This window comes from Porites lutea, chromosome 3, assembly GCF_958299795.1.
Source record: "Porites lutea chromosome 3, jaPorLute2.1, whole genome shotgun sequence".
Lineage (NCBI taxonomy): Eukaryota > Metazoa > Cnidaria > Anthozoa > Scleractinia > Poritidae > Porites > Porites lutea.
Genome location: NC_133203.1, coordinates 47,575,947 through 47,638,865, shown reverse-complemented (window position 1 = coordinate 47,638,865; position 62,919 = coordinate 47,575,947). Strand labels below are relative to the sequence as shown.

The 62,919-nt window shown below is 38.5% G+C and overlaps 3 protein-coding genes across 3 annotated transcripts in view; all 3 read left to right on the top strand.

The window, feature by feature from the left end:
• LOC140931303 (uncharacterized) overlaps positions 1-2,136 on the top strand; it is a 44,134-nt gene extending 41,998 nt beyond the window's left edge. Inside the window, exon 8 of the mRNA XM_073381085.1 lies at positions 1,708-2,136. Coding sequence (XP_073237186.1) covers positions 1,708-1,977 — 270 coding nt within the window. The 3' untranslated portion in view covers positions 1,978-2,136. The remainder of the gene's footprint in view (positions 1-1,707) is intronic.
• A 7,810-nt stretch (positions 2,137-9,946) lies between these two features.
• Positions 9,947-22,908, top strand: LOC140932411 (uncharacterized). The gene is made up of 4 exons (XM_073382024.1): positions 9,947-9,996; positions 12,849-13,019; positions 20,351-20,460; positions 21,484-22,908. The coding sequence occupies exon 4, from the start codon at positions 21,553-21,555 to the stop codon at positions 22,906-22,908; it is 1,356 nt and encodes a 451-aa protein (XP_073238125.1). The 5' UTR covers positions 9,947-9,996; positions 12,849-13,019; positions 20,351-20,460; positions 21,484-21,552.
• A 4,488-nt stretch (positions 22,909-27,396) lies between these two features.
• On the top strand, positions 27,397-57,361 carry LOC140931304 (uncharacterized). Its single transcript, XM_073381086.1, has 13 exons — positions 27,397-27,858; positions 31,044-31,783; positions 41,110-41,359; positions 42,288-43,070; positions 43,574-44,780; positions 45,377-45,451; positions 45,652-45,726; positions 45,935-46,188; positions 47,328-47,598; positions 51,510-51,584; positions 51,752-51,826; positions 52,474-52,724; positions 54,290-57,361. The coding sequence occupies exons 1-13, from the start codon at positions 27,721-27,723 to the stop codon at positions 54,656-54,658; spliced, it is 4,563 nt and encodes a 1,520-aa protein (XP_073237187.1). The 5' UTR covers positions 27,397-27,720; the 3' UTR covers positions 54,659-57,361.
• The last annotated feature ends 5,558 nt before the right edge of the window (positions 57,362-62,919 follow it).

Sequence of the window (62,919 nt, the reverse complement as noted above, 5' to 3'; positions counted from 1 at the left end):
CATTATAATTATTTCAAGAACAATTCAGAACTACAGGGTAATTTTTGTACAAACAATTTCAAGGAAATACTTGAAACCGAAGTCACTATCTAATACAAAACTACTAAATACGGTATTGCTGTTGGAAAAATTTATTGATTATCACTCCAATGATGTTCCAGTGAAGATTTTGAAGGTTCAGGAAACCCCTTCCAGCCTTAAAAACAGCTTATACTGACAGACCTAGTATATGTGAAGCAAAGTGATTGGAACATTTACCTTGGCTTTCACTAAAAGCCCATAAATATTTGTTGTGGCTCCCAGGGTACAAACAAACTACGAACAGCGAAGTAGAAAATTGGTTTAATGAACATTCACATATGACTGTTGCCAGACTCATACTAATGTAGTGTGCTCGTAGCATGTGTTTAGGATAAGGAAGAGAGTCTTAATACAGCTGTTAACGGAAAAATATAAGAGATGGAGCAGGGTGGTCGCTCGTAAACTTCCAGAGCTTATAAATAACTGAACTTGCCCAGATGCCGAATCACGAAAAGTGAAGTAACCCATGACCTGTTCATACATCATGCCTGCTAATGTCCAAAAATTCCATTAAAAGAGTTCATGAAAACCTCTTCTTAATGTTTGGACGCGGGAAAACTTAAAACTGAGCAAAAACTCATCGTCCTTCCATGTCTGCATTCTCCGCCATATTCGTTTTGAAGGAAAATTGGTACTCAGTCTCACTCGGCCAAATTTCTTAACTGGGGCAAAACTTAAGGCCCCTGAAGTTACCCCTGAAGGGCAAAACTGGGGCGATCATGTAAACTCGGTTCCAGACCTCGCTGCCAGCCGCCCCCTGACCTATACCAACACCCCTCCTCTCTCTCTTACACATGTAACGGACACCTCCCTAAAACCTCCTAAAGTACTTTCCTCAAGTGTTGGTCCTTACCGTTTTTAATTGTTTTTCTTGGGGAGTAAGATAGTAAGGAGAGTAGTATAGCATGCACAGGTTAGACCTCGTTTTTGAAGTGAGATCTCATTAGTATGAGTTGAAGCAAATAAATGTCTATAACATCATCTTTATCTCATGAGTAAAATGCGGTAGACTCTCATCAAGATAACGTCAGGAGGTATACGAGCTATTTTTAAGTAGTGTCTAGTATTTAACAATTATTCCTCGAGCCCGAGTGGCCTCTGAGTGAATAGCCTATAAGGCCTCATGGGCTATTGACTCAGAGGCCATAAGGGCGAAAATCCAACTAGTTGGTCAAAAATATCGAGACAAGACAACTTCAGCTAGCAAAACGCGATTCAGCTGCCATTGTTTTGGTTTTTAAAGCCGGCGGTTTTCGCTGCTAGTGTGCTATAACATATAACCTAGTAGTAGCTCAACCAATCAGAACGTCACGCAGCATTGATAATACACCACTTGTTAGATTTTACTAAAAGCAGTTATTCTTACATTGATGATGTAACTTGCAGGGATCATGTTCTTATTTGGTTAGTATGTTATCATAGTCTATTTTATTGTCCATTGCAGAAAACCTTTTGGCTTAGGTCCGGTTCACTACTAAGGTGGACATATCTCCTCTGGTGCCGATACCAGCGGGGTCCGCCCTAGAGAGAGCTGACAGCGCAGCTGAGCTGCCTGAATATATACCTTCTACAAAAGCACTCTACCTTTTTCTCCATTAACTACCTTATTTACTTTCTTTCTTACAGCCGGATGGGACAGAACTGTTTCATTTTGTTGATGGATATCCATCTTGGGATGCCTACCTCACAAGCATGATGGCAGATGGTACATGGGGTGATCACGTGATTCTACACGGCGCGGCAAACTGTTTTGAAACGTGCATCCACGTGATCAGCAGTGTGCCGCATCGCCATGACGTAATGATCTGTCCAGAGTTTGATGTTACCGGTAGCAACCGGCTTGTGCTGGGTCACTTGCACGAGCTTCACTATGTTAGCCTTCTTCCTTATGTCTGATTACACTTCACTTCAAGAGTTCTGGGCCGAGTTGTTCAAAGCTAGGTTAAGATAACCCAGGGTAAGTGCGAGATTTGAATTCAGATTTGAAAGCATAAAAAGCATTTCAGTTTTAATACTTTTTGTCTACAAGTTGCTGATTGGAAGCTAACAGGGAAAAATAACAGAGAAAATTATCCGAGAAAACGCTTTTGAACACAAGGAAAAGAAACCGGGGTTAAATTTAACCCCAGGTTAACCGCTAATTGACCTTCGAACAACTGGGCCCTGAACTCGTGATATCAAATTCAACTCACTTGAGTGAAACAAAATGCACCTTAATGCGGCTTCAGGAGCAAAAATCGGGATGAGAGAGACCGTAACTGGATACTTTTTCCAGTAATGGGGTTGGTTCCATCGAAATAACCAAATGTGCTATTTTTAGCACAAATTGTGCCATCGTGCGACACGCGCGCGCATTTTTTGCGAGGGCGCCGCGTAAAGGTCCGTATGAGATGAATATTCCATTTCTGTCATAATTGCCTCCTCTAAATTTGAGGGGGAAAGTTAACAAAAACAACGGATAATATTATGGTTAATATTCCTCAAATATATCTTTGAATTCGTGATAAATACAGTTCTATCTACCCTGAAGATGGTCCATGTTCGACTCGCGGCTAAGCTATTTTATCTTAGTTGTATAATTTTTTTCGGTTTGTTTTTGTTTTTGTTTTTCGTAACATTTTCCCCTTGGCTTGTTTTCCTTTATTCTTACTGCTGGTCCATTACAGCCTCTAGAGGTTTTTGCAGTAAACGTATTTCTGGTGATGTTTACATAATAATGGCTCATTCTGCAATCGAGATATGAAGCACGTAAAAAGTTAAGAGAGCGCTCAAAGAAAGTTGCAAAACGATCGCCCATCTTCTGATATAGATTTAGCCAGGGCTAAAAGCGAAGCTCCCGTTAATAAATTCATAATTTAAATCAAACAATATTGAAACTTGTAATCCACAGATCAGGGCACATTCATTTGACTTTTGAGGCAAAGGCTAAGTGATTTTAGAGAAAAATAATTTGACAGTCCAAGAGTGAAACAAATTTTACATCGAGTTATTAAATAGTCTTATTTGTACACCCAAAAAATAGCAATCATGTTCGATCACAGTAGATTAGGCTTGGAAAACAAATAGACCTATTCGTGTATTGTATTTGCATTAGCTGTTGCATCATAATTTGGCATTCACCAGTCTCTCCAACATTGCTCCGTTAGAGAGACTATGGATAACTGGACAACCCCCGAAATATAATTTTAAGAAACACACGCGCCACGATAGTCCTTGGTGGCAGCCAATTTACACGTTGCATTCCTCTGTCTAAAAGAGAGGCCAAAATAAAAAATCACGCCGGATTTTTTGTGTTCGACAAGTTTAGTTTACTGGTAATTCCACAAGAGAGCCGCGCAAATTTGCGTGTTGGCGGCGAGTTTTTGACGTTGAGGGTGGCGCAGTTTGTTCTAAAAATAGTAAATTTGGCTATTTCGATGGAACCGCGTGCACCCCGAGCTTGCGGTCTCCAACCCCATTATGGCTCCTGGTAGCTCCTTATTCGCTAAGCTGTTGACAAGAAACAAGACGTCTATTTTTCTTCATGTACAGTTTTTTAATCCGTTAATGTTATTGTGACGGCACAATTAGCCATTTTAATACAAACCTTTTTTTGTCTCGGAAAAAGTCTTACATAGTCGTCTTAAGTACTACGACAAACTGATCACTGTAGTATTCTCAACAGAATTTGGTTGTTAGGAAGCACCTTGTCTACAGTGCCCTTTAAAAACTCTACCATTAGACTTTATTGTAGTTGAAGTCCTAGCAAAATGTCTGTAGTAATTATTACTAGTTTATCTGTCTGCGACTCATGTCGCGGATTATTATTACTGTTTGCGGCGTGTGTAAACACTGGGTCTTACCGTCTGTAAGTATACAGGTCAGAAATTTTCTTTTTCTAGCATATTCACCAGCATTAAGGTGTTAAGAACAGTTCTGCTCTAGCTGTTCCTTGCATGCAGTCTCTGAAAATATCCAGTGTCGGGTTTAGTCCTAAGTAGAATTTTTTCGCAAAAGGAACATTCGTATATTAAAGTGTTACTTACCATAAAACATCATGAGTCAAAACACATTTCGGTGGTTCAGTTGCTCCTTATCAATCTGTATATATTTTAGGCAGTTAGAATAGCCGTTTCATCGAGTTGTAATGATTGGTTAAGGATCATTTCTGTCTGCCAGTAATCCTTATCTAGTGTGTGAATACAGATTAAAGCCTCTCATCACCTCCCTTCGCGGGAGAACACCAATTCCTTATGATACTTTGTAAGTACGTTTTATAATAGAATCAACTTACCAGAGTATTTTTCTTAACATGCTATGTAACCATGTGTAAATATTCAGCAAAGACCACTGCTTATATTTTGGTGCATCAAGTAATATAATTTATGGCAAAAGTGGTTAGGTTTCAAAACGTTTCCTACCTCAATCTACCTAGTTACTGAGAGTCTTTTTACAATCAACTAGTTTAAATACTTACAAATTGAAACTTATACATTTTGAATTAATTATAAGACTTAGTTAAAAACACTGCTAACAGTGCCTGCTTTATGACATCATGATCTCATTCTAGCAGCAAGTCAGGGGAGTTGGCGAATTTGTTATACGTCGCTGTAAATTCCTAGTGAATTTTGCTAAAACTTCTTTTAGTGATCTTCTCGTAAATTAAGTCTTTTTTTATAACTAAGTTGTATAAAGTATTTTTTTGCATCAGTTAGGAAGCAAATTAGCAAAATGTATTTGGTTTGAAACTTTATAAGGTTGCAAGCTGTGCAAAAGTTTGCCTGCCGTATTACAAGTGGAACCCGCAAATACGATCATCTCACGCCCTTTCTTAAAAAAAACTGAGATGGTTACCTGTTGCAAGCGAGCTTTTCTGTTGTATGGCGTTTAAATGTATGTCGGGCTGTGCCCCCGAATATCTTTTCTCACCATTTATTAAACGTACAGAAGTCAGTAATCGTAGAGCTCGCAATTCACAAAGACTGAACATACCTCTTTTTAAAACATCAGGTGGACAAAGAACTTTTTATTACAGAACTTTAAGTTTAAGGAATTCCCTTGCCCCGTCTCTTAAACTTTGTACGAATTTTTAAACAGTCAATTAGATCTAAGTTATTGCAGGAACTATATGAGACCTTATTTTCTCGGCTTTGAATATTTGTATATATTGTAATCTCCAGTATAAGTAATGTATTTATTCCGTGGTAGGTTTCTCTCTTTTTATGTATTAGAGGGTCTTAATGGGGTTAACCGATAGGCGTAAAACGGCCAAAAATTTAGTCGATAGCCGTAAAAATTGAAAAATTTTAACCGTTAGCCGTAAATAGGGTAAAAAAAAGTTAACCGTAAAAGAAATTGTTCCCTAGATTTGCTACTTTTAAGGAAGGCACTAAACTCACTTATGGTTGCGTTTTTTATTTCGCGGCTAGTTTGGCTCCGTACGCACGTTTGGTAAAGCGCCTTTTAGGTGAAGACCAAGACCCATTTCCATTTCGGCCGCTCTCTCGGGGAACTTATTGTTTTTTCTATAGCGAAAGTGTGGCTTCTTGCTGGGGATTAATATTTGCGATTTTCAGGAGGTCGTGCCCTCGAAACACTAGTGAAACAACACGAAGAGATCTCACTGTTTGTAAAACAAGTTGCCGATAAACAACATTTCCCTGTTTTTCTCTGACGCTACAGTAGACATTGCCATGCCTAGTCCCTGTACGGCGTCTTCCCACGCAATTTCGGTCAAGGCATTTCGGTGGCGAACTCGCTCGGACCACGTGACCCGAAACGCATTAGCCGCGCGAAATAATAAGGCCTACGGACAAGGCAAAACGGCTGACAGTGGTTCCGTACAGTCCTTCGCTACCATTAAAAACACTGGACACCGGAATTTTGTTATTGGCCGTTTTCACACTAGAGCTAGAAACGGATTATCCGTCTGAGACTAGCTTGTGTACAGTCGCCCCCTTCCCGACAGACACCCCCTCTCCGATTTTTTTTCTGAGGGGAAGGGGCGGTTCTACACAGGCTATCTGCAACGGATGATCCCGTCTTCAAACTGTCCGTCGAAGTTGAAGGATAAAGTCAGGCGGATTGTTCATGCAAAATCAAAACTATTCCATTTTCAAATTAAGACGTATTACCTATCTGACGCGAATCATCAAACGGATAACCCGTCTCACACGAATAATCCGTCTCTAGTGTGAAAACGGCCATTTCTGTGAATGTCGAGCCCCGGCCTTGAGTTAGGCGTTCGCGTGTGTGCTTTGCTTTTTCACAAAGATTATTTTTAAATTGACTATTGACATTTTTATGTGTAAAATAATATTAGAAGTGGAATACTTCATAAAAAGTATGATCTATCAAATGTTAAAATTTTTCAAAAGAATAGCTTATTTCATATCCCGAGATGATCCTAAGACCTCTATTTTGCTTTAAAGATACATAAAAATACAGGTTAATTAATATTTAACTTTTTGAAACAAAAGAAGTTAATTTTTAACTTTTTTGTTAACCGTAACTGAAAAAAATTAGCCGATAGCTGTAAAAGAGCCAAAATTTTAGCCGATAACCGTCAATGCCACCACCCCATTGAGACCCTCGTATTAGCCAGTTAATTTTTTTTTGCTTCTGTACTTAATAGATAATTATATTGTCTTTAAAAAGCCCCTTCGGGAAAGATAATAATAAAAAGTAAAAAAAAAAGATTGTTTCATTGTAAATTTACTAAATTTGACAGTTTTTATAAATAAAGATCCCCTTTTAATGTAACATATACACTCAATATATGTCTAAACAAGTCCAGTTATTTCCTCAATTAGCCATTGAATAAGGGTGGATTCATTTGCAACGTACGCGTATAGTTGTCGTATTTGCCCACAGGAATTTTTTATTGTTTTTAGGCTCAGTTACAAACAATAAAAAATTCCAGCGGGCAAATGCGACAGCTATACGCGTATGTTGCAAATGAATCCACCCTAAGTCAGGTTGTTAAAAGGGATAGAGGTCCCAGTCACGAATAAGGACCCTATTTTCCTTCATGTCACGAATCACGTATCTAACATCCATTGTCGCAGAAAATGATATCTATTGACATCTCTATTTCCGTTACGCCCGTTTTTGCCATTTAGATCAAAATTTACGATGCTTTGGAAATCAATCGGGCTTTCGTTCTATTCATTCAACTGTGACGGCTCTTCTTGACGCCACGGATACGTGGGCGTATAATATTGACCGTGGCAAAATCAATGTTATCGTATTCCTAGATTTAAAAAGGGCTTTCGAAACGGTGGACCACGAGATCCCTCTATCAAAACTAAACCTCTACGATATTAATGGTATTGTGCATCAATGGTTTCAGTCATATTTAGAGGACCGCACACAAATGCGTTCCATCAATGGTCTCTTCTCTAGCAGTTGCTCTTTAAGTTGTGGTGTCCCTCAGGGTACTATTTTAGGTCCATTGTTGTTTCTATTATATGTTAACGATCTTCCCAACTGCCTGTCAAATTGCGAGCCTCGGATGTACGCTGATGATACCCATCTTACATACGCGAGCAACAATATTCACAATATTCAGACAAGTTTAAAGGAAGACGTGGAAAATGTTCAAAATTGGCTAAGAGCAAACAAACTCACTCTAAATATGACTTAAAACCGAGTTCATGTTAATTGGATCTAGGCAGAGGCTAAGTACTGTAACAGTTTCCCCAACACTTGCAATTAAGGATTTTCGAGTTATCCAAGTCGCTACGGCTAAATCTCTTGGAGTGACCATCGATGATAATCTCGATTGGGGTCGCCATATGGAGAAGATAATAAAGAAATTATCTTCTGGCATCGGGGCCATAAAGCGAGTAAGCCTCCTTGTCCCCCAAGCGACCCTATAACTAATTTACCAAGCTCTTATTCACCCTCACTTCAATTATTGCCATACTGTTTGGGGGAACTGTGGGATAACCCTAAGGAAAAAACTTGAAAAACTACAAAATAGAGCAGCCCGTGTTTTGACATTTTCAGACTACGATGAAGACGCTGGTTACCTGTTTGAACTCCCAGGCTGGAACAATCTAGCACGCCAGCATGAAAATGAAAAAGCCACGATGGTTTATAAGTCTTCACACGGATTAGCTCCAGAATATTTATGTTCTAGGTTTGCAATACGAGAAACGGCACATGACTTTAAAGACTCTGAGAATAAACTTTGCATCCCTTTACAACGGACAAATTATTACAAAAATAGCTTTAGAATTAGTGGCGCCATCCTATGGAACAAACTCCCGTGTAATGTGAGGTAAACAGAGTCCCTTACGAAATTCAAATGTCTTCTTAAACAAGTACTCTAGGGCACGGCATTCGTGGAAAGCTGCTTTTTATTTAATATTTTTTATAATGTAGATAGTTTTTAATGTCTTCTTATTTGAAATCTATCTATCTATCTATCTATCTATCTATCTATCTATCTATCTATCTATCTATCTATCTATCTATCTATCTATCTATCTATCTATCTATCTATCTATCTAACTATCTATCTATCAATCTATCTATCTATCTATCTATCTATCTATCTATCTATCTCTGCTATTTTTATTGTTGTCTTCAGGTTATGTGGAAGATTAAGACTTGAAAGACTTGAAAGGTGACAAGTCTAAGGCATACAGTGTACGCCTCTCCCCCGAAAATCAACGCCATGGCTAGCTCCTTCTCTACTTTCAAAATGCCGGCATGTGGAGTCCCTACTGCACGATACCGATTAGCATGAAAGCAAGCGACCTCGAACTATTTAGACATTTCCCTTCAGGAGAATTCTTTGCAAGGAGCATTTTTCTTATCATTGCCATCGTTACTGCCAAAATTCTCCAGTACAATAATATATTCTTCGAGCGCACCTTATTCAGTGTTATAGAGAACTTCTTTCTGGCCCCCAGCTATAACAAAATTGTCTCATCTTATTGGCTATCACTAGCCCCGGATTAAGCATTAATTATGCGAGTGGTTAAAGAAGATCGAACGACCGCGTATCAATTCTGCTATCAGCGGGCTGCATTTTGTTAACTCATCACCTCGTTAAGCAAAATAATATTTCACCCCGGGGTGAAATTTTATATTTTTACTGTACGCAAGTGCAGCATTTCAAAGACCTTTACTGTGTGTGATACCCAAAACTTTGTAGAGCCCACAATGCAAAGCTATCTTTATGGTGTCATAAGAAAGAAGCTTTTTTCAATCAGTGACACAAGCGACTACTGGAAAAAGTCCGAGTTCTCCCGCAGGTGTCGAAACCTATAACTTGGTTACTGGTCCAGATCCTCTACCACTGAGCTATGAGAGAGATTCGTGGGAGCAAAGGCCGTTAAACTATGTTCACACTCCATATGCACATCTTCAATATTGCCCCTTGTGCACCCACAAAATTTTGCACAACTTTTGATTTTAACTTCCCCTAGGCATTACAGCCGTCCTAGGACAAATTGAGGATAATGCTTATGGAAAAATGGTTGGCGGGGTTGAAAGGGGGGAGGATCAAACAGGGAATATTTTAGAATCTGAGCAAATAGCGAATCAGACTGCGAAGCTGGAGGGTTTTGTTGGGGAATGCGTGCGCGAAAGAGGGGTGAAACGGAAAGAAGTTTTAGAGAAAAAGAGCACCCCCTGCGCTCTTCAACAAAAGTAGCAGCTACGCAGGCTAAGGTTTACATGTTTGCAAAATCGTTTACTTTTATTCCCAGGTATTCATGCCACAACTTTTTCAGGACATGATCTCTCATTTTTTTTACTTCTCTAATTTCAGAGGTACTTTGGAAGCTGATGACGTAATCGGTAAGGAATGACAGCTTCTTTCTATGTTAATTTAGGTTTATTAATGCAAAGTATGTTTTCTCTTCAGATTTGGATAGTTATGAAGACGGTGATGGACAGTCTTTTTAAAGATACATTGAACAGGTGTGAAATATAACAAATAAGTGATCTTCATTCACTCTCGGAAGGATATATAGCACAAAGGTGATCAAGTTATGCCTAATTGTATTAAAATAACGTTGTTTTTAATAGTAGAATGAAAAAAGGAATAGGCCAAATAAGAGTTAATAAGGCTTACCTATAAACCACTATAAGGTGCATTCATTTGCAGCATAGACTTTTTTAAGGCGTAAAAAACAACTGCAAAAGTGACGGCCTATTGGCAAATGTTGTTTTAAAATGAATGCACACGCTACATGTTGCTTTAATGGTTAAAAAGTAAGCCTAATTTGAGGATCGTTCTCGAACTGTTCTGCGAGGAGCTTGATCGTATGGAGCCGCGAGTTCTGCGCACCAGTGATAAGTAATGTGGAGCGTGCTCCGACAGTGTGAAGTTTTTACAAAACGATTTATTTTTTAAAGTAACACTGTTACTTTTGCGTACAATTGTAATCCTTGACTGAGTTTTTACACGTTTTCTACCTTATACATTTTCATCCTGTTCCTTCTCTCTTTTCTTCCTCAGTTTCTGCCTTTGTCATTCTCAGTTCCTTGCTGTTTCGTTCTCTGTTTTTCTTTCTCCGTTTCTTTGTTTCTCTTAGTCTTTCTCTTATTTCCGTTTGATTACGGATTTTCTCTATTTTTATACTCTATCCCTTTTAACTTATCTTCAGAAACTCATTAATAATTCACAAAGAAAAAACAAAAAAATATATATAATGAGTGTCTTTACTATTTGATAAAGACACGGCTAAACTTTCCGTCCAATTTTTTAGACCAAAATAACCCCAAATCTAAATATCAGTGCAAGAATAAGTTGATCTATATCAGAGATTTTGAAGTCGTTCAAAAAAACCGCAGTCGTGCTGGGCGAAACCCTTGGGTGCTAGAAATACAGAATTTCACTCCGTCTTACATAAATGGGTAGGCGTAAGTACGTACGGACAATTTTCTCATAACCAAAATTTCTTGGAGGCATAGATAACCAAATTTTTTTACCCATGTGCTCCATAATGATCACCTAAAGGAAACTGCTTTGATCTTAAAACAAATTCTCTCAACTAATTCTTTAAGCCAAGGAATGGAGATCAGTCTGGAAAATTTGTCTGGGGATATTGGGATAACAGGGGTTAATTGGGACAGAAATGATTTTCAACATAGCAGGGTCCGAAATTAACTTTTTAATATGGGCGCCAACTGGTGAGCAAGTATAAATTTTTGGTCGTCAGAGGGCAAATTATGGTCGCCAAAAATTCCCCTTGGCGGCTTAGAAACGTTCAAGTCGTATTGATCGTAGCTGTTGTGGAGGTATATTTACAGGAAGATTCGTTTCACTTTTAAATTAAAAAAATATCAGCAGGACGAAAAGTACGCCCCTGTTGGCAAATAGCTTCGAGGTTTCAATTCTTAATCATTTTCTCCGAACGTGAAAGTCTACAATAACAACCAGCTTTACAAGTCGCCAGAACTGAATTTTCGGTCGCATTGGCGACCAGGAAGGCGCAATTTCGGACCCTGCATAGTGTGGTTTTAATAGCTGCAGCTGGACTTCAGTTGTGCGTGTGTTTTGTAGGTTATCGAGGAAAGAAGAATCGAATGTATCAACAGGAGACGACAATTCGCCAGCGGGTGATACAATGTGAATCATTTCATAACCAAGTGGCAGTTTTTTTTTGCGAGTTAATGTTGTATATCAGCGATTTTTTGTATTCCGCGTGAACCAATTTTTGCGATTGGTCCAATATTAGTCTGCTTTCCTCACTGGAAATTAATTACACGAGTCTTGTTGCGTTTATTTGAGTCAAAACACAGGCGAACCAACGTCCGAAAGTAAATACTGTTGTTTTATTGCAGTTGTGGAGTTTATAGCCTTCCTTCCGTTCCGCGCAAAAAGCGGGGGGTGAAGGGGGGGAGGTCCGGCTCATTTTTGCGATTTAATATTTACTCTAGTTTCTTTGTCGGGAACTTTCCTTCGCGGATCGTGAAGAAATCCGTAAAAATTGCAAAAATTTAGTGCCACACGATTTTAGATTTCATGATTGAAAATTAGAATATACCAGCTCCTGGATATACATGTGCACGCCTTTTTGTCGTCCTACCAAAATACAATAACGTTTGTCAGTCATCAAAAGGGCCTCGTAACCTGTTCCAGGCGTTCAGATTATGGGAACGGCGCTATGAGATGTGAGCAGGAAAACACAGCGAGTGGGTGGGTTAGGGATTGTTTCCCGCTCTCTGACCCCTCACCACTCGCTCCACTATCTGAACGCCTAGCGCAGGCTACTTCCAAGGAGGCCTCGAGACTCTTTGGCCCACCTTTCCTCCCCCACCCCCCCTTGCCACCTACCACCCCTTACTAAAAAGAAAAAAGGAAAGTCAAAAAATTAATTTTTGATCTTGGCGAGATTTGTATTGTCGCAGAGATCTTGACGAGATCTCGTCGAGGAGACGATCTCCGCGAGATTTGTTATGTCTCCGAGATGGCGACGAGATCTCACCGAAATGAAAGAGATCTCGTCAAGATTAATGAGATCTCCACGAGAACTCGGTGAGATTTGTTATGTCTCTGAGATAAACTCGCCCAGATCTCGCCAAGAACTCAACGAGATTTGTAGTGGCCTCTACTAATAACCTGCTTTAAGCTTCCGTACATATACCCGTCTAGGCGAAATAAGAGGGTAGTGACCTCTATACACCGGGCCGTTTCAGCGCCTACTGGTACGGGTAAACAATCATGTTTATAACAATCGTAGTTTTGTAAAAGGCAACCATTATTTCCCGGATGTAATAATGGTGTAACCATTCTACCCGGTAGCTTACTTGTTTCTCTCAAAGAGAAGCGTGAAAGTCCAAGCATGCAATTCGGTAGAGAGACCCTGGGAACGAGGAATGAACTGGAAGTCAGCCAAGAAATGTAATCAGTGCATTCCGTGAAAGAAGCCGAAGAAGAATCGCCATATTTAGAGGAAATTCATCAAACGCTTCCTTCCTCAGATCAGCAGCCTTAGGTAAGAGATGTATATTACATATAGAGTACTTCATAGAAAGTGCGTGATAATGGAATTTAATACGAGCGAGTTGTTAAGGTATGAGAAAGCTCACTCCCTGCGCTAACTCGTGTCAGCAGCTCCTGTTAAAACTCGTTCCATTGTTATTTAAACTTTAGAATACCCGGCCACTTACTTGAATCTCTTTGAATGACAAGTATGCTCTTTGTTATTCCTCGATCAGGTTTAAAGCGCAAAAGAAGTGGCCGAATATTCTTAAGGGTGCATTCATTCGATTGACCTTATCTGGAAGAGGAATACATAGAATAAGCCTTCAAATGACCTGTTATTTCAAGAGGCTCTTTGCATGACTTGATCACGTGATCAACTTTCGGTAAACATGAATACAGTTCACTTTTGAAAAATTTTGCCAGCACAAGCTGAAAGAGCATATCAAAATTAGGTAACCTGAGAATTTTCAGCCCTATATCTCAAAAGTAGCGATTGTAATGGCCGCTGAAAGTTGGAAGCATTTGTTTGAGAAAAACAACTTTTGCCATCTAGTCACACTTGCATGGTTTTCCATACAAATCCTTGTAATTTCGAAATTTTCAAAACTGTCATGAAATATTTCCATAAGCATTAAGAGCAGTTGTCTGTAAGATTCGAACCATATTGAAAAGTCGCTGCCACACTGTCTTACCGAATTGGCTAAAAATTGGCATGTAGACTTGATTTGGGGTCTTTAATGAGGAAAAGGTAACTTAAGATTCTAATTCCTCCTATTTCGGAAATTATCGACATGGCTATTTTTGGGTGCTCAGACCGGCGTCATATTGGTTAACCTTCGACTACAACCCTGTCTTCAAAGCTAATCTTCCTTTGCCGAAACACATTGAGAGAACTATCCCTCTTCATTGTGTTTTTAGAAACTACTTTGAATTGATTATGTTTTCGCAACGATCGACTAAAGTTTTGGTTGGTATACTTTTTTAATTATTTGCACCTACAAAATTAACAGAAATTCAAAGGCGTATATCTCTCTTGCCACATCGCATTGAAGCTTGCCACTCTGCCTGAATACTCATTGTTTGTAGTTAAATCGAGTTTGTTAACAAAAAAATTGGCAATTTAACGGAGCAGAAACAAAAGTAATGAATGGAAGAGTTTTGTAGCGACTTTGTCAGTAAGCTTTGCACCAAATACTCGCCAGGTGTTACCAAAATTACAATCGATAATAGAGTGTCTGTCACTAAATTTGAGTGATCTGTATAATAAAATTAGCCTCTGTAATATTAGCAATAGCTCTGCTGTGAAAAACAGTATAAAAAGGCATGTTGTATAAGGAAAAGGAAAATGAATCTGTTATATTTATGCCACAGTACGATGCATAAACAAAATGCAACCATCACAGTCGAACTGGAATTTTGCTGATTTTCCTCCAGTTCCTTTATTGAAACCAGAGCTTTTAAAATTAACCATAAAATGAAAAATATTGAAATTGAAATTACCATCTTGATCGAAAAAAAAGTAATATTTTCCCACGCATATTGCGGGTCGTCATGTTCTTTGCATGGCATTTGAACTCACGTGAAACTGCCTGATTTCAAACAACTGAACTGAAGAATCCGTGAAAATCTTACCCAGGCAATAAATAATGGAAGTTGATATAAGTTATCATTATTAGTGAGCAAGGATGCGATGATAGTTCCAGCTACATGTATTTACAGCATTTGAAGATTTGCTCTAAACTCCTTAGACATGAGCCCTTGATATAAATATTATTACTTCCAGTTTTACAAATTGGGCGTTGGCAAAGTAATAAATAGACTTAATCTCTCTTGTGCACCATTAACCCTTTAAGTCCCAACAGTGACCAACATCAATTTTCTCCTAACAACATCCATACATTGTCAAGAAATAAAGTTATGAGAATTAATGAAATAATCACCGAAGAGAAAATGCCAAGATTGTTTATCAAAGTCTCTCAACTGATTCTTAAAGGAAATGTATGGAGATCAGTTTGGAGAATTTGTATGTGGATATTGGGGCTTAAAGGGTTAACAACGATTCCGTGCAAAATTTTCAGATATTTGTTCCAATCATTGAAGCTCGTCGTGAGGAGATTGTTGGTCTTTCTGTAAAGTGTTTTGTGATAAACAGGAAAATTGATTTGGAGGGGGTTGAGAGGAATAAGGGATGACCATAGCCAAGATACAAAAACCCCAGTCACCTCTTCAAGGGGCTTTAAAGCTGTGCACAAATGCTCCACCCTAGGGGCAATTCCAGATTTTCGTTTTCTTGAAAAAGCTTAAAATCGCTTGTTCATGCGTGGATAACTCATGCGAGTCCTTATTCTAAGTAAAGGAAACAGCAAAGAAAATTCAGTTAGCGAAGAGGGTGTTTATCCGATATCGCAACAATAAGGGTGTTCTTCCACGGAGTGATTGAAGATGAGTCTGCAGTTTTATGTAAAATCATTCACCATGTTTACGGACCTTTCAACAGCATAAGTGTACCAATTGACGTAATGATCAGTGGTAAAAAAAAACAAACGCTTTTTACTGTAGGACGATGACCTCATCATACATGTACAAAAGGCGTCTTCACTCTGGCATCCTCAATTTCAAACTGTCAAAACCTAATTTTCTCTGCTCGTCAACTCAAAAATGCCTTTAAGAACAATTAGTGGCAATGTGCTTGTTAGTAAGAGGTCCAACATAAAGGAAACATTCATACATGTAATCAATTTGGTCAATGCATTAATAAAGGGAGACATTCTCCTTTACCGTTAGGGACAGAGTTCAAAAGCCCAAAAGACTTATTTCAGCTCTAGCATGTGTTGTCTAGCGATTTGCCTTGAGCTTCTCTGAATTTTTCAGATCAAACAAGCTGTGCCCATCGTACATAATCTTGTCTGGGCTCCCTTGAAAAATTGCACTTGATCAGAAGCCTTCAAGTTCCCGCCGCAATAACTTCATCATCTATTTTAATGGGTGGTTTTCTGGAACTATCCTAGTTATCCCTTCTGGTCATCACTATATTAGCGAGCACGTTTAACTTCTCTCCAGAAAAAGTCTCTATCAGGAGCGTAGCCAGGATTTTCTACTTGTTTCCAGCTGTGCGCACAATTTTCAAAACTATACCCTAACTTCTTACTCAGTTCTCCTGTAACGTTTCTCCATTACATTTGCTAATTCTGTTAACTAAGTGAGGTTATGCGTGGATGAAATGGCACTTGCAATCGGTGAGAAAATTAGGTTAGACACTTTGCCCTCAAGGACGGCTCTCACGTTTTGCTGGCACTTTCTACCTTAGAAAGGAAAAGTGGAGCTTTGCCTTCCCCACTCCCTGTAAACAATCTCGTTCGCCTGTTAAAAAAACTATCCAACTTTAATTTTTAATAAAGGTACCGTATTTCCCCGCAGATAGGCCGCACCCGTGTATAGGCCGCACCCCAAACTTTCAATGGTTTTCATGGGAAAAAAAAATAGTGAGTTCGAGTACCGGGATAAATAAACTGAAGTTTGAAATCAACAACAGCTAATGCGTATCAAGTCAAATTTATTTTTGACAATAATTTCTACATGAACGTGAAAATATTCAAACTATAAACTGAAATGCCTTTTCGCTAACATTTTATATACAGCATACTTAAAGACAAAATCAAGATTCTTCGAAGATATGGACTTAGTGTTTAGTTGTATGTATTGTTAAGTTAGTCACAATTGAAAGCAAACATTAAAACGCCAATTTAGTGTACGACTGTGAGATCTCTTGCATATTAATGAGGTGTCAAAACACTTGTACCCGCGTATAGGCCGCAACCCTAATTTCGGTCCCATTTTTTCGGGAAAAAAGTGCGGCCTATCCGCGGGTAAATATGGTACATGGGTAGAAATTCAAATTGTTTTCAAATGTTCTTCAAAATGTACGCCATGCAAATGGTCTCATGAGGCGTTTGTGATGTTATAAACTATTTGACGTGGCCCTTTTTTACAGCTTATGTGCATTGGTGAAATTACAACTTGGGTTTTCTTGGATTGAAAAGGGTGGGCTCTTTCTAAATGTGGCGTTGTTTATGGGAACTCAGTATACAGAATCAGTCGATGGCAAACAACGAAAAGGCTTTTATGTGGTAAGTTACAGTGATGAACCTTGCATCGAGATGGTCATATTTTTGTACGTACCTTCAGTGTTGGTCTGAAAATATTTTGTTACGGATTTGGTGCAGGGCTGGGGGAGTGGGGGCAGGGGGGAGAGAGAGTTGCAAATGCTTACAGGAGGCCCTAACTATCTAATGATTAGAAAAAAATATTTGGAAAGGTGCATTGTCATGGAGTTAAGGAGATTTGACTAATCAGCCAATTTCCCGCCAAACATACTGGTGTGGCCAGAGGCGCCAAAATTGTGTTTGCTCGCCCCGGGCTGGCTAAACTTTTGGGATGTGGTCATGGAGTTATAAACAATGAGGTCATCATCTATATAGCCTGCTCGCCAAGTGACTGCATTTCGCTTTTCAGAGACCCATCAGTTACTTTTTGACCCTTTTGAATCAGAATTTATGTCCGTGATGTAATACTGGTGGTGAGGTCAGTCTACAAGCAGAGTCGTGAAAAACACCAATGCTTTATAGCCTTTACATTGAAAACATTTCTAGCTATCGGGGAAAGAAAAGAAGCTTAAAATATCAACATAAAATGTCATTTCAAATTTCACTTTGCCACCATTTGAAAATTATTGTGAATCAGAACGAATGATAGTTCACTCAAATGTGGGGGGGGGGGGGGGGGGGGGAGGGGGGGAGGGAATTCTTTAAGGTTCCAGATTGCTAGAAAATTAAAAGTTATGAGAAAATACTGGGCAAACTGCTGAATACATGCAGAAATGAGAAAGGAAATTAAAAAAACAACTTTCTGCTCAAAGTCAGGGTGAAACGTTTAATAGCGTCAAGAAGACTGAACCTAATTGAGGTTGTACATTTCACTTCCATTCCGGCGTGCAGTTCCATGTCCTTCTAAAAATAGCTTCGTCTCCCACCGATCAGTCCATGTCATATTTTTCGGACTTTTATTCAGTAATGACGGTACAATCAAGTAATTTGGCTTGATGAGTTCTTTAATTTCATTTCATACACTAGTTTTATATCTTATGCTGGAAAGATCTGCCAAATGTACATAGAAGCAAAGGTAGGTTCCTGTTTGCACATGTAATATGGAATTAATGCCACATAATTTGTGTTAAGCCGCTGTGCATGGTTTCTTATTCTAGACTTTTGATAAAAATTGACAAAGTTTGCGTTATCTTTGCCTAAGAAAATATGTTATTTGCAGCTGTACACAGCGAAATACTACAGAGAAAATTGTAACTGTGCACATGAGCGGCTCCCGCTTATGGTCTGGCAAATCAATGAGTGAACTTGAGCTAGTTAACCGTGTGTAACAAAATTTATAATTTTCATTTTAGCGCATATTTAAGCTCTTTGCAACATCAGAAACAAAAGATCATCTTTTTACATTACATGTGAGGGTTTTTTAAGCGATAGATAGGTTCTAAGAGGCACGATCAATTTTTAAGAATTTTGTTTTCAAATATTCACCGAAATTAATTGTTTGGAAGTTTTAGCGGTCAAGTGGCTGAACCATTGCGCATTCATGCAATTATCGTTCTGTTCTATTACGTTTGCCCAATTATTTTATTCAACAGTCTAACTTATCTATAAACAAACTATGTTTAGTTAAAATGCTCATAGCTCAGGCTTAACCATTTTCAGTGAAAAACAGGTAAAAGAAAGGAGGAAGGATAGTTCTTTGCAACTGTATGAGTCACGATTAAGTTAAATTTTAATGATAAGGGTAGAATTAATTATTGTAAACCCTCCTTCAGTTTACCAACATGGCGGCCTCACGAGGCCTCGTCAAAACTGTCATGCCTGTATCTTTGAAACCAAAGAGAATTCAAACCTTAGAATATGTATTCAGTATTTAGGACACCATTCTAAGACTACATGTCAACAATCAGCCAAATCGATGAGATATTATGTCAGGCCGAAGTTCAAATTTTACAGAAAATCACTCTTACAGGGCTCAAAATTCTCCTTTTAATTCACAACAGGCAATTTGAAAGTTGCTTTTCCCATACAAATGCTTCTAAGTCTCGGCGGCCGTTGCAATCGCTACTTTTGAGATATATGCCTGAAAATGCTTAGGTTACTTAATACCTTAATATGCTCTTTCAGCTTGTGCTAACAAACTTTTTCAAAAGTGAACTGTTTTCATGTTTACGGAAAGTTGATCATGTGATCAAGTTATGCAAAGAGCCTATTGTGGAAGAAGTGGAAGTATATCAGAGACCTTAGATTACCTGGCCTGTCACTAACCATAAATACGGGCAGACCGTGTTGCCCAAGAGAAAGAGCTAGGCTACAGGGGTAAATAATGATCTTATTGCCTGAGAGGGTACCATAGATTTAAGGCCAGTGGAATATAAGAGCAAAAATCTATTGTCCTTCCTACAACAATTGAAAGAATCCCTGGACCAAAAATTAAATCTCAAAATTCCCCTGCTGAATTGCTGAATTCTCAAGAATTCACTGCGGCAAAACAGAATTCCTGAGACAATAAAGTTGGGCAATAAAAACAATAATCAAGACATCAATGCATTGCTTAAGATACACAACCCCAAGGCACTAATTACCCTAAAGGCTCAAATTAACCCCCCTCTCCTCCCTCCGCCCCTCAAATAGGCACCCTATTCAAATAAGTACCACCCTTTTAGGCTTCAAATGTTAAAAATAAATGAAAATAAAATAAAAATATTGTAAATAAAAATGCAATGTTTGCATGATGAAGGCATCTCAAAGATTAGTCAAACATAATAATTTATTATGATTTCATTGCACTTGTTTTTCTATACATCAAGGGCCAGCTGTTTGGTTAATTTAGTTGGTCATATTTGTTAGGGAGGTTTTTTTAATTTTACTAAGATGTCGTTACAAGATCTTTTCAGTGGCATCCATGTCTCGTCCATTTCTTTGTTGTATCTAAATGAAAGCAACGCTAAAAACTCCCAATTCACTACAATCAAAAGTTAATGGGAACATTGATCTGTAGTTTTGAGAAGGTTTAGTGGTGTAACTCAATCGAACATGATGCAAAGATTTTGGAAGGTTCTATAACACTATGTGGATCTTTTGAATTCTCAACATCCTGTCAAAAAATCTAAGTTCGGTACATGCGCAGTAATAGGATAGTGTTCGTTTAAGCTTCCGGCCCTCCCCTTCGTATAAGCGACCACCTTTAACACCCTGCCTTACTAAATACATGGTATACTGGACTTTTATCTTTCAAAAGGGTAGCATAAAAGTTACAGTCACAAGAGAATAACTTATTTGGGGACATCACACTATCAGATGTTAATGACTCAGCTCCTCTGAATATAGTGCTTGAGGATAGTTTTAATGGTAAGTTCCAAGCTAAGGACACGAACATAACACACTTGGGTATTTATTGAAAAATATGTTGTAGTTTCATTGCTTAGTTTTTTTGTCTGTGTGAAAGAAAGACAAATGCTATCTCGAGGCTGAAATACTAAAAAATGAAATAAGCGACCCCTTCAAATAAGTGTTTCCCCCTCAAATAAGCATAAATACGACAAATAGGCATCCCCATTGCCTGCCAGTGAAAATCAATTAACCACCCCCTCCTGGGATTATTTCCAGATCTGCAGAAATCAAATCATTTGTCACCTTATGATGTAATATAATTATCATAATACATGTACCTGATCACAAACATGTTCACGTACCCATAATACACATCCCATACGTAGCCACAATTGCCAGAATCAGTGTTTCTTAAGGCCTTTATTCCAAACAGTCTGAGCTGTACACAATAATGACATAATTTGTTTTCCTTGTATCATGGTCAGTTATTTTTTTGTTGTTTGTTGTATGTAGTACACTACTCAAAGTATGTGAAAATCTTTTAGTGACACCATGAAACTATGCACATATTGCAGATTAGAAATTGCACGCGATGAATTCTGTTCCAAAATGTAGATGTGTTGTTCGATTCAATATTATAAGTGACCACCTCCCTAAGATGACCTGACTCAATCTTTGCATTTTTGGTGGTCATCAACAATAGTGTAGACTGAATTGAAATGAGAAAGAGGAGACACTTAATGGAAGAAAATGTTAGCTACTTAAAAGCAGAAAAGAAACCCTTGAGCTTTATACAGCAAGGAAAGGGGAAAGTTTACTGTCATTTTCGATTCTTTTAAGTCGCATGCAAGCAGATGGATCACTGCCTAACTAATGACATTATCAACAGAATTTCCTGCAGCATTGCTATCTTTTAGATACCCTAGTCTACTAATAAAAGATTTTTTGAATGCAGTAACAGCATCTGTTCTAGATTTCTTTTATTTTAATTCTGTGAAATTCACCTATATTGATGATATGATTGTGATTTTTCTATACCAGGTCACTATTAATTTGTTATTTCTAGATGGCAAGAAGAACTTTCGAGACTTTTTATTAACAATTTGAAACATGGAGCATTATTCCAATACAAAATTGAGAGCTTACTTAAAATATGAAGATGGATTAGCAGTTTTGGATCTAAAAGAGAAAGGACTATCCAGGGTACCTGATGCAGTCACTGAACTGAGTGAAATAGAGAATCTTGTGCTGGAAAAAAATAACTTGATTAAATTACCAGCAAGTATCAGCAAGCTGAAAAATCTTGTTGTGCTCAAATTGGATAGCAACAATATCACTGAACTACCTACTGAGATTGGTGACCTCAGGGAGCTGAGGGGGCTGAGTGTGAGTAACAACCAGTTGGTTGGTTTACCTACCAGTATACAGAGGCTGACCAAGCTTGAATGGCTGTACTTGAGTGGAAATAAACTAACTGAACTACCTGCTAAGATTAGTGACCTCAGGGAGCTGAGGAAGCTGTGGATGAGAAACAACCAGTTGGTTGGTTTACCTACCAGTATACAGAGGCTGACCAAGCTTAAATTGCTGTACTTGGATGGAAATAAACTAACTGAACTACCTACTGAGATTGGTGACCTCAGGGAGCTGAGGGGGCTGTGGGTGAGTTACAACCAGTTGGTTGGTTTACCTACCAGTATACAGAGGCTGACCAAGCTTAAATTGCTGAACTTGGATGGAAATAAACTATCTGAACTACCTACTGAGATTGGTGACCTCAGGGAGCTGAGGGGGCTGTGGGTGAGTTACAACCAGTTGGTTGGTTTACCTACCAGTATACAGAGGCTGACCAAGCTTGAATGGCTGTACATGCGTGGAAATAAACTAACTGAACTACCTGCTGAGATTAGTGACCTCAGGAAGCTGTGGGAGCTGAGTATGAGTAACAACCAGTTGGTTGGTTTACCTACCAGTATACAGAGGCTGACCAAGCTTGAATTGCTGTACTTGGATGGAAATAAACTAACTGAACTACCCGCTGAGATTGGTGACCTCAGGGAGCTGAGGGGGCTGTGGGTGAGTTACAACCAGTTGGTTGGTTTACCTACCAGTATACAGAGGCTGACCAAGCTTGAATTGCTGCACTTGAATGGAAATAAACTAACTGAACTACCTACTGAGATTGGTGACCTCAGGGAGCTGTTGGGGCTGAGTGTGTGTAACAACCAGTTGGTTGGTTTACCTACCAGTATACAGAGGCTGACCAAGCTTGAAAGGCTGCACTTGAATGGAAATAAACTAACTGAGCTACCTGCTGAGATTGGTGACCTCAGGAAGCTGTTCTGGCTGAGTGTGGATCGTAATCCTTTAACTGTTGACGCAATAAGACGTGCCTTGAAGTTAAGGAAGAAAGGAGTATTTGTATATGGTGTTGAAGGTAAGCACAGTGGCTATTGTAGTTATTAGGAAGTTCGAAAAAAACTGAGATAAAATTCCACTATTTGCCTGGGAAAGGGAAGTCATTTTTTTTTTCAGTTATCGGGGGTTTCGCGAATTTGAGGGTTTGATAAATCATTAAGATAATTTATGCTACAAACTGTACTTTTAAAATCAATGGTAAGTTTCTTGTACGTATTAATTCATTTTAATTAATTCGTCTGTTTTAAAATTTCAAATCAGCTGTGAAAAATAGCTATTATCCAGGGTAGGGTAATATCTAAGAGTAATGAACACCAAACATTGTATTCCATCACACCCTTATACTAAATGACTCACCGGTTGTGCTTTCACGAACTTTCGGAGGGAGGGAAGCCACGACCGGAAATACGTCTGCTGTTCGCAGCCTAATATTTCGTCGGGGAGGAAAAAAATACGAGCTCCCCTAGAAACGCCTGCGGGGGAGGCTATGTTTTTTTACTGTGGTCGATTTGCTGCTGAGCGGAGCTTTTTTTCTAGGTGTTTGTTGACATCCCGACGATTACTAGCTGTTTTCACTTTTAAATATAGCTCGGAAGAACTCAGAGCATTCAAATTTAAAAAGCGCGCCACATTCAAAAATGTTAGAAGACGAAGCGCTTTGAATGTGTTTTCGTTTAATGATTCTCGCTACTGTATTTTATGAATGCAGTTGAATAGTGTGTCTAAAGAGTAAGAGGATAGGAAGTAATATTGTAATCCTTTTTCAAAATGTAACAGCAAAACGGCAATAACTAGATTTTCGTAAGCGTGGGTTTAAGCCGCCGTGCCAAATCGATGAAACTCGAAATAATGGATTCTATGAGTTTCTGATTTTAAACGATAGTAATTAAGCGATTGATATCGGTAATCGATAAATATCGAAGATCGAAAGAGTTGTGAGTATCAATTTTCATCAATTTTCATCAATTTTCATCCATTTTATCGATTGTCAATTGTATTAAATCCCCAGGATTAAATCATTTAACAATGATTTCAGATACGTTTGCGCTACCACTGGCTACGAATTAGTAATTAAAAGTCTTACCTATTAATTGTCTATTTATTCATCGAGGACAAAAGATTCACCCGTCCTTATTGTAAATGGGCATTGGTGGTAGCCCTTCACTACAGCCTCTAGTAAAATGTTCATTTCGCCGGTCATTTGGCAGGCGTCTGTCACAACTCGCAACGCGATTGGCTGCGGTATTTATCAGGACAAGTTATACCATCTCGCGAGGTTGTCTAACTTTGCGTAATTTTTCGGTCATAAAGCCGAAAAAACAGTGAGCATGATTAACTCGCTAACACAAGACGAGGTGTTTAAACTGTATTTCTGGACTTTTCTGGCTTTATCTAGCTAAAATTATCTCAGTGAAACCACAACCGCAGAGTCTTAAAGCCATTTTTCACTTAATGGATGAAGTAATATTGTCATGTTATAATTATGGAAGATTGGCCGCTGAACACAATGTGTATTAAATAAAAAATTATTGTTACAGAACAATAAGCAGACCATTAAGGATGAAGAGTTTTGAGCTGTTCAAGATTCAAATTAGAAAAGGTGGCTTGGTTTGCTGTGTTTAAGCCTGAGAAAGTACTTCTCGTGATCTAAACAATAACTGGTCTGAAATTTGCTATACCATTTAACAAAATTATAAGTCACACTTAGCTTCACTTAGGTTTGTTTTGCAAGTTAGTTTTTGTTGTTTTCCCTGCAGCATGCACGGCCATAGTGTAAGTGAATTGTCTAACCCACCCCCGCCCCCCCCAACAACCGCAAAGTCTTAAAGCCATTTTTCACTTAATGGATGATGTAATATTGTCATGTTATAATTATGGAAGATTGGCCGCTGAACACAATATGTATTAAATAAAAAATTATTGTTACAGAACAATAAGCAGACCATTAAGGATGAAGAGTTTTGAGCTGTTCAAGATTCAAATTAGAGAAGGTGGCTTGGTTTGCTGTGTTTAAGCCTGAGAAAGTACTTCTCGTGATCTAAACAATAACTGGTCTGAAATTTGCTATACCATTTAACAAAATTATAAGTCACACTTAGCTTCACTTAGGTTTGTTTTGCAAGTTAGTTTTTGTTGTTTTCCCTGCAGCATGCACGGCCATAGTGTAAGTGAATTGTCTAACCCACCCCCGCCCCCCCACAACCGCAAAGTCTTAAAGCCATTTTTCACTTAATGGATGATGTAATTGCCCTCGCAGGGATTTCGCCCAGAAGGTGAAATCCCGAGGAGGCACTCTAGTAACTCGCGCGTATATTAAGGAAAGTAGTTACAGCTGAAATATACAGTCATACAGTCAATATAGAAAAAATCTCGATTTGCTTGAACAGGGGCCGCGAGGAATCGGTAGGTAATGATGACGTTTCTATTGTTTGCGCCCGCAAGTACGAAATGGTTAGGATGGCGTAAAATCAGAACATCCCCAAGGGACCGCTTAGGTAGATTTTGTGACATTTATTGTGCGTTATCAGTGACATTCTGTGGAGCAGTTGTTTCAGTGAAAGTTATGGATCAATTTTTTTACGCCCATCGTTAAGCGCAGAAGAAGTTATAAGGTTCGTATAACTGTGAATATATTAACACTTGGAGAGTTTGCCAAACACGAGTTCCCAAATCTTTTATTGAAAACCTTGCCAGACACTCTTTCTCTCTCTTTGACCGGAATAAGACTCAGCCCCAAACTAGCAAGACGAGTGAACAACGGCTAGCTTCTCACTAGCAGAACGATGGACGATTACAGAAATTCGCCGACAATCAATTCTGCGCTGACTTATTCCCTGCTCACAGATGTCCTTCCGCTATAAGTTTAGAATAAGACTAGAATGCGCGAGTGTGAGCGCGAGTGTGTTGATCAAACGTCCTTTTAATTTCTAAGGCTTTCTTTTCGGCAAATAAATGAACTGAATGTAAAAAGTGAAAGAGAAATAGCGAAAAATTCAACTGCTAATTAAATCTTTTCTTATGCTTTAGAATAAGCTATTCTCGAAACTGAGAGTGTTTTGATCAAAGCTGTGTAAATCGAGCTGAAACTGTGCATGGAACCTTGCGTTTCCTGTATTTATCTCACCTATTGTATGGAATATGAGTGAAAATCTTCATTATGAATCGGTATATTTCAAAGAGCTACGTATACACAACGAGCAAGAATGCTATTGACCGACAATATACAGAACGGGGGCAGCTGTAGTGTCAACTATTACTAGTATTATCATGTTATAATTGTGGAAGTTTGGCCGCTGAACACAATATGTATTCAATAAAAAAAATTATTGTTACAGAACAATAAACAGACCCTTAAGGATGAAGAGTTTTGAGCTGTTCAGTAGGCTCGCTGTTCAAGTTTCAAAGTAGAAAACGTGGCTTGGTTTGCTATGTTTAAGCCTGAGAAAGTACTTCTCGTGATCTAAACTATAACTGGTCTGAAATTTGTTATACCACTTAACAAAGTTATAAGTCACACTTAGCTTCACTTAGGTCTGTTTTGCAAGTTAGTTTTTGTTGTTTTCAGTGTCAGCATGTATGGCAATAAGTAGTAATAGACGGGGGGTTCTGCGCAGTGGTGGAGGTGGTGGAGTGACGTCACAATAGCTCAGGGGATTAAAATGATTAGATCATCATCTAAAAATAGAAATTCTGTCTAACAATCTAGGGAGTTGACGTCATCAAAAAAACGGTGAAATCATCATCAAAATGATCATTAAATTTGGTAACTGGTGAGATGACATCATCAGCTTAAATTAGAAAGGGTTTTTTGGCATGATCAGCTATTTTCTATAGTCTATGACATCATTATTTATTTTATCTTTTTAAGATAATATTAATGAAGGTTATTATCATTAATTATTATTATCATCCAAAACGAATTTGGGTATTATTCAGTCTTTCATAAGAATAAAGTTTAATCATCATCATATGATCGCGAGGGCCATAGTTCCCCCGTTGCATACAATTTAGTACAGCTCTGCAGGAAAAGCCCCAAGAGAGAACCTTCAAGTAACTTATTATCATAAAAACAATAAAAACATAAAATAACTTAACTAGGATCAATTGAAACACGCGACTTACAATTGCGAGCAATAAAGTTTTAAAAAAAACTTTATTAAAAACCAATAACAAAAAGAGTCAAATATACAGCAATTTGAAAGGAAAAGGAATGTAAATTAATCCTTTGACTGACTATTACAAATTCGTTTTCTCCGTTCTATTACGAGGAACAATGAATAATCCTTCCGTGTCTACACAATTTTCCTGTAGCCTCTAAGCCAAGAGTTCGACTTTCTTTGTTTCTTTCGGTTTGTCTTGTTCTTTGTAGTTGTTCTTTTAGCTTTTGCTTTAAAAGAGGCTTTATTTCGTAGTGATCTTGACAGTTCGTTCACCGTTTCTTGTGTCTGTACTGGACTGCGAGTACTAGTTGAGTGATCAATGAACTACAAAACCTCTAAGACATTACTTACCTTTTATAAGCATTCTTTCTTTTTTTTTTCACTAGCTCCTTTAGAAATAGAAGCACGCGGAGAAAAAGCACAGCTCGCTTATCAAAGTGCTCTGAAAGATGGAGCTGTTAATGTTTACCGTGGTCGAGTATTGCTTATTGGGCAGGATCGGGCTGGAAAAACAAGTTTGAAGAAGTCTCTCATTGGTCTACCTTTTAATTCAAAAGAAAAAAGTACTGATGGAATTGAAGTGGATCCCTCAAAATTTCGGTTGAACTTTGATGAAGTCAGGAATTGGCAACCTATTGATGCGAGAAAACAAGGGTTGTTAGGATGTTCGAAAGATGTGGCACAGGTGGTGGTCGAAAAGATGCATGACATTTCAGTTAACCGTGATTTGGTTCAGGAGGAGGAAAGAGGTGATGTAATTCTTCAAAATGATTATAACAAGAATAGCAAACAGGTTGGTACTGATGCAGAAAACGAAGAAGTTTCTCTTGTGAACCAGGTTAGTCTTTCTTGGTTTTGAAATGTGATGTTTTTTCGTGAATCCTTCGTGACTTCAAGAACGTGTTAACAGTAATTATTATGAATTGATTATGGCCTTCATAAATTAGGTTTTACTGAGGAACTCACCACGGCTTCCCTGTCCTTTCCTACAATGTCCATGAGGAAAATATGTAATAATTGCCAGATCGTTTTTTGTTTTTGTTTTTTCAGTGGCGGTTAAAAATTTAGCGTTTTTATACTTGTCTAGTAATTTCAGTTCCAAGTGTAGAATGATACTACCAGTGTTTTATTTTATGTTGTACCCATCCGCACGTAAGCTTAGCCTTTGGGTCATTAGTGCGCGTGTGCAAACCAAAGTGAGTGTAGCAGTATCTTTATTAATTTTATACTTTTAAGTGTTAATTAGGCCCTGAGTATAGCTTTGTTGTTTTTAATCACAATTTCGCTATTGTTTTCTTTTTTTATGCGAGGAGCAAAGAGAAAGGGCTGGGGGTACTCAATCAAATATTTTTTTCTATATATTCTTTAATTCACCGTTGAAAAATGCAAGAACGTTGTAAGAGGGTGTGAATGGGGTTAACTGACTAGCGACAAAAGGCGAAAAATATTACTGACTACCGACAAAACGAGTAAAAAATTACCGACTACCGACAGGAAAAATATTAACCGAATACCGACATGGGCTGACATTATCAATATTTGTTTTCAGAAAAAAGAGCATTTTGCATTTTTTTTCTGGCCGTTAGGAAGAAACTTCTTTAAATTTATGACTCATCAGATGGTCTAACAGAAAGAACTTCCTCTTATGTTGATACAGGACTGGTACATTACTACAACCAATACCATAATTACAGAAGCCACACCTTAAAGATGCTACCAACTTTATAAATTTTATTGAAAAGACAAAGGTGAAAAAGCTGAACGTTCTTGTTTTGGTCCGAGAAATGCTTAGATTAATCCTCAAAGAAAATTCTTTCCAGTTTAATGGAAAGCACTATTAGTAAAAACCCACGATACGGTGGTGAGCACACACAGCAGTTTCCTTTCCAAAATTTTCATGGCCGCATACATTGAAACACAAAGTTTAAGCAAAACCGTCTTCAAACCAACTGTTTGAAAACGCTACATAAATGACCTTTTTCCCCTGTGGGACAAAAGTAAACCAGACATCGTAGATTTCTTCAAATTCACGGAACGAGTAAACTTACACGTCACCCTACCATGAAATTCACGGCCGAAATATCTGACACTGAGACAATCTTTTTAGACATGGTTGTATACTAAGGCACAACATTCTACGAAAAATAAGAAAAAGCTATCGTTGACGCAAAGAGGCATTTTAAACAGAAACCTTCCAGTAGACACATTTTCACCTCTTATCACCCACCAATTGTTAAAATGGTTTGACAAACAAGAAGCCTTGAGAATCCTACGAACAAACTCCTCTGAGGAAGTATTTCAGATTTCAAAAAGCGGTTGATGGACAGAGGCTGGCCACACAATTTTGAAAGAAAAATTGCTATTAGAAGTAACAGTCACAGAAGGAAAGCAGCGCTCCTGAAACAAAACAACAAGGAAGAAAAAGAAATATTGCCTTTCGTGTCACAATACAAGCCCTTAGTGTCTATTATAAAAGAAGCTTTAATGAAAAAGTGTAATCACATACAAAATCAACCACTGCCTTGCCAAATTTTGAAAGAACCACTTAACCCGCGGACATACACGCAAAATCATAGCCCCACCATGGTACAAGAGGGGGGGGGGGGGGGTAGATGGAAACCCTCCGCAGAGTTTTTGATATGTTGCAGTATTTCGAAACGATTTTGTCTTCACTGGAAAGCTTTTGATCTTCTTAACAAGATGAGGTATATTTTATTAATGGTGGCGCTGCTGGAGGCGTGTGACGTCATCAACCATTTTCGCCATCGTGGATTTTACCAGAGATGGTAATTGCTTGACATGAATAATAACACATAAATAAGCACTTTGCATTATTTCAGCCACAAGATTTACTTTCATTGTTGAAAAAAGTTGAAAAAAAAACACATTTTCACTCAAAATGGCTTGACCACCTGCTACTTATTACGTCATACTTCGTAACCATAGAAACTGATCATCACTGAACTTGTCTCAAAATGCGTGCGAGGCATAAACGAACAGTTACTGAAAACGTCAGGTGCTGATGTTTTATCCTCTTGGAAAAATCTCAGAAAAACCTAACGGGGATGGCCTCCACCCCCCTCCCCCCCTCACACCTTGTACGTCCAATGGTTAAAGTGTAAATTATGGCAAAGGACATGCTTGTTAGATGTGCAGCCTGTCACCCCATGCAGTTTTTCAGCAAGAATAATTTAAGTATCCAAAAGGCTGGAGTCCATTAATCAATTAATTACTTTTTACTGTGCCCTGTAGTCGACAGGGAAACCAAGTTCGCATTTACAATAAACGCTTTGGTAATTTTATCAGTACTCATGATATTCATTTGGCAAACAATGGTGAAATAAACGATCATGTTGCATAAACAAACAAGAGTTAATGCAGTTTTTAAAAGTGCAATCAAATGATGCATTCTTACAAGTTTTACTCTTTCTTTAGGGATTAAAGTCTTGAAACTGGGTGAAATACATAAAAATCTTAATAATTAACAGGCGTTTTTACTTATTAACTGAGATTTTCTGATAACGGACAAAAATCAAAAAGTTTAACCGACTACCGACAAAGATCGAAAATTTTAACCGAGTACCGACAAAGTAACTGAATTTTAACCGACAACCGACAAGTGGACCCCCCCATTCAGACCCTCTTGTAATGTTGTGGATACCTCATGCCTCCAATAATCGTGCCTCCATGTTTAAGTCTACAAAGAATTTTCTATCATGAAAAACAACTTTAAGTGGCTGAATAATCGAATCGGGGGTGAAGAGAAATAATCAGGTGTTCATTATGTCAATATTTCAGTTGGAAAATTTTCCTTATTCCATTATTCCAGAAAAAAGAACTCATTATTCCGCTGAAAAAATCTGCATATTCCATTATTCCGCGCCACAAAATGGCATTATTCCATTATTCCAACTAAACAATTTCCGTCATTCTTACTCCATTATTCTTTTTCACACCCCAAAATTGTCTTTCAGAATCCGAAACAACAGTTATTTTGTTTCTTTTTTTCATACTCTTTTACAGGAAGGTGATCCAAACGAAGACGGTGTTAGTGAACTCACATTAACAGGACCTGATCATGAGTTAGTGGTTGATACTACTTTACGTCCAGACGACATCCCTCCAGAGGAGATCAAGAAGCGAGCTGTAAAGTTGATAAAGGAATTAAAAGGGGAAGATGTTAAGCCTGAAGAATCTGTTGTCAGTGTTGAACTGTGGGATTTTGCTGGACAACACCTGTATTATGCATCCCATCCTGTATTCTTATCATCACGTGCGCTGTACATCTTGGTGTGCAACCTCAGCAAGTCACTGCATGACACAGCCAAACCGTGTGTGAGACAAGGATCTCGTAATGTTGATTTGGAAAACCCAAATGGAGAAACAAATCTTGAGAACTTGTTGTCTTGGCTGTCCACAGTGCATAGCGTCGCACAGATGAGAAGAGAAACCTGTGATGATGTAGAAGAAGAGGTGCCTCATTTGCGCCCCCCAGTGATCATTGTAGGAACCCATGCAGACAAACCATTTGAAAACATTGAAGCAATGAAAACAGAAATCCAGAACGCAATTGCTGGTAAGGACTATGAAGGACATGTGGTGCGGTCTATCTTTAGCATTGACAACACTGCGAAGTTACTTCAAAATAAGATCAGAAATGTTTTTAGGGAAAATGAAAACATTGATGACATCGGAGCTCTACGGGTCAAAATCATGGAAGTGCTAAGACAGGAGCCTTACATTGGGGAGAAGATACCTGTGAGGTAAATAACGCCTTTATAGAAGAACACAATCCATTAACATTAATAATAATTTCATCAGTAACTCATAGACTCTGACGTTATACTATAAAAGCGTGACCACAAACAGGGTGTTACGAAAACTAAGACCCTCGAGAGCTAGGACCTAAAACACTTAAAAGACCCGTCTTAGTTTTCGAGATTATACGAAAACTTAGACGCCCTAAAATCGAATCCGTCGAAGTATGAAATTAAGTTAAAAACGAAGTTGAGGTATAATCTGTCAAATTATCTTCTGTTCGATCCTTTCCACGTAGTTTTAGGTGAAATTCAGTCGAACCTGGATTACATGGTTTCCTTATGTTAATTAACCAGAAGCTGTTCATTTCTTATGACTGCTAGGAAATGACAGTTTTTCCCCGTAAGTGACGGGCTAGATAGAATTCACCAGCCTCTAGGCCTTAAGCGGATGTTTTGGCCGGGTGTTAGGAAAACTAAGACCCTCGAAATCTGAGACCTAAGACCCCCTAAATCGAATCCGTCGAAGTATGAAGTCAAATTATAACCGAAGTTAAGGTATAACCTGTCAAATTATCTTCTGTCCGATCCTTTCCACGGAGTTTTAGGTCAAATTCAGCAGTAAATTTAGGGTTCTTAGTTTTCGTAGTTTTGAAAACAAAGAGCCCCCGTACGTACATACGTACATACATATTTATTAATCCTTAAGTAAAAAAACAACAACACTATACATGATGTTAAAAGGTCTAACGGCACAGACAAGAGTACCTTTAAATACTACATAGATATATAGTTTTCGGTATCACGAAAACTAGAACTCCCTGGCCCACAAAACCAATCCGTAAAATATGTATGAAGTTGGATTACGACCGTTGAAAGACTGTAATCCGTAAAACTTCTGAATACTATCATCCGCTCGATCCGCCTCTAATTTCCAGACATATCAGTAGTCAGGCTAGCGTTGCCTGAATATCATATCAAAATCGCTTTCGGAAACGTTACCCCGCGTAGGGGGCGGGCACGGGGCGATACCGAGGTAATGATTTTTTGGGTGGGTATCTGCTGCCTGGGTCTCCAAATTTGGACCTCGTTTTAAAAAGAATTTGCCCTAAAAATGATACCCCGTTCTAGAATTTTAGTAAGTTTCCAAAACCCTCCTGGCCCTTTTTTGGAAAAAGAAACAAAGTTATTTCTATGTATGTTTGGGGCGCGAAGCGCGAATGCAGGGTAAACACGTTATTACGCGACAATTACCTCACCACGGACTAGGACGCGCAACACAACAGTTTGCTTTTTTTTATTGTTTTGCGTTTTATGGCTGCTAGCAATTTGAAACTTTCATGAAAAGAAAAAATATATATAACCCAGTTCTAAATCAGGGACTTCAAAATCATCTCCCCTTTGAGAGGCACATACCCGTATAACTATTTTGGGGGAGTGTCGCTCCTCCGCTGTCAAATGTTTGAAACCACATTCTTTTCATTTAGCGAGATTTATTCGCTGTCAAGTTAAAACAAGACAAATATGCTTTTACTAATGTCGAAAATAGGCTTTTTTCATTGAAAATCTCTCCTAACGCCCAAGCAGACTTCTGTTGACAAATGGCTCGCACAAGTCTCCGGGTCTTATGTTCAAATGAACCTTTTCAGTAAACTTTTAAAATATGTAGTAAATTGACAGCAGATTAGTAATGTATCAAACTTTAAATAGTGAAAATGTCAAGCTTAGGATTTTTAGCCGGTAACTCTCTCAGACTATTTCTCTGTGCCCCCATCCTACCCTTGTCTCCCTCGCAGCCGTTATTTGGATGTCACGCAACGCTCCCCCAAAAGATTTTGGGAAGCGTTGCGTGACATCCAAAAAACGGCTGCGAGGGAAACTAACCCTACCCCGCAACTGCCTTAACTTTTCTCCTGCTTCGGTGATCTCCGGGGTGGCAACGATAAAAATAAACTCTCGGGAAAACGCCCTTTTTAAAAATGCCTTTTTGTGTGATGTTTAACCGATAACCCAATTGATAGACGGAAGCGATTTTGATAATATTCAGGTAACGCCATTAGGGTCGCAGTAACAACCCATGTACAGCGGAATGATTTTACCGATTTTACCAAAGTTATCGATAAATCGGGGTAAGACATATTTTCAGTGTACAATTTATCCATACGCATTCATCCTTATGTATGCCTGAATTTATGTGTCTACAGATTAGAAGAAGCGGATCGAGCGGATGATAGTTTTCAGTAGTTTTACAGAATATAGTCTTTGAACGGTCGTAATCCGACTTCATATATATTTTACGGATTAGTTTTGTGGGGTCTTTCGTATCTTTATGAAACCATTTTTTGAGTATAACACTCCAAGTGATACAATCAGAATGAAATAACATTGATTAAGGTATTCTTAAATGCTGCAATAAAATTTCCGTCATTCCAAACTAATTCAATCAATAAATGTTTTATTTTCAAAACTAAGTGTTTATCGTTCAATTCTATAATCTCGGTTAATCAGTTCATTCCTCGATATGACAGGGTCCTTGTTTTCTTAATAACGAAGCTACGAAATCTGAGACCCCTAAATCTCCCGCTAAATTTGACTGCCCCACTAGTAGCGAAAAGCGCCGGATTTTGGCGGCAAAAAAAGGATTAAGGTCTAGCTTTAAGTTGTTTTGTCTCGATATTTTTGACCAGCTACCTGGATTTTACTACAACAATTATTCCTTTCGCCCTCATGGCCTCAGAGTCGAGAAATAATTGTTAACTATTCACTGATTCACCTCCAGTTCCTCCGAGCGAGCGACGCCAAACTCGCGTAAGTTGCGAGAAAAATACCTTCCCTGTTTTGCTGCCGTAACAAACAAAGAAATTTCACAACTAATCAAGCAAGCTGTTCCCGAAATACACGAAGAAGGTGACGAAGTTCGGTGTGGAAGTTTTAACGGTAAAGCTTTGTCTTTTTGACTCGAATTTATCGATAAAACCGGTGAAAAAGTTTTTTGTTTACAAATGCAAATTAAGCTTAAGTCTTCCGTTACTTTATTTAGTTGCCTTTTTCATAAATAAGCCTAAAACTAAATTTAATAATCTTTTTTTACAGAATGATTTTAAATACAAAAAGAATTCACAACTCCTTTTGAAGAAATTTCCCCGCAAGAGCTAAACAAATACCTTCAAAAGTTTTATTCGTCGGCAAGAAAAAGCGACAACCGCGGCCGTTCGGTCATTACGCGCCAAAATTGTAATCGTTGGCAACAGTATTTGAGTTAAAAATCATCATTTTTGTGCTCAATTATCTCACTGTTTTAGTATATACTAAAACAATTATCTAGGTAAATATCCACGACTAACCATCTCTACTTCGTGAATAATTGTTATATAATTATAACATAGCGCGCGTGCTTGCCCTATATAAGTCCTATTGAGCCGCTATGAACAAAATCTTTATTTACGCACGCCCGTGCGTAAATAAGATGACGTGAGCATTTTTTTTACCTGGCTGCAAAGTTGTCGTCTTTCAAGCTGTAGTGCACTTTTCCTTGTCTTTAAAATATGGAAGAAACCAGCGAAGAACTGCCCAATTTTTGTATCGGCATTGACCTTTTAGGTCCTGATCCAACAAGCAGCAAAAATAAAGCCGAATTAAAAAAAACTCGCAAGTTGCGCGCTGTTCGCAAATTTGTCGAAGACCAGCTGCAGCAAATTTTGGCCGAAAGACATTCACTGGGAACAGGACAGACACCAACTGGTCATCAACAACACTTAAAGGCAAAATTTCCGTTTTTACTGTTGTTTTTAAATTTGTTGTGCACTTCGTTATCTCTGGACAATCCGACTGAAGCAGGAAAATTTCTATCGCAATAACAACACAAATTACACAAGAAGACAAATTTATTACTCACAAAAACAACTGCTGCCAGGTCTTCTCAAGAAGCCGTAATGACCAGCCAATGGTCGTAAATTAATATAAGTTTAAAGAAGGATGACAGGCGTCTTCGCTAAAAATATGTTTTCTGGATTTCGCCGAGCAAAACGTAAACATCTTTTCAGCAAATCCAAACCATACTCCACGACTTCTTATGAACATGTTAGTTTTAACTTTAGATGAACTTTAAGACTCTTTTACCTTTGTTTATGCTTAGTTTCCATTGATCGTTAACGAATAAAGAAGCAAATTTTCTTTCCCACTTTTACAGAAAGAATATTTTCATTCAAACTAGACGATTGTGGCGTGTTCGTAATCAGCCAATATAGTGGGGCGGATATGTGCAGATTTGGGGCCGGATTGTTCACTTTTTGTTAAAAGCACCAAATTTTCAGGAATGAGAGAACTAATTATGACTTTTAATATGTGATATGGTGCCATCGCAAATTTTTCCTGTTAAACTGGTTTTTGGAGTGAAAATTAAACTGGGCGCCATTTTGACCGGAAGTAAATAACACCTAACCAAAAGTACACAAAATTAAGCTTTTGTTCAAGCCAAAATGACGATGAAATTGTTTATTATATAAACTAATCGTGGCTATTAATATGTGATATGGTGCCATCGCAAGTTTTTCCTGTTCAACCGGTTTTTAGAGTTATTACTAAAATGGCCGCCATTTTGACCGGAAGTAAATATCACCTAACCGAAAGTACACAAAATTTAGCATGTTGACGTCAAAATGACGACAAAATTGTTTGTTCTATGTTTTTTCGGTTATTTATGTCGTATAAAAAAAGTCAACCGTGTTACAAATTAGCGGTTTAAATGAGAGAACCTGAGGTAAAAGCGGGATAAATAGGGGATATTACATGGCCGCACGGGGATACGAATTTTATCTTCGAGTGAGAGATACTTTCAGCACGAGAAGATAAAATTCGTATCCCCAAGCGGCCATGTAAGTTTCGGTTTATTTTATAGATACTGATAAAATTCCAACATAAAACACAAGTTTTTTTAATATTCATTTTCGAAACAGTAAAATAGTGCAATTAAAGTGGTCACCTATGGCAAAATGCCTGTCACAAAAATGTTATGAAACTCGGATATAAAGTTGTAAAGGAGAAACAAAGACAATAATACGCATATTTTCTGTTCCAAAAAGTCAAAATTTTAATGAAGAAGAGAAAAAATACGTTGGTAACCATGGCGACACCAATATCCGCACACGTGAAAGATAAAAATAGTATCTTCACTGCGCGCGATGAAGATATGATTCTTTAGTAAAAGGAAAAATACTGGTATTTCATCAGTATCTATATAATAAAATGGAAATGCAGCTCATTCAAAGCAATTCATTTCAGTAGTGAATTTAAAAAAGGTGTGAAACAATGATTCACATTTTTAAGCATAGGAAAGGCCAAACATATGAACAGATTTAACTACCAAAAAACAGATTATTTCTTTTTACTTGTTTTAACCCTTTAAGTCCCAATAGTGACCAACATCAATTTTCTTCTGACTCACAATATCCCCTGATACAAGGTCAAGAGATTAGGTTTTTAGAATTAATAAAATTGTCACCTAAGAGAAAATCCTTTAATCTTTATCAAATTCTCTAAACTTATCCTTTTAAGGAAATGTATAGAGACCAGTTTGAAGAATTTGTAAGGGTTAAAAGAGTTGATCCACTATTAACTAGAATGCAGAATGCTTTGCGGCTTTCAAAGTAATTTGAGGTATACTAGCTCCATCATTTTGTGTTATGGAGGAGTATAAATAACACTCTGTGCATGTACATATTGGATTGAGATTGCTTTCACGATAACGCCTGCTCATTTCAAAGTTTACCATTTTCAAAAAGCTTCCGGGAAATCCGTTTGGAAGGTAAATGGGTCCCCTACTCAGCCTACTCTTTACAAAAAGCAGAAACAGTGTCTGGGTTCTTTAACTTCCCACAGCATTTTATATGAACAAGGACCGTGAGATGGGGCCTACAGCTTTTTTTTTATTCCAAGAAGACTAGAAAGTCTAACCGTTTGCAGATGACATTAAAAAGGCAGCACTTCTTGTCCGTTATTTAAAGATCCTGAGTGACAGTTGGTCCGGCCGGGGTTTGGAACCGCGGCTTCCCGCTCAGTAGACCGGTGTTTATCCACCTGGAGCTAACCGGGCGGCGGCTTAATTCAGCTGTATTTCACTATCAAGTGAATCTGTGCCTCTCTTGACATAAGTGAGAGTCTTCAATGTAACCACCCCCAGAATGTCATTTAATTATCATGCACTGAGCAGCACTGATTATCATGCTAAAGTCCACGTGCAAGAAAATAAGGAAAAAGCGTTTTCCGAATGTGCATCACTTACGTTAATCCCCTGAGCATGTAAAACGTATTCTCTTGGACATAGTATGTGGCAAATATGTGGCGCCGAGAACAGCTTGAAAATAAGATCTGGGCGGGTAAACGTCTATCAGGAGCTATACTAAGAAAGTTAAAGAAACTGGAAAAAGCTAGTTCTTTTGTAAAGATCGAAACAAGCAGGTGCTTTTTGGATTCCTTGCACATTGAGCAACGCATGTCGTCTAGGGCTAGATGTCCAGTCTTTTCAGATGCTATATCACAAAGCAGATTCCCTTCTTTTAAGTCTCCATGTTGTTTGTGTCCAAGACATTTTCCATGAAGCTCCTCTACCATGAAGCCAAGTTAGCTTCCCTATCATATATCTTGGTGCTAATGTACATATACGCTACCTTCCAGCCTACGAGATTGCTAACGCATTTACTAAAAAGGCTGCCTTGCACTTCCTCCGTTCCATGCATTCACAAGATGTGACAAGAAAAGATTATTTTCTCTAATCGGAGTTGTTTTCCCTTACACGTTCTTCTATACGATAGAAAAAGTAGTTCTTTACAGTCAACTGACGAAGCCAAAAGTAGTTTCTTTGACCCGGCCTGCATTACTCAAACATTTCAAGGGCACGGCGAACCATGCTGGCCACATATGGAGTCAGCAGGCACTGGTATCAAGCATCTCGGTTCCTAGTGTGCAAGATTGGGGCTGGATGTCTCTAAGAGGAGAGTGGCGACTCTCTTGCACACCACTGTCAGAAATTACAAAGTTGAGGGTGGAACTAGTCAAGTACGCTAGTAAGAAGGGCTAGGCCCAGAAGAGTGACAATCGTGGAAGGCAATCCCAAACTCTTTTTTCGATTACAAGCACTCGTCTGCATGAAGTATCAAGTCATTAGGTCACCGAGATATCACCAGTTCTTCTTCGATATTCTTTATCATGGCCAAAGTAGGCTCAAGTTTAGTGATGGATTATACATGATGAGGATAGTAAATTGAGTGTATACATTAGATTTAAAGAAAATATTAAAGTAAAGAAAACTAGCATTTAAGCTCATTCCTTAAAAGTTCCGACTCTAGTAGTTTTACTTCCGGTCTAGCTGGCGGCCTGCACTTATATCATCGTTATTCTATTTTTTAGACGATTTGCGTTGAAATAATATCTCTTCGTATGAAAAAACAGCTGCCTTAGGCATTTTCTGACATTTTCTTATCCAAGTTGCTAAAATTCAGACGTTTTAAAGGAAATGTTAATTTCACTTCCGGTTTAAAATGGCCGCCATATTAAAACTCTTATTTTTTGCACTTAACGGCCTTTTTGGCGATGGCACCATATCCTATCTTTTTTAGGGCCTTGAAAACTATCATCATGCCAAATTTCATGCTTTTAACAGAAAGTGAACAATTGAAGCACATATCTGCTCTACTAATAGAACCGTTTGTTATTGTGTCGCGCGTTCCGAGAATTTTGCAGTTAATCAAAAAGCAAGCATTATTGTGAGCTATGTTATAAAAGAATTTGCTCATGCTTTTAGCTGTGCGTATATCGAGTTATGGATGCACTTGGGAAGTTTGGAGAGCACGAAAGATGCGTAAGAGTAGCACGAGGCGATAGCCGAGTGCAACTCTTACGCATCTTTCGTGCTCTCCAAACTTCCCGCGTGCATCCATAACTCGATATACGCACGCTAAGCATGAACAAATTCTTAATTATAGGCCTTTATAATATAGCGCGCGTGCCTGTCCAAGAATGCGAGAATTTTGCAGTTAATCAAAAAGCAAGCATTTTCGTCAGTTATGTTATGCTTTTAGCTGTGCGTATATCGAGTTATGGATGCACTTGGGAAGTTTGGAGAGCACTCAAGAAGCTAGAGTTGCACTCGGCTATCGCCTCGTGCAACTCTTACGCATCTTTCGTGTTCTCCAAACTTCCCGCGTGCATCCATAACTCGATATACGCACGCTAAGCATAAACAAATTCTTAATTTTGCAATAGTTGGTCACGTGATCAACTTTCTGTAAACGCCAAAATAGTTCGCGTTTGGACAATTTTGTTAGCAGGAACTGAAAGAGCATGTCAAAATTAAGTAACCTGTGAATTTTCACCTGTATATCTCAAAAGGAGCTATTGCAATGGCCGCTGAAAATAAGAAGGATTTGTATGAGAAAGATCATTTGATTTTCATTTGATTTCATTTACGCAGTTCTTATATGATTTACTTCACATACATCTATCACAGAAAAACAACTCTTGCCACCCAGTCACGCTTGAATGGTTTTCCATACAAATCCTCGTAAATTTCGACATTTTTAAAACTGTCTTTAAGTGTTTCCCTTACGCATTTAAGGACTCAAATTGGCTGTTATGAATAAAAAGGAGATTTGAGCCCTATAATGCCTCAGGAAATATTTTAAGTCAGTTCGAAAATGTCCCAATTTGCAAGGATTTATATGGAAAACCACTCAAGCGTGACTGGGTGGCAAGAGTTGTTTTTCCCTTCTAATTTTCGGCGGCTATTGCGATCACTACTTTTGAGATATACGGCTGAAAATTGACAGATTACCTAATTTTAATATGCTTTTTAAGTTCTTGCTGACAATATTTGAAGAAGCGAACTGTTTTCAGAAGATCAGGTTATTAGAATTAATAAAATGATTGCCTGAGAGAAAATGCTTTGATCTTTTATCAGATTCTCTCAACTCATTCCTTAAAATGTATAGAGATCAGTATGGAGAATTAATACGTGTATATTGGGGCTTAAAGATTTAAACAAGCTGTCTTAAGTCAGCTTATTTAAGCTTATATTTATCTCATTTTTACTTTAGAAAGACCATAAAAACTAACTAATAAAAAATCTTTAACTTTGCACATTACTGCTAAACAAGTTCCCAACGTCTTGGCGACTTTCGCAGCAATTTTAGTCGCCATTTTTTTTTGCTATGGATGTTTAACGTCATGTTTTGAAACGTGTGCTCTGTACTGTAGTCTGTACTGTAGTCAGTATACTGTGCAGTGACATGGATACTATTACGCGCGCTACTACGTTTCTCTTTGTTTTAATAAACTAGATGGCTGATCTTTGAGAAGGTCATCAACACTTTACTTTCCAAGCCAGTTTATTACCTGAGTATAACGAAGCTACGGACCCATGCCAAGGAGAAGTGCTTCATCAATGACCATGAAGGGTTTACCACCATGGTGAATTTCTATCATGACCTGGGGATAATTATCAAGCATCGTAGCACAGTCATCTTGAGTACCCAGTGGCTGATAGACTTGTTCGGGCAGCTGATCACTATTCCAGATTTTGAGAAAATTGTAAGATATACATTATACACTTGAATTTAAACAATGGCAATGGTTGCAGAAGTATTTCCGGTCGTCGCTTCCCTCCACTTTTTAGGTGGAGAGAAGCGTCGACCCGAACTACGTCCACATTCGCTGGCTATATCTATTGGTAACCCGTGCTGAGATCATGGGTTCAACAAAATCCCATTCATGATGAGGACGTTCGTGTGATCAGATGATCAGAACAATCTACCTTTAAAGGTGTGCAATAGAAGTAAGTAGAAGCAATTCTGAAATCAATGTCAATATAATAGGCGCCTGTCATCGTCAAAATTCCGCTATGAGTAATTAAAGATTGTTTCCCCAAAAGCTTCCCCTCTCAGACGTCTTTATACCGCATCACGTGGTGTCCACTAAGAATAAGAGCTGCTTATAACCAATTTACCTGCAATTATCCTTAAATGTAGTCTTAAAAGAATCTCTCAAAACAAAACAGAGTGGAAAGTAATTGATACGTCTGCTGAAACTAGCAACTCTGTGTCGACCAATCATAACGCACTGCCAGGTTCTGGAAGTGAAATTTGGACCGTAAGAATTTTCCGGTGAGTAAACCAGATGGAGGATGCTGGCATTTACGTGGCAAATTAACGAGCATTCTAAAGATTTCAAATTTGAGGTCTGCTTAGAAGGCTATGGTCTTTTTTCGCCCCCCAGAGAGATTTCTTCACAGTTGTACTTTCTAGGCAGTCTTTCGTAACTTCCATTTTACATGCGTCCTCACACAAATCCTCAAATTGCAAGAAGAAACTTTTTCCTCGAATGTTTACTTAAAATGTTAAATAGCTTATTTCTTTTAGTAAACTTACTAAAAATTTAACACTTTAGTAGTGTAAAATGATCCTACAAGAAAGCTGTCTTGAAACTTTTTGTGATCATTCCTCTTGTTATTGTCTCTTAGGTCCCTAAGTTTGCAAAGCACTGGAAGGAAGTCGAAGAAAGCGGTGTTCTCAGCATGGAATTGCTTGATCATGTCTTTTCCAAATTTCTTCTGAAGGGTGTTGCCAGGAAAGACATTCTTGATTTGATGGAACAATTTGGATTGATTGCAAAATTTTCATCTTCAAAGACAGGTGAAAAGTATTTTGTTCCATCTCAACTCAAAGCGTCACCTGATTCCCTTTGTTCCATGGCTCCCTCAAAGCTGGACCCATGTGCCCTGTTTGTTTACTTTGTCAGCGGTTCTGTTCCCCATGGTCTGTTCACTCGGCTTGTTTCTCGATCTGTCCGTTGGTGTTCTGAAGCTGGTCCAACTCAGTCCCCTACCCTGTACCAAAATGGAGCTTGGTTTGTTATTGGGAAGCAAACTTTTCATGATTTTGTTCTTATTTGTAAGAAGCAGTTTATTAAGTTTTTTATCAAGCAAAGAAACCAACCTCAGCAGATCTCTGCGGATGACACAAGTGAGGTGGCAGTGCAGGTTCGTGAGTTTGTGGAAGCAACTTTGCAAGATTTGTCACGTGATCTCTATAAAGGTGGATTGCAGTATCATATTCGGGTAGCCTGTCCGTATTGTCAGCAGGAAGAATGCTCAAGCCATAATAAGATTGCATGTTCCCATGAAGATTGTCTTCACCTCCTTGAGTTACGACAAGGCGATCCTCTGATTTGCAAGAAGAAACCTGCAGAGGAGGTATTTACGGTTACGGGACAAGAACAGTGGTTCTCACAAATAGAAAGTAGGGTAAGTAGTAGTGAAATGCGATCTCTAGCAGTGCTGTTAGCATATTACATATCAATCGAGTCCACCTACTACTAAAAAATGTGTCCTCAAAAGAGTAGCAATCTATTTAGTCTATACATGTGCTATACATGTGCTTTGTTAGGTTATAGTATGATGTACAACGTATGCCTTCATTTATCCTACCACGGGCTTCTCTGCAGTGTAAGAGAAGGCTTTGTTGCTGTCAACTTAGCGATCATTGGTACTTAATATCAAATAAGTTGATAAGCTCAATTGGCTACCATACATTACTAATTGCTATTGGCCTTTAGGCATTAAGCAGTGAGTATATAACTTTTTCCCAAGTCTTGTTTAATGTGCTGTTTTGCTTTACTGATGAGTAATAGGTTTATAGAAGCTAACGTGTTGATAACATGTTTTCAAACTTTCATTCTAAAATGTAGAAACCCCCAGTTGTAAAAATTTATATTTTAAAGTGTGCAATTTTGGTTTCTATCCAGGAGGCGTGTACTTCATCATCATCACCTGATACTGCACAAGCTCGTCCAGAGCGTCTGGTACTGAAAGTTACCCTTCTCGCGAATGAGTGGGGGTCGTCCAAGGGTGGCTTGTCAACGATAAACAGAACTCTTGCTATACATTTGGCAAAAGAAGCAAACGTAGAAGTCACCATTCTTGTACCTGAATTTGAGTGTGGCGAAGAGGATAAGAGAGCGGCCAAAAGTCACAACATTTCCATCCGGGAAGCAGAGCGCCTTCCTGGCTTCAGTGATCCTCTTGACTGGTTGAGTTTTCCACCAGATGACCTTGACATTCAGGTTGTGATCGGCCATGGAGCAAAGCTTGGCAGACAAGCACAAATTATCAGAAAGTCCCATCGATGCAAGTGGGTGCAGTTTGTTCACATTGAGCCTGAAGAGGTGGCGATGCATAAGAACTATCCAAGCGCCATTGCCAAGGGAGAAGGGAAGAATAGAGCTGAAGTTGACCTTTGTCAAATTGCAGATCTCGTTTTAGCCGTTGGACCCAAGTTGAAAGAAGCGTTCTCGTCCAAGTTGCGTTCATCTCGTCGAGATATCTTTCAACTGATACCAGGTTCCTTCGCAGAGTTTTCAGACATTGAGCATGCTGAACAAGAAAGTGTAAATTTCAAAGTGTTAGCCTTCGGTCGCGGTGATTTCGAAGACTTTAGTCTTAAAGGATATGACGTTGCCGCTCAATCTATAGTTGAATTGAAGGACAGTTCCTATAGTCTTGTGTTCGTTGGTGCATCCGATGGAAGACAGGATGAAGTCGCAGAAATCTTACTCCAGACTGGCATTTCAAAGAACCAGCTGATTGTCAGATCATTTGTGAAAGACAAACAAAAATTGAGAGAGTTGTTTTGTGAAGTCGATCTGGCCATCATGCCATCAAGAACTGAGGGGTTTGGTTTGACAGCATTGGAAGCCATGTCAGCTGGTCTTCCCATTCTGGTTAGTGGAAACTCCGGATTTGGAAAAGCACTGCGTGGTCTTCCAATGAGTGAATCATTTGTGATCGACTCTGATGACCCCAAGGAATGGGCAAAGGAAATTGAAGCCATCCGTCAAAAATCAAGGACACAGCGGCTTGAGGAAATCCAAAGACTGCGAACAAGTTATGACGAAAGTTATAGTTGGGAGGGACAGTGCCAGGCCCTTGTTGACAGGATGTGGAAGATGGTCTATGGTAAGAAATCAAATTTACCGATAGAGAAGTAACGATAATAATAATAATTAGTACGTGATGATTTTCAGACGCGCATCTTTTCAGTATTATCCTCCATTTGGCCTTCATAATTCATCGCTGTATGTCCATTGCTTCTACAATAGCGAGTGCATAAATACATTTTTACTATATTATGTTTCGTGGTCCATGTGCGTCGCTGAAGAAATATTGTCGTTGACCTTTTTAACTCTAATGGTGGCATTCACATTGTCCACGCCGTTCTCCATACATTTCTTGTGTTAATGATCAATTTCATTTTTTAAAACTTTTATGTATAATTTTATAACATGTTGGCTACACTTAAGGGAGTTAACGGTACATGAAAATTAAAGTCCATAACATTGTGATGCATGAAAGTCATCTGATTTCTATTCATATGCAGTAGCAGTGTTGGGGTTGTCTTGTATATAAAAAGAACGTAGCAAAAAAAGTCCAGCTGAACTTTTGGCTTATAATTTGTCACAAAAAATGGAAGGGGGGCTTCTGAGGTTGAAATCGTTTGTTTTTTTTTAAGAGTGAATTTTTTTTGTAAATCATCGCTTTTTATAACTTTACAGGCCTTGGAAAAACCAAAGAAGATGACGTTCCACAGAACGACTGTGAAAAGGACGCTTCAACAGAACCCATGGCAGGTAATGCCATTGTTTGCTCTCTCAGTCGAACCAAAGACAAAATTATTTGTGCAGCCGAGTAAGGTTATTTTTTTCTGTTGAACCAGGGTACTTTCGATTATTGGGGTGCATCTCCAAGTAAACTGACGTAAACTAACTGTTTCCCTCTCCTGCTTACAGGCCAAACCATTTAAATTCACTGCTAATTTTAAACTCTACAGGTGTTGAAATAACCCAAGAAGTTGACGTTTCACAGAATGACTTTGAAAAGGATGCCGCATCAGGACCGATGGCAGGTAATGCCATTGTTTGCTTTGAGAATCAAACCAAAACCAAAATATGTTTTTGCAGTAGAGTGAGGTTATTAAGTTCTTTGGAGACCACAGTAATTTTCAATTAAATTGTCTGCTGTTTTGAGCTTCAGATCAGTGCACCATCTCCTATTAAACTGGACTGAAATAACCCCTATCTTATGTTAATTTTTTTTTCATCTTCCGTTTACAGATGAATTACCCGTTTTTATTGTACTTCAACAAATCATACGGGAAGCACGCATAGAGTCCAGCAAAACTAAGCTGTCGCAGGCTTTGAAGAGGACTGCGTTGGAAAAAGGTTTTGCAATTTCTGACAATCAAGGAGAGGGAAACTGCATGTTTTTTGCACTTTCAGAACAGCTTGACCTTATCAAAGGAATCAAAATCTCCCATGATGAGTTACGCCGAACTATTGTTCAACACCTTCGGGAAAACCCTAAGCTGGTAAGTGCCTTTTTCTTTTTTATTATTTTTAGAGTGGACATTTTTGCAGTATATGCGCGTGGCTCGTCACGTAATAGTAAACAATTTAATAGCAAACATCCCTCCACCCCCCCCCCCCCCTCTCTCTCTCTCTCTCTCTCTCTCTCTCTTACACGTGTAACGGACACCTCCCTAAAACCTCCTAAACCTACTCCACCTCCCTAAAAGTGTTGGTCTCTGCCGTTCTTAATTGTTTTTTCTTTTTAATTTTTTAAGGAGAATAGTATAGGGTGCACAGGTTAGACCGCTTTTTTGTAGTGTAATCTCATTAAAATGAAGTGGAATAAATAATGTTCTCTCTGTCTCGTGAATAAAATGCGGTTGAATCTCATTAAGATAACGCCACGAGCTATTTTTACGTAGTATTTAGTACATCCATTTATTTAACTTGTAGGGATCATGCCCTTATATTGACATCGATTAGTCCAAATTGTGTACTGGATGGGGTTTCAGTTCACACATGAGAACGGTGATTTTGGCGCGATTTCTTTAACGCGCCGATGGAGCTGTCTCTTTCGTAAACGGCCGCTGCAATTTTTTAGACACTAAGAAAATTTTTGATCCGTTATTGAGAGTGTTTCTATAAAAAAGAAAGAAAATCGCAACCCAAGGTAGAACCCGGGCCTCGAACCCGGACCTTTCGTATCCTAATCTCTCTCCCTTACCACTAGTCTACCACACCGTAAAACACACTTTACAGACCGTATACCCCTTTTGTCGATCCGTTCGATCCGTACGGATCGACAAACCGTATATAACCACTCTTGCTATGAAAATATCCTAAGTCCTACTAATGACATGCGATTTACGGACTGTAAAACACTCTTTACAGACCGTATACCCCTTTTGTCGATCCGTTCGATCCGTACGGAGGCGACAAACCGTATATAACCACTCTTGCTATGAAAATATCCTAAGTCCCACTAATGACATGCGATTTACAGACTAATACTACCGAGGTGGACATATTATTTCTAGTGCCGATACTAATGGTGTCGTCTTAGAGAGAGCTGACAGCGGAGCTGCCTGAATATGTACCTTCTGCAAAAGCACTCTACCTCTTTCTTCAGTAACTACAGTATTTTCTTTTTTTCTTACAGCCGGATGGGACAGAACTGTTTCATTTTGTGGATGGATATCCATCTTGGGATGACTATCTCACAAACATGATGGCAGATGGTTCATGGGGTGATCACGTGATTCTACACGGCGCTGCAAACTGTTTTGAAACGTGCATCCACGTGATCAGCAGTCTTCCACATCGCCATGACGTAATGATCTGTCCAGAGTATGATGTTACTGGTAGCAACCGGCTTGTGCTAGGTCACGTGTACGAGCTTCACTATGTTAGCCTTATTCTACAGAAAGGAGGTAAAGATGACTGATTATACTGCGATTCAAGAGTTGCTAACTCGCGTTATGAAATGGAAGACATTTGACCTTTATTGTGACACCTTATTTGCAAACATGTTGGATGAAATAAGAGGTCTATTTTTTCTCATTACGGTACAATTAGTCGTTTCAATAGACTAAGTATTCATAACAAAAAATTTTCTGCCTCAAAAAATTCATGTAACTCCCTCAATTACTTAGATAAATTACTGTAGTGTTCTTGGAGTAGAACTTGGTTTTAAGGGCCACCACATGGGCTGCAGTCTCGTGTAAATATTCCATCATTAGACCCTGTTCTAACTTTCGACCTGTATCTAACCTGAAGTTTTTGTCTAAAGCTATTGAAAAGTTGCAGCCATGCGTCTGACGGATTGTTTGTGCGGTAATAATCTGAATAAAAGTCTCGAGAATACTTTTAAGAAACACCACAGTTGTGAGACAGCGCTTCTACGTGTTCAAAATGATATACTAAAATAAATCGATAATAAACAATGCGTCGTTGTCTTGTTGCTGGACCTATCAGCAGTCTTCGACACCGTCGATCATAAGATCTTGTTACAAAGACTTCGATCCAGGTTAGGTACAAGAGGAAAAGCCCTTGCGTGGGTTCAGTCTTATCTTACGGATCGTTCCTAGTCAGTTCAGATTATTGATTTACTTCTTCAGTTCGTCCGCTCAGACTTGGTGTACCCTAGGGGTCCGTGCTGGGTTCGTTGCTATATCTCTTATACACGGCCCCACTGGGTGACCTTATACGATGACATGATATGGAATTCCATCTCTATGCTGATGACACTCAACCGTACACACCTTCAGTTGTGATGATACCGTTGATCTTACCACTAAAATTACCTGGATTGAAAGCTGTCTTGTCGATATCACTAACCGGATGACTACTAACAAACTGGAACTGAATAATGACAGAACGGAACTTCTTATTCTCCATTCTAGGTTCAGACTTCCCCCGCGGCTTCCTTGTATTAAAATAGGAACTGATATCATCAATCCTACAAATAAGGCGCGTAATATCGGCTTCTTTTTCGATAACACCATAACGATGTCTTTTCATATCAACAATATAGTTAAAGGGGCATTCTACCACCTTAGAAATATAGCTTCGTAAGTATATCAATGTTACAACGGCTGAAGTTCTTGTGCACGCATTCATAAATTCCAAGCTGGATTTCTGCAACTCGCTTTTATATGGTCTTCCCAAGTATGATATTAACAAACTGCAAAGTGTCCAAAATGCTGCAGCGCGTGTGATTGCTTGCTTACGTAAGTTTGATCATATTAGACGCGATACTCTAAAGGAGCTGCATTTGCTACCAGTGGAGCAAAGAATAATCTTTAAGATTAATCTTTTATGTTTCAAGATACTCAACAATTTAGCTCCTGGTTATTTGGTAGACCTTCTTCTTTGTTGATGAACCTGCGAGGTACCTTCGCTCATCTTCATACGAATGGCGTCTCGTTATTAAACCCTATAGCTTAAAGACATACGGGGTTAAGGGTTTTTTGAGTCACTGCCCATTTTCTCTGGAACGATGTGTCTATTGATATTAGATCGATCGATGATGTGAATAAATTTAAATCTAAATTGAAGACCTTTCTTTTTAAGCGAGTTTTGGGTTTTGATTTTGCATTTTTGTGACTATGTAAGGATTACATGTAAATGATTTTAGGATTTCTATTTTTATCCGGACCTTTTTAAAGCACTGTTAAGCGCTTAGCATTGAAAAGTATAGGCACTATACAAATATTTTGGTGCCGTCGTCGTTGTTGTTGTTGTTGTTATTATTATTATTATTATTATTATTATTATTATTATTATCATCATCATTATACTTGCTACTTTAGCAACGGGTCAAGGGGGTCTAGGCATTCCTGATCTGGAATCCGAGGCACCGCAGCAGTTTGCTGCCTCGAGACTAATAACCACCGCGCACGTAGATTCTATTACTTCACAGAGTTCCATAATGGTGCCAGGAGAAAGATCTACGGAGGAGCTAAAGAGGCATCAACAATCACTTAAGAGAGCAAGTGCCAAAGAGAAAATGGATAGCATTGACTCAAGCCTCTCCCCAGGCCTGCTGCGTCTGGTTAATCAATCGAGGGACAAGGGCGCAAGTTCTTGGCTGACTGCGATGCCTCTCGCAGACAAAGGTTTAGCCCTCAACAAGCAAGAGTTCAGAGACTCGCTACGCTTGCGTTATGACTTGCCCTTAGTCGATTTACCAAGTCATTGCATATGTGGGGATAAATTCACCGTTAGTCACGCCCTCTCTTGTAAAAAGGGGGGGTTTGTAGCGCAGAGACATGACGGTGTACGGAACTTGTTAACGACATTCATCGACAAGATCTGCAATAATGTCGAAATCGAACCACGCCTTCAAGCATCTTAAAGCATCTCGCAGACAAGATAGCTCAGAAAGACACCGAGCCTTATTATGTTGTAATCTCTTGGCTCAGGACACAGATCTCTTTTGAACTCTTAAGATCGGTACATGCATGCGTCAGAGGTTCGCGAACGCCGTTTCGTAGCAAGATAGAGCAATCATTAGACTGTAAAATAAATGTCGCTAGTGCGGATATCTGAAATACGTGTCTATATGCTTTTATACTTAGGGCTTTTTATGGACACTGGTTTAGCCGTCATTAGTATAATTCGATTGTTTAATCTTGATATCTCTGCATAATAGAATTCTTTATTTTATAGAATTTTGAATTTTTATTATTAATTATATCTATTTCCTCTTCTTTTGTGTAAGGTTACTCGACAATTTAGCTCCTGCTTATTTGGTAGATCTTCTTTGTTTATGAACCTGCGAGGTGCCTTCGCTCATCTTCATACGAATGGCGTCTCGTTATTAAACCCTATTCTCTATTTTCGAATTCCCCATAATACACTCTGTTTGCCCCCCAAATTCTGCATAAACCATTGTTTTCAAATGCTCCTGGGAGTATTGCATTTTCCCAAGAGCATTTTAAGACAATAAGTTATGCAAAATTTGGGGGGCAGACAGAGTGTATTATGGGGGATTCGAAAATAGTCAATAGCTTAAAGACATACGGGGTTAAGGGTTTTTTGAGTCACTGCCCATTTTCTCTGGAACGATGTGTCTTTTGATATTAGATCGAACGATGATGTGAATAAATTTAAATCTAAATTGAAGGCCTTTCTTTTTAAGCGAGTTTACAAACTATCTTGGATTTTGATTTTGCATTTTGTGACTATGTAAGGATTACATGTAAATGATTCAAGGATTTTTATTTTTTTTATCCGGACCTTTTTAAAGCACTGTTAAGCGCTTAGCATTGAAAAGTATAGGCACTATACAAATATTTTGGTGTCGTCGTCGTTTTTGTTGTTGTTGTTGTTGTTGTTGTTATTATTATTATTATTATTATTATTATTATTATCATCATCATCATGTGATCGCTTCATAAATATTGTCGTTAACCTTTTTAACCTTAATGTTAGCATTTACATTCTCCGCACTGTTCACCATACATATCTTGTGTTACTGACGAGGATAATTTGTTTAATAATCAAGACCTTTTTTACCGGCTGATCAATTCCATTCTTTAAAACGTTTATGTATAATTTTATAACATGTTGTTGGCTACACTTGAAGGAGTTAAGGGTAAATAAAATTAAAATCTATAACATTGCGATACATTAAAGTTATCTGATTTCTATTCATATACAGCAGCAATGGTGGGGTTCTCTTGTATATAAAAATAAAGTAACCAAAAAAATTCCAGCTAAACTTTTGGCTTATAACTTGTCACAAACAATGAATGGGGCGCTTTTAAGGTTGGAATCTTCCTTTTTTTACGAGTGACATTTTTTTCTTTTAATCATCACTTTTTTTTACAATTTACAGGTCTTGAAAAAACCAAAGAAGGTGAAGTTCCACAGAACGACTGTGAAAAAGATGCTGCGACAGGATCGATAGCAGGTAATGTAATTGTTTGCTTTGTCAATTAAACCAAAGACTATTCGGGTGCTCTGAGCTTTTCAATGTTTAGTGTAGCATTTTCAAGTAAATTGACGTAAAATAACTGTTTCCCTCGCCCGCTTACAGGCCAAACCATTTAAAATTACTGGAAATTTTAAACGTTACAGGTGCTGAAAAAACCCAAGAAGATGACGTCCCACAGAATGACTTGGAAAAAGATGCTGCAACAGGGCCGATGGCAGGTAATGTCGTTGTTTGCTTTGCCAATTAAACCAAAGCTAAAATTTATTTTTACAATAGAGTGAGGTTACTTTGTTCTTTTAAAACCACAGTAATTTTTCTGAAATTGTCGAGTTTTAAGCTTCAGACCAGTGCACTGTGCTGCACCTGTTTTATGGAACTCGCTGCCATTAACTATAAGAACAAGTAGCAGCCTCGCCATCTTTAAAAAGCATCTTAAAACATTTCATTTTTATGAAAGCTAATAATTTACTAGAATAACTCTGAAGTTTAGTGCTTTGAATATTTTAATTTTAATTCTTTTTATAGAATTTTAGACTTTTATTTTTTAGATTTTAGCATAGCATGGAATTCTTTTATTATTATTAGTAGTAGTAGTAGTAGTAGTAGTAGTAGTAGTAGTAGTAGTAGTAGTAGTAGTAGTAGTAGTAGTAGTAGTAGTAGTAGTAGTAGTAGTAGTAGTAGTAGTAGTAGTAGTAGTAGCTTTTTAGGCAATTTTTTAATTGTAAATTAATGTTAAGCGCTTTTGAATATTTTATAGCTCTAGCGCTAGACAAATTGTTTATCATTATCATTACCATTATCACCATCTCCTATTAAACTGGCGTCAAATAACCTCTATCTTATCTTTTTCATCTTCCGTTTATAGGTGAACCCATTTTCGTTGCACTTCAAGAAATCCTGCTGGAAGCACGCATAGAGTCCAGCAAAACTAAGCTGTCGCAGACGTTAAAGAGGACTGCTTTGGAGAAAGGTTTTGCGATTTCTGACAATCAAGGAGAGGGAAACTGCATGTTTTTTGCACTTTCAGAGCAGCTTGACCTCATCAAAGGAATTCAAATGTCCCATGATGAGTTACGCCGAAATATTGTTCAACACCTTCGGGAAAACCCCAGGCTGGTAAGTACCTTATTATTTTTGCTTGGGTAGATTCATTTGCGAGCCGTAAGCCGTCGCATTTGCCCGCTAATTTTTTTCATTGTTCTTAAGGTTATAAGTAATAAGACCCTGTCCACACCTAGAGTATCTGAATTTTTTTTCGCTCGTCTACATAAAAACGCTGAAATGATTGAAATACGATAGCATCCCTCACAGAACAAACGCAGTGCTACTAGCATATAGTAAATGACATCGTCGTATTAGAAAACCTCTGTTTTTGTCCGTCCACACGTAAGCGAAAAGTCGACGTTTTCAAAAGTCTACTCTGGGGACCGCTTTCTGGTGACCTGTGTTTTTCGTGCCCGAAAAGGCCGTTTTCGTGTGGACAGAAGGCTAAAAATACCCTGATACGTGTGAGCGGGGCCTTAAATTCCTGCAAGCAAACGCGACGGCTTTACGGGTATGCTGCAAATGAATCCACCCTTTATGAGCAAAACAGCAGCTCTGCATGAGCATCACGCATGTTTGTACTTTTCCTTGTCGTCCACTGCACGACGTGAAACTTCCTAATGCGACGTTTTGTGAAGGACCTCGAATGCACGGCGACGAAGTATTGTTATTGGATCGGGATGCTGTCCTTAAAATACAAATCCCCAAAATTTCTTCTCCTTTTTTTTAATTTACAAAATGCTAGATAAGGACCATGAAGATTTAAATTAACGCAAATTTGTTTCCTTTAATCACATTTTTATCTCGGAGGTGTAAATGGAAACCGATTTTGTTTCTGTCGCCTCGATCGTCTGACTTATGTCCTAATTTTTATAAGTACGCTATTTTACTAAGTAGGAAATGTTCACTGAAAGCCGCTTTGTTCCAACAGCGTATGTCTATATAGTGAAGTGAAGTGAATACTTTATTTAAAGAGGGTAAAACTTGACAGTTACAACATCGACTGATACACTTGAGGTCCTCAATACTGGTTATATATGTAGTAGGGTTATTTCTGACCCAACGTACTTGGCCAAGTACACTTACACGTGTAACAGACACCTCACTAAAACTTCCTAAAGTACTTTCCTGAAAGTGTTGGTCCCTGCCGTTCTTAATTGTTTTTGTTGGAGTTTTAACAAGGAAAATAGTACAGGATACAGAGTTTAGACCTCGTTCTTGAAGTGAAATCCCATTAGCATGAAGTGGAACAAATAAGTGTAGGTGACGTCTTTATCTAATGAATGAAATGCGGTAGAATCTCATCAAGATAACGTCTAAGTTATACGAGCTATTTTTATGTAGTTTCTAGTATAACCAGTTGTTCTTACATTGATGATGTAACTTGCAGGAATCATGCTCTTATTTGGTGTATTTGGTGAGAATGCTATCATAGTTTATTTTATTGTCCATTGCAGACAACCTTTTGGCCTGGTTCCGGCTCACTACTAAAGTGGACATATCTGCTCTAGTGCCGATACCAGCGGGGTCCGCCTTAGAGAGAGCTGACGACAGCGCAGCTGCCTGAATATATACCTTCTACAAAAGCACTCTACCTTTTTCCCCATTAACTACAGTATTTTCTCTCTTTCTTACAGCCGAATGGGACAGAACTGTTTCAATTTGTTGATGGATATTCATCTTGGGATGCCTACCTCACTTTCATGATGGTAGATGGTACATGGGGTGATCACGTGATTCTACACGCCGCGGCAAACTGTTTTGAAACATGCATCCACGTGATCAGCAGTCTGCCACATTGCCATGACGTAATGATTTGTCCAGAGTATGATGTTACTGGTAGCAACCGGCTTGTGCTGGGTCACGTGCATGAGCTTCACTATGTTAGCCTTATTCCCTACTCGAGTGATTTAAGGCATCCCTCCTCGCTCCATTTTGGGCTTTTGTCATTTTTTCTTGTTTTGTCCGCCATCTTCTTTCATTTTTACTTAAACATATGTGCTTAAGTTTGAAACCATTTTTGAAGCTCACACTGTGTCCCTTAAGGTCACGTGACCAGTCACGCCCATAATTATGCAAATTAAGTATTTTTAGGTTACGCCACGAAAATGGCAGTTGAAGATCCCGTTTATTTTTCCGTAGTGTTAAGTTTAAAGTCAAATTAAACGGAGAATTGCAAAATATTTTATTCCTATGCAATTATCAAATGTTTTCTCCTCGACACAGTCCCACTCTCAACTGGAAACGTTATAGTTCACTCAAAACACCGATTAATTCCATAAATCTTGTGTTAATAGTCACTGAAAGAAAACAAAATAAATCTTAACTAGCATTTGTAAAATGTCGTAAAATTGGCCCTAACTAAATGGCAAAAAATGGGCGTGACAAGTCACCTGACGAAGATAGCTCCTTAGTGACAAGGGATAAGAATTTTTTTGAAGAAGTGTTTACCGCATGCAAAGTTTTAAGTCGAAAAGTTAAATCTGCTTTAAACTAGACTACTCCCTTAGAAATTTAAAAAGACCCATTCCTTAATTAACCTGAGTTATGTCTGATTACACTTCAATTCAAGAGTTCTGACCTCGCGATATTCAATTCAATTCAATTCAGGAGCAAATCAGGTTTTGCTTCAGATTTTGCAAATCAGGTTTGCTTCAGGAGCAAATCAGGGTAAGAAAGACCATAACTGGAGAACTTCTCCAGTAATCGGATTGGTTCCATCAAAATAGCTAAATGTGCTATTTTTAGCACAAATTGTGTCATCTCGTGCGACACGCGCATTTTTTGCGAGGGCGCCGCGTAGAGGATAAACAACCAAAGTGCTGTCGGAAATTGCCTTCGTAGGAGATGAATGTATTCCATTTCTGTCATAATTGCCTCCTCTGAATTTGAGGAGGAAAGTTAACAAAAACAACAGATAATTATGGTTAATATTCCTAAGATACAACTTTGAATTCATGATAAATACAGCTCTACCATTTTCAAAACGCGTCTACCGGCAGAATTTCACGGAAATAATACTTTAAATATAATAATTTTCCCACTTAACGTTCTCCTTGGTAGCGTGGCGCAGTGGTCTAGGAGCCGACCTTCCGTGAAGATGGTCCATGTTCGACTCTCGGCTAAGCTAATTTTTCTTTGTTGTATAATTTTTTTTTCGTTTGTTTTCGTTTTCAATCATATTTTTCCCCTTGGCTTGTTTTCCGTTATTCTTACTGCTGGTCCATTAGAGCCTCTCGAGGTTTTTGCAGTAAACGTATTTCTAGTGATGTTTACATACAAGAGCGAATGAGCTCTTGTTACATAATATGGGCTAATTCTTTCACTGTGCATGCATATGCCTATCGACATATGAAGCACTTGGATTGTTCCAAGAGCACTCAAAGAAAGTCGCAGAACGATTGCCCGTCTCCTGAAATTCCACAAGAGAGCCGCGCAAATTTGCGTGTTCCCGCGCGTTTTCGACGTTTAGGGTGACGCAGCTTGTTCTAAAAATAGTACATTTGCCTATTTCGATGGAACCGCGTGGACCCCGCGCTTGGGGTCTCCTACTCCGATTATATCTTCTGGTAGCTCCTTATTCGCTATGCTGTTGACAAGAAATAAGATGTCTATTTTTCTTCATGTACAGTTTTTTAATCCCTCAATGTCATTGTGACGGCACAAGTAACCTTTTCAATACAAACCTTTTATGTCTCAGAAAAAGTCATACACAGTCGTCTTTAGTACTACGATAAACTGATTACTTTAGTATTCTCAACAGATTTTGTTTGTTAGAGACCACTTTGCCTACAGTTCCCTGTAAATACTCCGTCATTAGACCTTGTTGTAGTTTAAGTCCTAGCAAAATGTGTTTACTAATTATTACTAGTGTCTCAGTTTGCGATTAATGTCGCGGATTATTATTACTGTTTGCGGCGAGTGTGAACACTGGGTCTTACCGTCTGTAAGTATACAGGTCAGAAAACTTTTTGTATTATTTTCACCATTATTAAGGGTCATGTAACAGCTGCTCGGAAGAGAAGTCACCGATGGTGCGTTTTCCTGACCCCAAACAATGCTAAAACAATTGAAAGAATGACATGTCATTGTTTCCTGCGACCAATTAGGAGAGACCTGCCGAGCAGTAAGGTGTTAAGAACAGTTCTGCTCCAGTTGTTTCTTGCCTGCAGTCTCTCAGAATATTCAGTGTCGGGTTTAATCCTGAGTCAAAATTTGTTCGTAAAGGAGTCTCGTTTCTTAGAATGCTCAAAATACATTTCCAATTGAATTTGTTCGCTAAGAATCGTTTCTGTTTCAGGTGTTCCTTATCAATCTGTGAATATATTTTCAGCCAGGTTTCATTGAATTGTAATGATTTGTTAAGTATCATTTCTGTCTGCCAGTAATCCTTATCTAGTGTGTGAATACAGATTGAAGCCTCTCATCACCCCCCGTCACGGGGGAACACCAATTCCTTATCATAATTTGTAGGTACGTCTAATAATAGAATTCACTTACCAGAGTATTTTTCTTATCATGCTATGTAACCATGTGTAAATATTTTACAAAGGCCATTCCTTATATTTTGGTGCATCAAGTAAATATAATTTATGGTAAAAGTAGTTTGGTTTCAAAACGTTTCCTTAATCTACCTAGTTACTGAGAGTCTTTTTACAATAAACTATAGTTTAAATACTTATAAATGAAAACATATACATTTTGTCGGTTGAGTCATCGGTCCGAGTTCATGTATGCTGCCATCTGCCCACCCCTTTGAGGTTTTTTTCGCTGAATCAATCGTTCTCCGTCTTCAGGTAAATTGCAAAACGTTTTTCGTTGTTATTCTCAATGGCATCTGTCTACTTGCTCTTAATATTAGGGTAAAAACTTTGAGGGAAAACTATAGCTGCAACTATAAACACCAACTAAAAAACGACTAAAAAATAAGCTAAAACTAAATAAATGAAATAATTATCAAGCTTATTTATGTGACAAAATTTTGAAATAAACGTAAAGTAGAAATGAGAAAATTTGACTGTAATTCCTTTAGAATAACAGGTAACACTAATTTTAAAAAAGAAATTAACTAGCTTTGTATTGAAATCTGTCTGGGGAAATCCAGCTATGAAAGTCAATTTTGCAACTGAAATTCGCCGACACACAGCCGGCGCTGAAGCTGTTGTTTTTCTCATCGGTGTATTTTACCGTCAGGAGAGGAGATTCGTTGAATTTGCCTAAATTTTACCGCGCTAGCTCAGTTTTTTGGAGTGCACCCACGGGAAATGGTAGTGGCTAACTGACCAATCAGAGCGCGCGATTTACTTTTGTTATGTTATAATCGTATTTCTCGCACTGTTTTTTCTTTTGTTTTCCTAAAACAAGAAATTAAAGTGAAGTTACTATAAAAAAAAGTTCAAATGCGGTTGTCCATTGAAGCAATCTTCCTTGAAAGTTGCAACGAAGCGTGCCGAGTTACATAAAATCAAGCATATTCATGTTGTTGCTGAAGGAATCGGGCTGGAAAACTATTTGATAAGAAATGTAGCGGCTCTTCGCAACTTTCAATGCAATGTTTGACCAAGAAAAATGAAAACACTTTGCCGTCGTTGTTTTCAACCAATCGAGAACAGGTATTAAGTCGAAGATTGACATTTAATTAATTGTAACCAATCACTATTTTCACGCTCAGAAGTGTTGTAGATAATCGGAAGTCATGTCACAGATCAGCTTCACTTTCCGGTGCGTCCACTGCTGTATCGAGGAAACCACTTTTCAACTTTCTGATGTTGTTATACATTCACCGTTTAAAAACTATCCGGCAAAGGTAGATCGTTGACTGGAGAAACTTAATAGACAGAAATGAAAGCCAGATGACCACATTAAACGCCACATTTGATCTGTTTGTAGGTCAGCACTGACGACAACGAATATGGCTTCGTGCATTTCTCCTCAATGACCTCGAATTTCTCGACAATGCTTGCATGAAAATACAAAATATGGGGTTTTAAACTTCCGAAATGGACCAAATAGCTCTTCAATACTGATACAATGGCTTTCTTGTATGGAAGCTGGCAGGAGAAATAAGCCTTTAATATCTGGCATCAAACGGTTCCTTTCTAACAGTCCTAGATCCCGCCAACAACAATGAACGCAATGCCAAAAACTCCTAATTTGGGTATATTGAAAAATTTGTTGTAGTTTCATTACTTAGTTTTTTTGTGTGTTTAAAACAAAGACAAATGCTATCTTGAGGCTGAAATACTGAAAAATGAAATTTAAGCCATTCCTTCACCCCTCAAATAAGTGTCTCCCCCTCAAATAAGCATTCCCTTGCACCCCCATGGCCCAGTCACTTAAGATCAATTAAGCACCCCCTCCTGGGATTATTTCCAGATCCGCAGGAATTAAATTATTTTTCACCTTATAATACATAATACATGTATATCTGATCACAAACATGTTCACTTACCCATAACACACCCAAAGCCAGAATTGAGAAACAGTGTTTCTTTTAAAGGTCTTTATTCCAAACAGAGCAGTACACAAATAATGGCATCATTTTCCTTGCATCATGGTCAGTTTCACCACCACAATTACAGAATCTGGTGCACTGTGATACATACTAATGAGTCAAACCTTCATGTGGGACGCGTCCTCTCATTGGCGACCACCTCACATAAGCAACCGAAAAAAAAAAAACCACCAAAATTTCCCCAACTGAATCACTATAGTTGGAATCTCTTCTGAATGATCCCCTCTCATAAGCAACCATAACCACGTTTTGGATGTCGGATGATTTTAAAATTTCCAAACGTTTTTATCCCCCAGTAGCAAACATTTGAGGTATTTTAATGTTTAATCTTTTGTTTGCCGTATGAAGTACACTACTCAAAGCGTGTGAAAATCTTTTACTGACACCATGAAACTACTACCCAGCGAGAGCTCACACAGCGAAAATGTAGCCTCTACTCGCAGGGTATTTAACTACACATATTGTAGATCAGAAGTTGCATGCAATGAATTCTGTTCCAAAATGCAGATGAGTTGAGACCTCGATCTTCTAGGAAGGGACCCACTGTTGTTCGATACATGTAGGTGACCACCTCCCTAAGATAGGCACTCAATCTTTGCATTTTAGGTGGTCATCAACAAGAGTCTAGACTGAATTGAAATGAGAAAGAGGACACACTTGGAAGAAAATAGTAGCTACTTAAAAGCAGAGAAGAAACACTTGAGCTTTATACAGCAAGAAAAGGGGAAAGTTTATTGTTCCGGAATTTCTTAGATAACCGGTCTGGGCTTTATAGCGAACATTTTCTTATGTTGCCATAGTTTATCTTCCCAAAGGTAGGAAGTAGAAACTTAGCTGGGTAACCCCTAAAGTGTAAGCGTTTTCAGAAATTTATACGCGTCTAATTGATTGAGAGTGAAGTTGAGCTATTTCTAGCATAACGCATAAGTTCGCCCTTGATGAAAGCCTTCTCGTTGCTGGCATGGTGAAATTTTTGGTTTGATTTTTCTACCTCCGCGGGCACTGGTACCGAATTCGCGGTTAGTATCTCATGTAAGACTCCATATTATGTCCCCAATATATATAGAATTTTTCATGTGTTTCTATGTATTCTCCTGTTTTCCCTATGTTTGCCTTGTTTCCTCATGTTTTTCCATGTTTTTCCTCGATTCCCCCTGTTTCCCCATGTTTTTCTATGTTTTCCTCTGATTCTCCCTGTTTTTCTATGTTTTCCTCTGATTCTCCCTGTTTTTCTGTGTTTTTCTATGTTTTCTTCTGATTCTCCCTGAATTCCTGTGTTTTTCTACGTTTCCCCCCGTTTTCTCATGTTTTTCTATGTTTTCCTCTGATTCTCCCTGTTTTTCGGTGTTTTTCTATGTTTTCCCCTGTTTTCCCCTGTTTTTCTACGTTTTCCCCTATTTTCTCATGTTTTTCTATGTTTTTCCTTGATTCTCCCTGTTTTCCCTTGTTTTTCTACGTTTCCCCCTGTTTTCCCATGTTTTTTTACGTTTCCCCCTGTTTTCCCATGTTTTTCTACGTTTCCCCCTATTTTCCTATGTTTTTTTATGTTTTCCCTTGATTCTCCCTGTTTTCCCTTGTTTTTCTACGTTTCCCCCTGTTTCTCTATGTTTTTTCTTGATTCTCCCCGTTTTCCCGTGTTTTTCTACGTTTCCCCCTGGTTTCCAATGTTTTTCCATGTTTTCCCCTGATTCTCCCTGTTTTTCCGTGTTTTTCTATGTTTTCCTCTGATTTTCCCTGTTTCCCCGTGTTTTTCTACGTTTTCCCCTGGTTTCCCATGTTTTTCTATGTTTTTCCTTGATTCTCCCTGTTTTCCCTTGTTTTCTACGTTTCTCCCTGTTTTGCCGTGTTTTTCTATGTTTTTCCTTGATTCTCTCTGTTTTTCTATGTTTTCCCCTGATTCTCCCTGTTTTCCCTTGTTTTTCTACGTTTCCACCTGTTTTTCTATGTTTTTTCTTGATTCTCCCAGTTTTCCCGTGTTTTTCTACGTTTTCCCCTGTTTTCTCGTGTTTTATATGTTTTTCCTTGATTCTCCCTGTTTTTCTATGTTTTCGCCTGATTCTCCCTGTTTTTCCGTGTTTTTCTATGTTTTCCTCTGATTCTCCCTGATTTCCCGTTTTTTTCTACGTTTTCCCTCGTTTTCTCATGTTTTTCTATGTTTTCCTCTGATTCTCCCTGTTTCCCCGTCAGTTTTCTACGTTTCTCCCTGTTTTCTCATGTTTTTCTATGTTTTTCCTTGATTCTCCCTGTTTTCCCTTGTTTTTCTACGTTTTCCCCTATTTTCCCATGTTTTTCTATGTTTTTCCTTGATTCTCCCTGTTTTTCCTTGTTTTTCTACGTTTCCCCCTGTTTTTCTATGTTTTTTCTTGATTCTCCCCGTTTTCCCGTGTTTTTCTACGTTTTCCCCTGGTTTCCCATGTTTTTCTATGTTTTCCTCTGATCCTCCCTGATTTCCCGTGTTTTTCTCCGTTTCCCCCTATTTTCCCATGTTTTCTATCTTTTTCCTTGATTCTCCCTGTTTTCCATTGTTTTCTACGTTTTCCCCTGTTTTCCCGTGTTTTTCTACGTTTCCCACTGTTTTCCCGTGTTTTTCTATGTTTTTCCTTGATTCTCCCTGTTTTCCCGTATTTTTCTACGTTTTCCCCTGTTTTCCCATATTTTCGATGTTTTCCTCTTATTCTCCCTGTTTTTCGGTATTTTTCTAAGTTTAACCCTGTTTCCTTGTGTTTTTCTCCGTTTTCCCCTGTTTTCCCGTGTTTTTCTAGGTTTTCCTCTGATTCTCCCTGTTTTTGTATGTTTTCCTCTGATTCTCCCATTTTCCCATGTTTTTTTTACGTTTTCCCCTATTTTCCCATGTTTTGCTGTGTTTTTCCTTGATTCTCCCTGTTTTTCTATGTTTTCGCCTGATTCTCCCTGTTTTTCCCTGTTTTTCTATGTTTTCCTCTGATTCTCCCTGTTTCCCAGTGTTTTTCTACGTTTTCTTCTGTTTCCCATTGTTTGTCTATGTTTTTCCTTGGTTCTCCCTGTTTTCCATTGTTTTTCTACGTTTCCCCCTGTCTTCGTACAACCCGACCCCTCACAAGGCTACTACTATCCGGACTCTGACGAGACGAGCGCAACTAGTTTGCGACTCACCTGACAGCCTACAAGACGAGACTGATTACCTTAACAACGTTTTTTAGTAAGAACAATTACAACACGGACTTTGTTAGACGGAACACTCACAGTAACACTGATTCCAACTCTCAGACCAACTCTGGCCCTGTTACGACAGCGACTATACCGTACATCAGAGGCACCTCTGAAACTATTTCACGTATATTACAACCTTACAATATACGTGTTGCGCACAAACCGATAACCACTTTACGGCGACTGCTTACTAATGTCAAGGACAAAGTCAAACCGGAGGACAGACAGGGAGCAGTATACAAGATCAAATGCTGCGACTGCCAGGCTTCTTACATTGGTGAAACCGGCAGAAACCTAAGCACGCGACTGACCGAACACAAAAGCGCGACGAGGAATGGTGACGTCAACAATCACATTGCTGAGCACCATTTAAAGACGAAACATCAAATTGACTGCGACAAATTGACTGCGACATGTATAACGTATTCTACAGACTACTATCAACGTCTTACTTTAGAAAGCTGGTTTACTAACTTAGAACAAACGCCACTGAATCGTAGCCAACAGTTACCAGCGCCGTACAAACGACTTATTGACGAGATCAAGCAAAACTAACTACGAGAG

Excerpts from the sequence above, each read along its gene's own strand:
- LOC140932411 (XM_073382024.1), top strand. The coding sequence starts at position 21,553 with ATGGAGCATTATTCCAATACAAAATTGAGAGCTTACTTAAAATATGAA.
- LOC140931304 (XM_073381086.1), top strand. The coding sequence starts at position 27,721 with ATGCATGACATTTCAGTTAACCGTGATTTGGTTCAGGAGGAGGAAAGA. Across the intron at positions 47,599-51,509 it reads CCTTATTCTACAGAAAGGAG|GTCTTGAAAAAACCAAAGAA; the intron begins GTAAAGATGACT and ends TACAATTTACAG. Across the intron at positions 52,725-54,289 it reads TTCGGGAAAACCCCAGGCTG|CCGAATGGGACAGAACTGTT; the intron begins GTAAGTACCTTA and ends TCTTTCTTACAG.